This window comes from Mirounga leonina, unplaced genomic scaffold, assembly GCF_011800145.1.
Source record: "Mirounga leonina isolate KUSES-001 unplaced genomic scaffold, KU_Mleo_1.0 Mir_176, whole genome shotgun sequence".
Lineage (NCBI taxonomy): Eukaryota > Metazoa > Chordata > Mammalia > Carnivora > Phocidae > Mirounga > Mirounga leonina.
Genome location: NW_023270454.1, coordinates 13,627,485 through 13,698,844, shown reverse-complemented (window position 1 = coordinate 13,698,844; position 71,360 = coordinate 13,627,485). Strand labels below are relative to the sequence as shown.

The 71,360-nt window shown below is 46.8% G+C and overlaps 2 protein-coding genes and 1 long non-coding RNA gene across 3 annotated transcripts; 1 reads left to right on the top strand and 2 right to left on the bottom strand.

Moving 5' to 3' along the window:
• Positions 1-22,337: 22,337 nt before the first annotated feature.
• Positions 22,338-39,903, bottom strand: LOC118022151. Its single transcript, XR_004682383.1, has 3 exons — positions 39,833-39,903; positions 25,296-25,455; positions 22,338-23,367 (listed from the first exon to the last, which is right to left on the bottom strand). It is a non-coding gene; the product is annotated as an uncharacterized LOC118022151 (long non-coding RNA).
• Positions 39,904-63,538: 23,635 nt separating this feature from the next.
• Positions 63,539-64,484, top strand: LOC118022506. Its single transcript, XM_035023240.1, has one exon. It carries the CDS (start codon positions 63,675-63,677, stop codon positions 64,482-64,484), a length of 810 nt encoding a protein of 269 aa, XP_034879131.1. The 5' UTR covers positions 63,539-63,674.
• Positions 64,485-65,554: 1,070 nt separating this feature from the next.
• Positions 65,555-68,354, bottom strand: HAND2 (heart and neural crest derivatives expressed 2). The gene is made up of 2 exons (XM_035023183.1): positions 67,800-68,354; positions 65,555-66,434 (listed from the first exon to the last, which is right to left on the bottom strand). Exons 1-2 carry the CDS (start codon positions 68,352-68,354, stop codon positions 66,336-66,338), a joined length of 654 nt encoding a protein of 217 aa, XP_034879074.1. The 3' UTR covers positions 65,555-66,335.
• Positions 68,355-71,360: the final 3,006 nt, after the last annotated feature.

Genomic DNA, 71,360 nt, shown 5'->3' with positions numbered 1-71,360 from the left:
GGATCCTGGGATCAAGCCCCGCATTGGGCTCTCTGCTCAGCGGGAAGCCTGCTTTTCCCTCTCCACTCCCCCTGCTTGTGTTCCCTCTTCACTCCCCCTGCTTGTGTCTCTCCTCCTCTCGCTGTGTCTCTCTCTGTCAAATAAATAAAATCTTAAAAAAAAAATAAAAAAAAACCAACCATATAATGTGTTAATTGTTTCAAGGGTACAGATCTGAGATTCAACAGTCTTGCACAATTCACAGCACTCACCATAGCACATACCCTCCCCAATGTCCATCACCCAGTCACCCCATCCCTCCCATCCCCCCCCACTCCCAGCAACCCTCTGTTTGTCTCCTGAGATTAAGAGTCTCTTATGGTTTGTCTCCCTCTCTGGTTTCATCTTGTTTCATTTTTCCCTCCCTTCCCCTATGATCCTCTGTCTTGTTTCTCAAATTTCTCATGTCAGTGAGATATGATAATTGTCTTTCTCTGACTGACTTATTTCACTCAGCATAATACCCTCTAGTTCCATTCACGTCATTGCAAATGGCAAGATTTCATTTTTTTTTTCATGGATGCCATCGTTGTTATAGGTCACGAAAGTCATCAAGCCTGAAACAATAAATTCCTGCTGAAGGAATTGTGTCTACATGCTGTGCATGATTTCACCACATTTATGACATAGTCAATCAAAGAAATCATGAAAAAGATTGTGGATATGTCAGAAAAGGTGGGGCATGAAGGAATTCAAGACATGGGTCCTGGAGAAATTCAAGAGCTAATAGGCACCACACTGGAGGAACAAACAGAGGATGACCTAATGGAAATGAATGCTTCTGAACCAATGCTGGATGATGAGGAAGAAAACAGAGAAGAGTAGAACCAGAAAACAAAGTGGCATTAGACAATCTGTCAGAGGGTTCCGATTATTCAAGACTGCTGTTGACTTCTTTTATAATATGGATCTTTCTATGATATAGGCACTGAAACTAAAGCAAATGGTGGAGGAAGGATGCATACCATGTACAAATAATTTTAGAGGAATGGAAAAGCATAAAAGTCAAACAGAAATTATGATGTATTTGGGCAAAGTTACGCTGAGTGTGCCTGCCTTTCCTACCTCCCCTTGCTCCTCCTCCACCTCTTCTGCCTCTGCCGTCCCTGGGCCAGCAAGACCAACCCCTCCCCCTCCTCCCCTCCCCCTCCTACCCCTCCTCCATCCCCCTCCCCATCCCCATCCTCCTCCTCAGCCCACTCAATGTGAAGACAATGAGGATGAAGACTTTTATGATCATCCCTTCCCACTTAATGACTAGTAAATAATCATCATGCTGTACAGTTAATAAACTCATCTGTGGTGCAGGTGGATGAAGGAATTTCTGTGAAAATCTGGTAACTGTTCAGCAAGAACTACATGAGACATTTTTCCTCACCAGCATCACCTAAGTTTTCAACATGTCCAACATTGTGTGCAAGACTTGTACGGAAGGAGACAGCCTCTCCTTTCATAGGCATAAGGTGAGTGATATTTAGTATAAAATTAATAATGTGTTAGTTTTCTTAGTTTTATAGCTGTGCTTTCAAAGAATTACATGACCGTCCAGTACACTCCTCTCTCTCATAAGTAGAGAAACTGCTTATCAGCCTATCATCACAGGTAAGTGGTTTTTTAAAAAAATGTAACAAAGTTTCCCAAATCATATTATGACTATGACTATAATGCTGTATGCCAGAAAAATTTTATAATGATTCATTCACTAGCATGTAAGCGAGGCTACAGAGAAGTAATCATATCAATTACACTAGGCTGCGATAAAGCAATTATACCGCTGCTTCGTGTTGAATTGTTATACCTGTAAATAAATATGCATTTTTTTCATGTTTTCTTTTCATTTTTGATGTCTAGTGTTAATAATGTGTATAACATCTACAGTGTTTTGTGTCATGTAGATAATTTTCATGGAGGTATTGATAGATGATTGTAAACAAATCTTATAAACAAATAATGGAAAACTAAAGTATCAATAAATACAGTACAGTACTGTAAATGTATTTCCTCTTCATGATTTTCTTAATATTTTCCTTTTTCTAGCTTACTTTATTGTAAGACTATGATACATAAATGTAACATACAAAATATGTTATCCATCTGTTTATGTTATTGGTAAGGCTTCTGGTCAACAATAAACTACTAGCATAGTTAAGTTTTGGAGGAGTCAAAAGCTATATGTGGATTTTTGACTGTGCACGGGGTCAGTGCCCCCTAACCCCCACTTTGTTCAAAGGGCAACTGTTGTTACTCTGAGCTAACTCTTGTAAGATCCTAATAGGTTTGGATTGATAGACATTCAAGAAGTTACTGATTATAAGGACTGATATCCTTCTAAAATTCATGTTTGTCCAGTAAGATTATCCCATATGTTTTCCTTCCTTTTCCAGTGGATTTCTAAATGTCAGGAATTCCTATCTTCACGAGCTGAGACATAAGGAGTCTACAAAGCTTCTAGTTTACAAGGCTCTCTTTCTCATACATTGTTTCAGGAAACCTTGGGGAAACCCAGGGAGACAGTCAAACCCTAAATATCATTCCTTTTCTATCAGGCGGGGACACTGAGACCAAAACACCCATCCGTCCCTGAAGGTATCAGAACGAGTAAACGAGAGAACTGGAACTTAGAACCTAGAACTCTAACGCTCTCAGTATTGCTCCACCACACTTCTCCACGTTACACAGTGTTGATTAAGGATCACCCACTTCCATAAAGCAGACTGATGAGCAGCAGTGGTCATTTGAAGCTGAGATCTCAGCTGAAGAGGGTAGGTCTGGGACAACTCTTGCCTTAGCTTGAGATTGGCCCTAAGGATTTAAATCATGGCTGAACATCTGACTGGGGTACAAGGGGAGGGATGCCGAGGATGGAAGAAGCTAGGCCCAGCTGGGCTCTGGGCAGTCTTTAGTGGCACTCAGGTTTACAAAGCGTTTTTGGAGTAACTCTGAAATATTTTTTAAAGTGATAAAATCTCCTCTCTCCTTCCATTTATATCTCATTGGCTAGAACCCAGTGATATGGTCACCTCTGGCTTGAAGGCAGGCTGAGAAATGTAGTGTTTTAGTTAGCCATAATGTCTCTCAGCTGAAAAAAAATTGGAATATTTTTACAAGGGAAGGTAGAGATAGGTAATATTTGAAGGCTATGAAGAGTCTCTACTACAGCTTGCTTCTTGAACATATTCCCCTCATCTTATTCCCTATGCACCCCCCTCTCCTTCCCCACCCTCTTTTGCACACTGCATTTAGAAAAAGACCCTACTGCTAGAAAGCCAGAGACCTTACAGAGCAGAAAAGATGAGTCTGGTTGAATCTGAGTCAAACTAGGGATTTTGGTGCTATGATTACTGTACCTTATTATCAATGTCATTTATGTCACCAACAATAAAACTTACTGGGTACTTTGAATGTATATGGGAAAATACCAGATGTGTTAGGAAATATAAGATAGGATTCCACTTTCTGATCTTGACTTTCTCATTTAGGGGAGATACTGTTTCCACAGATAAAGTTTCCATAGAAAGATGAAAGAACTGTGAAGGGTCTGAGATTTTCCCCTACTTGTAAGCTAACAAGCCATACTCCTACAGTGTCATGGGTGCTGACGTAAGGCTCCAGGGTCAGAGATAAAGGACTTTATTATAGCAATAATCAGAGCATCAACCTTTACTCATGCAAGTTCCCCAGGCCCCAAGAGAGGAACCCTGAGCTTAAGGAAGCAGAGTCTTTTATAATGGGCAGTAAGCATGCCTGCTCTTTTCTCCAGAAGGAAGCGCTGCCTTCTATATTCCAGGGCTATTTGCTATATAATAACATCCTATATTTACAGTCCATCCAGAACAAAGGTGGTGAGTGTCTGTGCTTGCAAGATGTTCAGAAACATGACAGACCCGGGGGGAATTGTCTCTCACCAGATATAAGGCAGAGCATGCCGAGTGCCAGCCAAATACAAGAAACACTAAATATTGTTGATGTGCCCCTTACAGGTGAGAAGCGAGCACTAGGGACTGTGAAATCTGAAAAAGCAGCTGGACTTTGAAAGGAAGGGAGAACCTGGACCAAGAGAGGGGAGAGAATTTCTAAGTATGCATTCAGGTGTAGGAATGTGACGACGTGTTTGCAAACCCACAAAAGACCAGCTTGCTTGAAAAGACCACGGTTTATTTAGGAAACCTGTGGGAGGTTGGAACAGGTCTCTGAAGGGCCTGGAATGCCCAAGAAACTTTTCTACAGTAATAAGGAGGACAGTAACAGTGCTAACTGGCCACATGGCATAGGATGGGCCAGAGTGGAGGCGATTAGAGACAAAGCAAAGAGACTACCAGGAGCTCAGTGCAGCGGCCTAGGCATGAAATACTGAATACTTGAATGTCCGCCACCTGGCAGGAGAACACACCTGTATTTATTCAATTTTGTTTCCTTTACTGTAGACCATCAAGGCAAATTTTCTAGGTCACTTTGCATGTGTAAGGATTGATTTATAGCTTCATTCACAACTCCATTACTTTAAGTGGCATTTTCACAGACTTTCTCATTCAAGAGGGTGTCATCTGAGTGTGCTTGGTGCTGGATTCTCTCATGTATTTTGGGATCAGGCCATTCCCTGGGGTGAGCGGTCAGGTCCAAAGGAGTTCAGGGGATCCTTTCTGGCCAGCATCAGGGAGGGCTCCGGTGTGGGGACAGACTGATAGAGGTGACACATCTGTCGTACAGGGGCAACCAGTTACAATATCAGCTCTATCCTCCCTAATTGGAGGGCACTAACAAGCAAATGTGTTGAAGAGCAGGGGCCCCTTGATAAAATAAATGCTTAACGTCCAAATCTTTAACCCTTGGGTTGGAGATTGAAATTCAGTGTCGTGTACTGGTTTCTTATTATTCTTAGTAATAGTCTTGGCTCCTTGAGCTTGTTGCAAGCAACATGAGCAAGTCTCGCACCTGCCTCTCCACAGGTGAATGAAATGCCACCTTAAATGTTCCGTAGGCTCACATCATCTTCTGGGGGCCTCCCACAATCCTAGGTCTTCAGCAGTTCCACAGTGAGGCCAGTAGAACATCAGTGAAGACTTTGGCAGACCACCTTGTAAGCCAACTCCTAAATATTTTTAACAGAGCCCATGGCTGACAGGAGTCAAATTTTATATATTAAGAGCGTATTAAAAACACGGCATTCCCAATAATTTATTATGCACATGCTCATAAACACATTACACTTGTCACAGAACATATACTTGTTGTAAACCTTCCAGAGGGAAATAAATAACACTTACCTAATGAGAAGGCAGATGACAAGTGCACCAAGGTTCCCACATCGAAGCAATATCATGATTGGCAATCTTTTAATAGGAAATCCCCTGACAATTGGCCACCTGGGGTGTGTGGGCCCCCAGTTGGGAACCACTGAACTTGGCAAAGGAGCAATGATCCCTATGGCCTTACTCAGGCCCATCATTAAACTGTTCCCTGAAACTGAGCCTGGAAGTTTTCACAGCCGGTGACCAATGTAAGCCTTCAAAGCGAACTGGAGTGCATGATGAGGGCTCATGTCAAGAAAAGCAATCTGTCATAAGTGAAAAAAACCATCAAAGTGTGCTAAATTATTGACGGAAAATTACCAAACCCAGCGCACTGTGTCTGATTGTGGATACCACACTTGGGGAGGAATATAAGCCCCAAAATGTGATAAGTCACAGGAGATACATTCAGCCAGGTTGGTGAGGGGACACAAAATCATGCCACATTAGGCATGATCAAAGAAACAGGATCCATGTGGATAAGAGAAGACTCGAGAGTACATACTAACTCGAATACTCAAATAGTCCTCCAATACTCTGAAGGTTGTCAAGAAGGTTCTCCCAGGGACACGGGAGGTAGACACCTGTGATTAAGGGGGAAGACCATGAAAACGGATTTAAGTTTAAAAAAATGGGAGAGAAGAGGGATGTACTTTCTGATAGAGCTCCTCAAAAAATGGATGGGATGGTTTGGGAGATGCTGAGTCCTCTGTCATTTGAGACATTCAAGCTTTGTGCAATCATATTGGATAAATATTGCTGAGAGACTCAAGTCTCTGATCATTGAACAAAGTGACTTTAAGTTATTTTCACCCGCAGGATTCTATAATTCTATGGGTAGGGAACTTGATCTGAAGTAGAGTATTCTTATGAAAACTTCACAACCTTGACTCACAATATACACTGAATTTGAACCTATATGGTAAAGAAATTCACATGAATGAATAGTATATATTTACATTCAGTTGTAGATAATTATGTGAGCTGATTTGGTCTTGACGAAGCTGAAGGTCTGATTCGGTCCCCCAAAATTTATACCACATTTTGAGTTTTCTCCCGGGAAGCTACCTTTTCCAGTTGCAGAGTTTCATTTGGTTGTTTGCCATCACCTGGAACACACACTTATGTACACATATACATACAAATATTGCTCTAACATTTTGTGTTGCTTCGTTATATTAAAAAACAACCTTTTCGTGTTATATAATGTCCACCCAGTTGTAAATTCTTACTGAAAACCACAGAGATCACAGGTGGAAACACTGTATTTCCAGCATTGGCAACTCAAAGGTATGTATGTCGAATAGCTAGCAATATGTACAAAGTTAGGTAGGAATTAGAGAAACTAATTATAAAGGTTAAGGGAAAAGTCACGAGAGTAGAAAACGTTGTACTGCTCCAAAGACAAGTGAAAGATTTTTATTTAGGGTCCTGGAAGATCAGTTCCCTTCTCCGGGCTTCATCAGTGTGGAGGCGAGGGGCAGAGCAGGTGTCGAGGTCCCTGTCCCCCAGGGGCTCTCAGCCTCAAGGTTCTTAGCCTGGACGTTGGTCTTGCTGCTTTCTGGTCAACAGTTAACCCTGCGTCTCAGAGGAGCTGTGAAGGGGGCTCAGGGAGACTCTTTTCTCCATCTCTACAACAGAGGCCAGGGAGGCAGAGAAGAGAACTAGGAACTGATGCATTCATTTCCTTCTCACCAAAACTAGCATTAAATGTGCTGAAGGTCAGGATATCCTGAGCTCTGCCATTGCCTGTGTTTCTTAGGAAAGCCTCCTGCCGAGGAAGGGGTAGAGGGCAGAGGGGGCTCACCACTAAGCCCAGGCCATGACCAGTATACCAACAGAGGAATAAAGACAAGAACTCTTGTAGAAAAATGCAGCGAATTCTGAAGACACAAAGACACACAAATGCTGGGTTTTTTTAGGATGCTGATAACGACATTTTAAAACATTTTCTCATGTTTCAGAAGACTCAGGGGAGTGAGCCAATTCCTTATGTTTCGTTGTTGTTATGAAGATATATATATATATTACTTTTGAGGTGAGTTTGTCTCTGGTTTTCACAGAGAAACAAAACACTGGGTAACATTAAAAGCATCATGATCCTTGGGACCTGGCCTGCACACAGTCTCCCTCCCCATCCACCTCCCAGTTGAGGTGTCTGTCCTCCCAGTGGGGGCCAGCAAGCCTTGCACTCTGGACCCTGAATCGCCTTGACACCTGTTACTCGATATTCTTTCATTACTCCACTTTTAACCCAGGTTTTATCCATGAGACCTTGCCCTTTGTAGTGTTACAGGCATAAATGTGTGCTCAAAAAGTAATCATCCTCTTGTAGTAGCTAAGGCATGTGTGAAAGTTCTCCCTCCACTACCTGGAGTGTTTGATTCACAGGTTCTGCTCATCCTGTACTTGCATCCCATTGTCCATCCACAGAGGGATGGACGAGCAAAATATATGCATATACACTGGGATATTATTCAGTCTTAGAAAGGAACGGAATTCAGATACATGCTACGACATGGATGAACCTTGAAAACATGCTGAATGAAATATGCCAGAGACAAAAGACAAATAGTGTGCAATTCCATTTATATGACGTACTTACATAGTGAAATTCATAGAGACTAAAAGCCCAGTAGTGCTTACCAGGGGCTGGAGGGAGAAGAGAATGGGTAATTCTTGTTTAATGGGCACAGAGCTTCATTTGGGAAGGAGAAAATGTTCTGGAGAGGGACGGTGATGATGGTTGCACAACAATCTGGATGTTCTTAATGTCACTGAACTTCACACTCACGAACATGGAAATGGTAAATGTTATCTCTTACCATAGTTTGCGTGTGTGTGTGTGTATACACAATGCACACAACGTCCTGACCTTACCTTTTTATGCGTGGGGCAAATGATCTGTCTTCCCATGTGTGAAAGGAGTGTCATTTTTTCCCCTAACCTGCTTTCGAACAGGGAGGAAAGTTAGAAATCAGGGAAACTTGTCACTAGCCAGGCCCATTTTCCCTTGATTTAAACAACATTTAAGGATAAAATGGCCAATCTGAAGTTAAAAAAAGGGGGAGGGGTGGGAGAGACAGGCTAAAAAAGAAGAGGAAGGAAAAGAAGGAGGATAAAAATCTTGTAAAAATTCAGAGTGCTTACACTTGCGGTCGAATGGAACAAGTTTCGTTTTTATTTGGTACATGAACTTGTCCGAAGCAATGTACTCAAAGGGGAAATTCCCAAGCAGCAGTGCTGGGTTTGGAGTCATTTGTCAATTTTAACCATGATGTATTTTCTAACCTTGAATGGCGTCAGCTGGGATATGTTCCATTCCATCCTCTTATAGGAATCCAAGTGAACAATTCCCAACAAACAATCGTTCAGTCTACAGAGAGTGAAAACCTCCACGTCCTTTCTTTAGTGTTGACCACATTTTTCCATGACCTCCCAGGTGGGGAAACACAGTCAGATAGGAAAATGAGGACTAGAACCTTATACAGAGCTTTGGAACAAACACAGTGTTGGTTGGTGTTAGAAGAGACCAAGACTCCAATCAGAAGGCAGTGCTGGGTTTGGTACAAGATAGTCACTTAGGAAGAATGGAAAAACTAGTAATTCAGGCCTGATAAATATTTGACACAAACTTAAAGAGTCCAAATGCTTAATTCAGTCTCTTTTTCAAGTACTTGAAACAAGTGGATGGTCTAATAATGAAATTTTAGCATTCAGCCTTGTAGTATTTGACAAAACAATGGAGTTAATACCCCAAACTACAAAAAATGTAGTTGATTATTCAGCTGAAAATCAATTTGAAGACTCCAATAGATTTAAAATGTAAAACTTTATACTTACATTATAAAGTATATGTTACATTCATTTACTTCATTTGAAGAAAAATATGCCAATATTCCATTTGACTCAGAAAACTTGATATAGCCACCTTACCCATGAATAGCCACAGGAAAAAAAATAAACTTGGCTGTAAATTAGTTTCCCTAGTTTCTGAATGTTCAGCTATGAGTTCTTCTGCCCCTTGTCCAAATTCAGACCTAATATTACTACAACAGGGGATGTGGTATCTATATATGAAAAGTAGGAAGCTGGGAATTCTCCAGATCATTTGGATTAACAAAATGTTTCTCTTGGAATATACAATGAATTAAAGCAATATTTTTTAAAGAAAATGTATTTTTCTTAATTATAATTTATCATGTCAATTTCCTCTATTCTCCCTTGTTTGAATGTTAGTTAATACTGACAAAAGGTATTTTCCTATGGTACTAAAAATTTTTTTTTAAAATCTAGGTCTTGGCCTCACTGATATGAGGAATTCTTAATCTCAGGAAACAAACTGAGGGTTGCTGGAGTGGGGCGGTGGGGTGGGAGGGATGGGGTGACTGGGTGATAGACACTGGGGAGGGTATGTGCTCTGGTGAACGCTGTGAATTGTGCAAGACTGTTGAATCACAGATCTGTACCTCTGAAACAAATAATGCAACATATGTTAAGAAAATTTAAAAAAAGAAGAAGAAGATAGCAGGAGGGGAAGAATGAAGGGGGAGAAATCGGAGGGGGAGACGAATCATGAGAGACGATGGACTCTGAAAAACAAACTGAGCGTTCTAGAGGGGGGTGGGGATGGGTTAGCCTGGTGATGGGTATTAAAGAGGGCATGTACTGCATGGAGCACTGGGTGTTATGCAAAAACAATGAATCATGGAACACTACATCAAAAACTAATGATGTAATGTATGGGGATTAACATAACAATAAAAAATTAAAAAACTAATGATGTATGGTGATTAACATAACAATGAAAAATTTTAAAAAAAATCTAGGTCTTGGGATGCCTGGATGGCTCAGTTGGTTAAGCGTCGGCCTTCGGCTCGGGTAATGATCCTGGGGTCCTGGGATCAAACCCCACATCGGCCTCCCTGCTCAGCTGGAAGCCTGCTTCTCTCTCTGCCTGCCATTCCCCTTGCTTAAGCTCTCTCTCTCTCTCTGACAAATAAATAAAATCTTAAAAAAAAAAAAAAGCCTAGGTTTTTTTGGCATTGGTCTAGAATCTAGACATCTTCTATATTATGTAAACAGAGTCACCAGAATTTAACCCAAGTGACTACTCGATGCACTAGATTCAAAGTGAATGAACCCACCCAAGAGACAGCAAGAAAATGCACAGTCAATTCTTGACATGCTGTTGCCATTTGGGTTCATGTGAATGTGGGGAGAGTGGGAAAGACTGCATTTGTTGACAAAAATTGCTGGTCACCCAAGGCCAGATTTTTTGGCTTGGATTGTTTTGGGAGAATTTTGCCAACAATTTAGGAAAGATGATAAGTTGGACATTTGTCTGAGACTTGTATAGCCTCCTGGCTGGGGCTGACTATCAATATTAAAACACTCATGTTAAAATGGTCCTCTGAGGTTTAGTATCTCGAGGCTAACTTAATGTGCTCCCAATTCCATTTCACCTGAATCCTAAAAGCTACGTGTGTTCTTATATTCCACGGATGTTGAGTTGCGCTGGGTCAGCCAAACCAGCAAGCTTTGGGAGTTGGCGGAGGAAAACATTTTGAAAGAGTCTTAACAGAACATGCTTTTTAATTATAAGAGGGTGGGAAGTGAGGAGATTTTTCCCTAGGTAATTGAACCCAAATGGAAACAAGGTTTTGCAAAAATGGAATTGAATTGAAAAATATCAGTTACAATGGAAACTGATAGCTGAACCCAAATGGAAACAAGGCTTTGCAAAAATGGAATTGAATTGAAAAATATCAGTTACAATGATGTCTAGGGTATTAAGTCAAACATTGGCTTCCTACATATTTTAGTCCACATAGGTCCACAAAATCCACCCATTTATCCATCCACTGATGAAAACTTTTACTGGATGTTTACTGTGTGCCAAGGCCATGGCTGAGTATTAGACAACACGTGATGTGTACGGGAAATGGACAAAAAGCACCTCCTGGCTCTGCAAGGAGCGCCATTCTCAGAAATGGCTCCAACCAGACAGGGACGACTGCCTTATGCCACCTAGTCTCTCTACCACAGACATTTTCTCCCGATCCAGAAGGAGGAGATGGTGATTCAGACGGTCTTTTGAAGCATGTGGTTAATGTCCCGTTTTGCAATTGACAGGCATCAGGATGAAACCTTGATGATGGAGATGCAAGCACATTAATGACACAAAGAATGGCTTGTAAGTGAACTCATCCACGTTTTGAAACCCAGTGAGAGAATGAAACATTTTGCTTCTACAGACACAGTGGGTGCACAATGACATCACAGTTAAAGAACCTATTCCAGCGAAGACCATCCATTCAGGGACCGAGCCTGATCCAATTTTGTATTTTCAGCACTGTGTTTTGCTCAGAGGAGGTGCTCAAAAAGTCCTGTTTTATCTGAAGTGAAGGTAGTAGAAGCCTTCTGCCTGACAGCATGCATAGTTAGAAGCTAGCAAGTGCCCCCCGTGCAGTGATCCATGTAACTTAATTTTGCCACCGTGTATAAACAAAGACTGCCCTGAGGTATTTTCATTTCATTTATCTTGGAAGTCACTCAAGGCAGAGTTCAGAATTAAGAAATTGGATATTATTTTGGATACTGGTGATGGGCCATGAAAAATAAATTAGGTCCTTTAAATAGTAAGTATAACAAAACTCAAGAATTAGCCACAGGGAAAAAAAATGGCAAAGCAAATTTTTAAATAAAATTTTCTGTAATCAGTTGAATCTTTTTAGAATTCAGACAATATAATAGACTCAGAGCTTTGCTGTAAAAATAAAATTGCCGAAATAATGATATGAAATAATGTAGAACACTTCATTTTTATGAATTCGTTTTTCAAAAGAAAATAGAGACTCTGCCAATTTAGCCCTCAGTAGCCTTCCAACTGTGTAAAGCATTAAAATAATATATGCTATTTAAAAATTATTAGGGATCCATTAAATTGGCAAGATCTCAGATTTCACGTGTATTGAGGGTTTTGCTTTGGTGGGAAGCAAATGCTATAAACTCCCTATTGGAATGAGATATGTTTGGATGCGAGTAGCAGTTTTCTTCTCACCGGAGGGGAAAATGCTGTATAAATAAGAACAGTCCATTTTCATCCGTTGAATTCTTCTCCCAACATCAGATAGCAACGAAACAACCTGCAGGAAGCAAGAAGAAACCATCTACCCATCATGGATTCTCTCTTTCATAGGATTTGGATACGCCAAGGGGAAGAACTGTTCTCCAGCTCCTTCAATTGATGGCTGCATCCAGGGAGCCTTGTTACTGCTGGCTTTAGTACCTACATGAGGCCGCTGATTCTATGAGAGGCATATTGCATCATATACTGCTGTTCTGTTGCATGAGCACACATCTCTCCGGTCAAGGAATGATAGCCTTTCTGGGGTCTTACCCTCTGTTGGGAGGCCGAGCATCTGACCCAGCCCAGGTGGGGAACTCAGAGTCAGAAACAAGGGATATAGTTCATCTGAGTGATCTGCCCCCACCCTGTCTCTTTATTCCCCCTCTTCTCGCTCTCTTTTTTCCCTTTATCATTGGTAAGCACCCCAATATATGTCTACCGGGTGGTATAAGCTATTATAGAAACAGAAGGTAATAAGACTTTTCATTATGGTACAGAAACCTATATTGGGCATCTCTTATAAGCATTCCACCATGCAGGTCATAAAGGACAGGCAAGATGAACAAGGCATAATCCCTCCCTCTTGGAGTTTACAGTCTAAATGACTGAGATCAGTTCACAGGTGACTTGGTGTTTCCACCATATTGATTGGTCCAATAGTCTCTGGTTACTGAGACGTGGTCACAAAGACAATAGGGAGGAAAATCGCCTTTCCACCAAAGCAAATTAAATAACGAAGACCCAAATTGGAATCCTTACCATTTTCTGGTTTAAATGAACTTCTTATGAATATTTGCCTACTTAGAGGAGCTTTTGTTTTATACAGTAGTAAAGGAATCGTATGATTTTTTCTTTATTTCTTTTTATTTTTTCTTCTCTATTCCTTTTAATACAGTTCAGTGAAATTATCTGGGTATTCAGTGGCTTGATTTGTTATTTTTTAGCATTGTGAGAACTTTCAGAAACACAGTCATTCTAACTAAAAGCAGTGAAATATAAGTTTTTTAAAATAGTTTTTAAAAGTTAGATATGTTCAGGGGCACCTGGGTGGCTCAGTCGTTAAGCATCTGCCTTCAGCTCAGGTCATGATCCCAGGGTCCTCATCGGGCTCCCTGCTCCACAGGAAGCCTGCTTCTCTCTCTCCCACTCCCCCTGCTTGTGTTCCCTCTCTCGCTGTGTCTCTGTCAAATAAATAAATAAAATCTTTAAAATAAATAAATAAATAATAAAAGTTACATATGTTCATAGTTTAGTACCCAAAGGTGAATAAAATGAACAAATCTTATGAAATATTAGTGGGCTCTAGGAAATAAGACATTTTTAAAAAACCCTCTGTGAGCAATAGCCTTTACATACATTTTCCTCAAAAATCAAAGGGTAAGAATTAAGAAGAAATAAGGAAAGCCTTATCATTTTTAACCTTTGAGGGTTAAGTATTTATGAAGAAATAAAAGCTGAAGATGTTATATATTTTTTGAACATTAAAAGAAGCATAGCAACTGGGCTATGTGATGAAATAATATTGGCTATGCACAAAGAATTTTTAAAGTCCATTATTCCTGGACACTGAGGTTAGAAATGCAGTATAGACAGAGTTAGAAAAAAGAAATCACTTGATAGGTTTATGAGAATAAATGTCAATTTATTTGAAGGCAAAGAATTGAAGTCACCCTGTATAATGGCAAACACAAAGTAGGTTCCTAATAAATACTAAGTGCATTTGGGAGAAAACAATGCATTTTTGGCTTGGAGAATTAACAAAGTCTTCTAGACTCTTCATGGCTTCTTCATTATGGTTAAGCCTCCACAGGGCTTCACACCTGAACTGCACTCTGGTTAAGAATCCCCCCCCATCTCTGGGGCAGCTCAGTATAGAAATTGGAATAGTCCCCTTCTTAAGCTTCTACCAACACTTTGCCCAACACAAACACACACACACACACACACAATTTTTATACTCAAATGCATATTTAATTAAATTTAAAAAAATTAAAATTTTAAAATAACCGTTTCAGAGTAAAAACCAAACCAACCAACCAGGCAAACCAGTTTTTGGAGTGAATTGGCTCATCAAAATTGTGAATTGGTCACTCTGGTAGCCTTTTGCAGTCCCAAACCATGAGAGAGCGCTAACTCCTGAAGAAGGGAGGGGAGGTGGGCAATGAGTTCTGAGAGTAAGAATCACACTGACCGCTTACCACCTCTTCTTCTTCCTTTCCTTACCCTGTCGCTCCCTGAATCGTGGCACAAAGTTTTCAGCTGTCATTTGGTTATTTATCATGGAAGCCATTATTGCTCATGGGAGAATCTTTCTTTTAAAAAGGAAAACAAAGAAAAAATTCAATGTCTAACACACGGCTATGGAGTAATAATGATATGCAAGATGCATTCACATATATTTTACGTTTATCGCATACAATTTCCTTCAGCGGTCACATCTCCGGTACATTAACTTTAAAAGTATTATTTTTATGGGAACCTTTGTGATACTTCATGGCTGAACTTGACAAAATCAGATTTTCTTTGCTCTTTTATTTTATAGAAATAGATATCTTATATACATATAAAGAGATTTATTATAAAGCACTGGCTCACATGATTATGGAGGCTGAGAAGTCACAAGATCTGCAGTCGGCAAGCTGAGAACTGGGATAACTGATGGTGTAGTTTCAGTTGGAATCAGAAGAGCTGAGAACCAGGAAAGCTGATAGTATATAGTTCTAGACTGAAAACCGCAGGTTTGAGACCCAAGAATAGCCCATGTTTCCATCTGAGGCCAAAGGCAGGAGAAAATTGGCGTCCCATCTCGAAGGTGGTCAGGCAAGGAAGACTTCCCTCTCACTCGTGGGATCAGCCTTTTTGTTCTTTTTTTCATCAACTGATTAGATGAGGCCACACACATGGGGGGGCAATGTGCTTTACTCAGTCTACTGAATCAAAATGTGACTCACCCACAAACACCCTCACAGACACACCCAGAATAACGTTTGACCAAGTGTCTGGGCTCCTTGTGGCCCAGTCAGGTTGACAAATTAACCACCACACCATTTGAGATTCAATTATCTGATTAAATGACAGTTGATAGATTCACATGTATAGAATTATGCTTTTATCGTTAAGTTCAAGTATTTGACTATAGAACATTGGAGACTTGAGGGTGCCTGGGTGGCTCAGTCAGTTAAGCGTCTGCCTTCGGCTCAGGTCATGATCCCCAGGGTCCTGGGATCAAGTCCTGGGTAGGGCGCTCTGCTCAGTGGGGAGTCTGCTTCTCCCTCTGCCTCTCCCCCTGTTTGTGCTCTCTCTCTAGCTCACTCACTCTGTCTCTCTCAAATAATAAAAATAAAATCTTCTAAAAAAAAGAATATTTGGAGACTTGAGTAGCTTTTTTTTTAAAAAAAGATTTTTTTTACTATTTTTTTATTATTATGTTATGTTAATCACCATACATGACATCATTTGTTTTTGATGTAGTGTTCCATGATTCATTGTTTGCGTATAACACCCAGTGCTCCATGCAGAATGTGCCTTCTTTAATACCCATCACCAGGCTAACCCATCCTCCCAACCCCCTCCCCTCTAGAACCCTCAGTTTGTTTTTCAGAGTCCATCATCTCTCATGGTTCGTCTCCCCCTCCGATTTCCCCCCCTTCATTCTTCCCCTCCTGCTATCTTCTTCTTTTTTTTTTTTTTAACATATAATGTATTATTTGTTTCAGAGGTACAGGTCTGTGATTCAACAGTCTTGCACAATTCACAGCACTCACCATAGCACATACCCTCCCCAATGTTTATCACCCAGGCACCCCATCCCTCCTGCCCCCCACCACTCCAGCAACCCCCAGTTTGTTTCTTGAGATTAAGAATTCCTCATATCAGTGAGGTCATATGATACATGTCTTTCTCTGATTGACTTATTTCACTCAGCATAATACCCTCCAGTTCCATCCATGTCGTTGCAAATGGCAAGATTTCATTTCTTTTGATGGCTGCATAATATTCCATTGTATATATATACCACATTTCTTTATCCATTCATCTGTCGATGGACATCTTGGCTCTTTCCACAGTTTGGCTATTGTGGACATTGCTGCTATAAACATCAGGGTGCATGTACCCCTTCAGATCCCTACATTTGTATTTTGGGGTAAACAGCCCTATAACCACTAAGGAAATTGAAGCTTAATTATAAGAACATATTATGAGCAACTATATGCCAGCAAATTAGATAATGTGGAAGAAATGAATGCATTCCTAGAGATGTATCAACTACCAAAACTGAACCAGGAAGAAATAGAAAACCTGAACAGACCTAAAAAAAGATTTTTTTTATTTGACAGAGAGAGAGAGCACAAGCAGAGGGAGCATCAGGCAGAGGGAGAGGGAGAAGCAGACTCCCCACTGAGCACCGAGCCCGACACGGGGCTCAATCCCAGGACCTTGGGATCATGACCTGAGCTGAAGGCAGACACTTAACTGACAGCCACCCAGGCGCCCCTTGAGTAGCCATTTTAAGGAGAAATTAGCCTTTGCAGGATTATCTGCAAAGCTATTGTTGGAACAAAAAATCTTCTAAAACTCTTAGGCACTATTTAATTAGTTCATTTATTCATCTGTCAATCATGCATGTGTTTGACAAACTTCCTTTGAGTATCTACTATGTGCCCACATGGTGCCTGGCAAGGCATTCAGATGCCAAAGGAGAGAAACCTGCTTCCTGTCAGCCAGGAACTAAATAAATTAGGAAACAAAGTAGGCTATTTATTTGACCTATAGCATTATGTTTCAGGTATACAACATAATGATTCAATATACATATGTATGAAATGAAGTATTAATGGTGGGATGACCACACATCTTACTGCCCAGAGCAGTCCCCCTTTACATCTGCTGTTGTGAAATACTAATTAAAAGAACTCCGTGTTATTTGCAAAAGTATCCTAATTTGGGTGATAAATTATGCGGCCACCCAGCTATAGGAGATGTGATAGGAGTTTCTATGAAATAGGCGATGCCCATGAGGGAGGCTGAGCTACCGCTGGAGTGAGGGGAAGGAGAGCTCTCAACAGATCCTGAGATTGGGGCATCTAAGTGGCTCAGCCATTAAGCATCTGCCTTCGGCTGGGGTCATGGTCCTGGGGTCCCGGGATCAAGTCCCACATTGGGCTCCCTGCTCAAGGGAGCCTGCTTCTCTCTCTCCCACTCCCCCAGCTTGTGTTCCTGCTCTCGCTGTCTCTCTCTGTCAAATAAATAAATAAAATCTTAAAAAAGAAAAAAAAAAAAAAACAAACAGATCTTGAGATTGGCCCTGACAAATGAGGACAGGTGTTTACTGGACAGAGGGAGGAAGAGAAAGCAGGCTCTGGGCGGAAGGAGCAAAAGGCATGGATCAGTAGGGGGTGCAGGACCACCATAAATATTTTGACGGATCTGGGGCGGTAGGAGCCAGGGGTTGGGAGGAGGTGGTAAGGCTGCAGGAGTTCCCAGTAGCCCAACCCTGAAGGCCCCTCCGGGTTAGGCTGAGGAATCTGAACACATCCTCTTGCTGAGGAGGACACGGGCAGCGTCAGGGCAGATAATGGTGTAGGTTACCTTTGTGCTTTTGAAAAATAAACCTGTCTGTTAAAAGCTGACTTTCTGGGAAAAAGAAAAATTGACTGAGTATTTACCACATTGAACCAACTTTTGAAAACTGAGGTATTCGAATTGATGGCATCATTGTCTTCACCATCACAATTTTAGGGCTTTTTTTAAATCAGAGGATTATCAAGCTCTAGGCATTAGGCTAACCAGGTGACGTACACTGCCTCCATTAATCCCCACATCCTTACCTTTTGAGGTAAATGTCAGATCCCATTTCCCGTCTGTGGGAGGGTTGGGAAGAAATGCTCACCCTTTCAGAAGATAGAAGCAATCATTTCAGGCTAGGGCGTTTGATAATGTTTCCAGAAATGTTTTCACTTTCTCACTGCTCATTCAGAAGCAAGAGCAGGATCCAGAGGAAGGAGAGCGAGACTTCTCTCAGTTTCACATGGGGCCCTTCTCAGACAGCTGCTCCCTGTGTGTTGTCACCAAGGTTATGATATTCTGAGTGTGCTCCATGAATTCACGTGCTTCCTCAGAGACTATTTGCTTTTAAATTTTTGATGAAACCATGAGTAGGAAATGTCATTTAATCATTCAAGATCCCAGGGGAAAGAGCAGATGGGAAGGAAACTTTCCTGCTTCTGGTGCAGTGACTATTTGTTACCCTTTTTCTGAGAAAGCTCTAAGTCACACCTGTATAAAGAGCTCGACCTCCAGACCACACCTGTGTTTCGGGCAGTTATTTACTCAGCCACTCACCGCAGCAGCGTCTCCTCATCCTGGAAGCTGCAAGAGGTATGGACATAAGAGAGTAACAGGCTTTGGACTGCAATTCTCATTGCTCTTGCTGAAGAGACCTTGGCTGGAAGAGCCAAAGGAGGCGGGGCCCCAAGCTTGCACCTTGGACCTACTCTTCATTTCAGTTAACTTACCTACATCTTCAACTTCAAATTCTGACAGATTGGACAGCCGACTTCTTCCCTCTGGGCCAGGTAAAATAAAGACTCAATAGACAAGGCATCACCCAAATATGCGAACTGAAGTCGCTGATGATGGAAATTCTCACACAAGTGAACATTTTAGTGAGGAGTGCTATCAGGAAGGCCCCAAGTGACCCCAAGTGGATAACCTTTAGAGAGCTGGAAGGAACGTGAGGATGGCTTTTTCTACCAGGCTGGAGATACAGTGTACAAGAAATGCAACTTGGGGCACCTGGGTGGCTCAGTCGTTAAGCGTCTGCCTTCGGCTCAGGTCATGATCCCAGGGTCCTGGGATCGAGCCCCACATCGGGCTCCCTGCTCAGTGGGAAGCCTGCTTCTCCCTCTCCCACTCCCCCTGCTTGTGTTCCTCTCTCGCTGTGTCTCTCTCTGTCAAATAAACAAATAAAATCTTTAAAAAAAAAAAAAAAAGAAATGTAACTTCATGGAGCGACTACAATTCTATTTCAAGCCATCGTTCGGTCAACTCAGGAACTGTCTTTGTCCCTAGTGTCACCTCTGAATTCTGGGGTGGTTTACACAGAGCCAAGGCATTCGATAAGCTCATCTAGGTACTGGTCATACGGTAATTCTGTTTAATTTTTGAGGAACGGCTATGTTGTTTCCACAGCGGCTGCATCATTTTACCTTCCCACCAGCATACACAGGGGCTTCCTTTTCTCAGTATTCTTGCCCACCAGTGAGTTTTATAACAAGGGTGCTCTTGGCACTTGGGGGTCAGTCCTTCCTCCTTATGCAGGATTGTCTCACTTTTTGCGGAATGGTTAGCATCCCTGGCCCCACCCACTGTTTGCACATAATGGGATAATGTTTCCCAGTTGTTGTGACAAACACCCACCCCATCACTCACTACACTTTCAAATGTCCCCTAAAGGACCTAAGGGGTAGGAGGAAGCTGTCCCCTTGAAACCCCTGGCCTATGCCTTGGATATTTTTCTTTTTTTTTTAATTTAAATTCAATTAGCCAACTTATAGCACATCATTAGTTTCAGATGTAGTGTTCAATAAATTATCAGTTGCGTATAACACCCGGTGCTCATCACATCACATGCCTTGAATGTTTTCTGATGCCTTAAGGCCTTGTCTTTGGAAACTCGAAGTCCTGGAAGAGGCCCTTTTTTTCTTTGTCTTGCTGTCACATCACTTCCTTGATTCAATAAGCAAAGAAAGGCCTAGTTTAATTAGATGGAAGGGACGGGGGAGCGGGTGGGGAGGGATGAGAGAGAGAGAGAAAAAGATTAATATTTCAAAATATGAACTCACCACAGAAGGATTTCTCATCTTGTTCACTTTCTTCTCTTGAGTAACTCTGTTACTCTATCATTTTTATTTTCTTGTCAGACAAATTTAGATTTTCTAAAAAGGCCTAGACAAGCATACAACATGTCCTTCAGAAAAGCATATGAACTATATTAACAAAATGAATACAGTGACGAGTATCACTCCTGTCCCTAAAGGAAAAACACCCCTGCATGTGTCTCTCCCTGACTCTCACACTCCTCTACTCTGCCACCTCACTGCTGACCCCTGCTGGGTGGGCTTTCCACACATCAAGCAATGCTGTGAGTCCAGCTGGGCGTCTTGCAAGTGAGCTCAATTCCAACACTCTCTACCCAGAGACAGCATCAGATTCCACAGGTTAAGGGCTCAGTCCCACAACACTACCCCCCCCACACCACCATTTCAAATGCCATCACTTGGCATTTGATGCCATCACTTGGCATTGAGACAATCCTGCATGAGGAAGGACTGACCCCCAAGTCCAGGTTGTCGCCTGTGTTCCTGAGCAATCGGCTATAAATTTGTGGTGCCCATGACCATCCCCAGCTTGGGTTGATTAATTTGCTAGAGTGGCTCACAGAACTCAGAGAAAGTTTATTTACTAGACTACCAGATCATATATAACTCAGGGACTGCCAGATGGAAGACACGCACAAGGCAAGGTGCGGGGAAAGTTTGCAGAGCTTCCTTGCCCTCTCAGAGCCAACCCCTCTCCCCACACCTCCAGGTATCCAACTCAAAAGCTCTCCAAACCCTTTCCTTTTGGTTTTTATGGAGGCTCCGCTAGATAGGCATAACTGATTCAATCACTGACCCGCCACTGGTGATTGATTCAACTTCTAGCCTCTCCCTTCCCTGGAGGTTGAGGGCTGGGACTGAAAGGTTCCCTGGCAACCAGCCACCATCATGAGGCAGATAGAGATGAAGGGATTGAATTTGTGACCAGGACAACCTCATTGATGGGCAACTCAGTGTCTCTGAATGGATGAAGAACATGGAGAACTAGATGAGCCTCTCAAATGCCTTGGCTCTTTGTAAACCACCCTAGAATTCATAGGTGACACTATGACATTCATAGGTGACAGGACAAAGAGTTCCTGAGTTGACCAAACGATGGCTTGAAATAGAATCGTAGTCGCTTCATGAAGTTACATTTTTTGTACACTGAATCTCCAGCCTGGTAGAAAAAGCCATCCTCACGTTCCTTCCAGCTCTCTAAAGGTTATCCACTTGGGGTCACTTGGGGCCTTCCTGATAGCACTCCTCACTAAATGTTCACTTGTGTGAGAATTTCCATCATCAGCGATTTCAGTTCGCATATTTGGGTGATGCCTTGTCTATTGAGTCTTTATTTTACCTGGCCCAGAGGGAAGAAGTCGGCTGTCCAGTCTGTCAGAATTTGAAGTTGAAGATGTAGGTAAGTTAACTGAAATGAAGAGTAGGTCCAAGGTGCAAGCTTGGGGCCCCGCCTCCTTTGGCTCTGCCAGCCAAGGTCTCTTCAGCAAGAGCAATGAGAATTGCAGTCCAATGCCTGTTACTCTCTTATACCCATACCTCTTGCAGCTTCCAGGATGAGGAGACGCTGCTGCGGTGAGTGGCTGAGTAAATAACTGCCCGAAACACAGGTGTGGTCTGGAGGTCGAGCTCTTTATACAGGTGTGACTTAGAGCTTTCTCGGAAAAAGGGTAACAAATAGTCACTGCACCAGAAACAGAAAGTTTCCTTCCCATCTGCTCTTCCCTCTTAGGTAAATGCTCTTATCCTGTCATTCAAAATATGTTTCCCCAAGATCTTGGGGTGTGGGTTCATCATTGGAGCTCACACCTACAGACAGCTGGGACCCTCTCCCCTTCCATGCCAGCACAGCCCAGAAGCGGCCTTCCATGGGAGGTGCCTATATTCTATTCTTCCTCTAAGGAGGAAGGGAGGTGAGTTGAATGAATATGACAGAGCTTCTGGCCTGAGATATCCAGCATGTGATCTTGTTTGTGTTTTTCTGTAAAGGAATGATGCTAAACCCTAGTGACTGGGTTTGGCTCCCCCAAACACCTGGATTTTAGTATCTGAAAATTTAAGCTAATTAGAAAAATTGAGTTCCTACTTACTATAGCTCTCATCTGCTGATATCCATTTAATATGATTATTCCCAGTGTTAATTTCAAGTTCTAAATACAGTCTCACATAATAGGTGGCTCACATAGCATCTCATCTCTTCCTTTTACTAATTCTACTGCAGCTAAGTGTTCCCTGGGCTACTCAGGCAAATCCTTGTAATCCTGGGCATGTGGTCCTTAAGTAACTAACCTCTTGTTGGAAAAAATACTACTCCTGGTCTTCATCACATTTCTATACTCTACTGAGCCCAGGTTTGGGCAATTTCCAGTTTTCTTGTGTCTAGAGACTTCAGCTGCCTGTAAGACTTCTGAATTTTCTTGTTTTCCTCCCATGTCTGCTGTGGAGCTTCTCACAGTTTTAGCTCTCCCTCTGGCTCGCTCTTGCTCTCTTTCCCCCCTCACCCTGGGAATTGAAGGTTTGTGCTCTGAAGTCTCAGTAACGTTGGCTTTTAGTGAGACCACAGTGCAAAATAATAAATGAGATTTTAAACAATGTTTGAAGTGGGTGCGAGCCATGTTGTACGTTTTAAGACTGATATTCTTGCAGAAGCCATTGTGGAAGATGACGAAAGGCAAATGAATCACAGATGAGGGTGAAATGAAACCAATGAAATAAGGAAAATGAACAGACACAGATTTTAGAAATGTTTTTTTATTCCTAATTAGGCTTGATACCACCATGTTTGGTTACTGGAATGTTTTCACTCCCGTCTTCTGACCTTCTTAAAACAGGAAACAAAGAAGTTACTCCAAGGGACCCACATTTCAGTTTTAATGCGTGGCACAGTTAGTTCATGATAAGAGTCTAGTAGCCATCATAACTTTAGTCAACGCTCAGCTTCTCGGTGCAGTGGGTGCTGCCGGGATAGTATTTCATTACTCATGGCAATATGACATTCACTTCCATAACACTACAGAGTTCCGTTTCTAACCTGGCATGTAATAATCATAAAATAAAATGAGTGAATAAGAGAACTACAACATATAGCTCTGGTAACCCATTAATACCCAATTTACTAGCCCAGATATGCATGGGAAACCAAAATGGTACCCAAAATGACAAAGATATGAATAGAGAATTTTGTAATTTTAGGTTGAAAATACCCAGCTAGATGAAAGCTCTTAAAAACTGAGTATAATCGTTTATAAAAACCAAAAGCACAATGAGTTATGTTTAAAACAAAAAACAAAAAAAACTAACTTTAGGGAACTGAACTTTTCATGGAGCCAAGCTACCACCCCACTGATAGACTTGCTAACCGACAAAGAGAAAATGCTTCTTACTAGTGAAAAGAACTGCGTTTGCCATCACATTAACTCAGTGACCAAAGTCGATGTCACCAACAGTGGGACAACCAGACTTAATGTGCTGCTGATGTCATGCACTCCGAAGTAGATATTCTCACTTATCGAATATTCTTCAAAATGTATAACCTGAATTTCATCAAGACTTTAGATCTAAGGGATAGGCAGAAGATGAAAGAGCAAAAGAATCAAAAGTCCAGAATTGGGGCATTCTATAAGACAATTGGCCTCGCCTTTTCCAAAAATCAACATAGCATGTGAAAGGGGTATATGTGTGCTATTCTAGATTTAAAAAGACCAAAGACATAATTGTTGTATGTGCTACTCAACTGGATTCTAGAATCAACTGGATTCTAAACTGGAAAAAAAATCTATAAAACCAAAGTTACAGTTTAAATATGGACTGGGTATTACATGATCCTAGGGAATTAATATTAATTTATTAAGTGGGATATATTAGAATTTGGTTATGTAAAAGGATGTGCTCATTTTCTGCTGATGCATGTGTAAGTGCTTGGGGTGTTTAAAATAGTCCAACAACAAGAGAACATATGAAGCAAAGATGGCAAAATGATTATAACTATTGATTAAAGGTATTAGGTCATGGGTATTCACTGTACTATTTTTTTCTATTTCTCTGCATATTTGAACATTTTTTAAAAGATTTTATTTATTTATTTGACACAGAGAGAGAGACAGCAAGAGAGGGAACACAAGCAGGGGGAGTGGGAGAGGGAGAAGCAGGCTTCCTGCTGTCTCTTCTCTGTCTCTGTCTCTTTTTCGCTGTCTCTCTCTCTCTGTCAAATAAATAAATAAAATCTTTTAAAAAACGTGCGACAGTGTTCAGGTACTTCTTTCATTTTCCATACTTTTTTCCTTTTTTTTTTCATTCTTCATGTTTTTTAAAGATGAAAGCCATTGCATTTGAAAATTCTGATAATATTCTGGTCTGTTATTTCCAGTGTTGAATTTATTTAGGACAGCTAGCATTTGCTCCTAAGTGATCTTATTTTTCAGTTCCTTCTTCTCAAACTTCATCCCGCCCTTTCTCATCTAAAGAGTAAAATGGAGTCTGCGGGTGTGGCCACCTTGTATTTTCACCGTTGACGTAACCTTGACCTGACACTATAACAGCCCTGCTTGTATTCTACACTTTCTTGCTTTTGTTTCAAACAGCCCTCTTCATCATCTAGAATGTTAGCCTCCTTCTGGATTTAATCTTTCTGACTCTTTTCTCACATACTCCTGACAGAGTTTTCGTATCCATGCTTTTTTTTCTAGATCATCTTTCACATTTTACATACACCATTTAAAAATATATCTGCTCTCAGCAAACAGCTTCCTGCATGAAGACACTAAATCTTTTTGGCTACCTCCTTCCTTTTTCTTTTTCTTCTTCTTTTTTCTCCCCTGTCTAAGACCATTTACAATAGTAGCATCCAAATTTTATGTTGAGGACTCTCCCCTGCTTCTTTTTGGAATCTCAGACGGCGGGGGGCGGGGGTCAAAGTCAGGCTTTTATAATTTCCTGAGATATTTTAAAACTCCAACCAACCAAGTGTGTGTCTGGCAGTGACCACATCTCTCTGGAATTTTCTGATGGCCAGGTGGCCCTCTTCCAGGATTCTTGTCACTTCTGATTTTCCATGCAGGGCCTCCGAGTTGGCCAGAATTAGAAGCAGGGTGTTAATCCTCTTCATCACTTCCTCTCCCTTCTGAAAGATGAAATTATCGTGTGGGTTAGTGATTCTCAACCTTGCTGCACATTCAAATCACTTGGAGGCACTTAAAAAAGAAGTCTACCCTGAGAGATTCTGCTTTAATTAGAAGGGTGGAGCCTGCCTATCAATATAGATATAGATACTTTTTTAATTCTGGGATTATTCTAATGTGCAGCCAGGACTGAGAACACTAAGTGAGGCAAATTGTGGATTTATCGGATGTTCTGAGTTTAGAAATTGAGACATCTGGCAAATGCCTGGATAGTGGAAGCCCCCATAATTAAGATTCTGGATGCTTCTCTTCTCTAGTCCATTAAGTTTTAACACAGGCAATCTAGTTCTAGCGTGTCTAAACAGGATAATGACAACCAGAACCATGATATTACTTTCTGATTGTTGATATTAATCTCAACACAGCTCTAACATCTTTACACAAGATGAAGCTCGACAGCAAAAGTTCAGAAAGTTTGAAAAGTTCAGAAGACAGTTTGGGACATTAGCTTTTCTGAAATTCCAAATGAAGACAAACGAACTACGTTGCCCTGGATGGTTTTCCCTTATTAATAAGGGAGTCATTTGACAAAGGAAGCATATTTAAAATGACAAAATGAAACACAATTTTTTTCTCCTTCTTTGGTCAGTCCTCAAGATGCCAATTCTCGGTTAGTCAAAAGGCAATTGAGATGTCAAATACATTAGATTTTTGAAAAATCCCCCCTTACCACACATCACACACAGCACGCGTTTGGGCTTTTTTACATCTTCAATTCTAATTGTTAATTATGATCACCGAGTATGCAAGACTGTTCTTTCACCATATGAAATAGCCTTGTTTCTGGTTAGTGGCAGAGCTGATTTTAGTGTCATTCTCAGAGGTAGGCTAAATGTCAGCCAAATTGGGACATTTAAGAGTGAGCAACAAATCAGCCCTGAAGCTGCATGACTTGAATGAGCATCCCCTCAGAGGCCCAGCCGAGGGCACGGCTGCATCTTGGCAACCATGGCCCACGGGGGGAGTGGACAAGCGTGATTGTGCAACTTGGTAGGCTGTGCCGAGCACTCAGGGCATGCGCAGGAATTCGGCCTCCTAGGAATTAGAGGTGACCGTGGGAGAACATGAGGATGCGATTTTCCTGAATGCTCGCTCAAGAAATAAAAGCCATAGAGGGTCCTAAAACTCTAGCTCTAATCTGTTCTGAGTTAGCTGTGTAGAAACGGCTATCTGGGGACAGTGGAAGTCCAGAGGTATGTTCTATAGCAATCTAAAAACAGATAGACAACAGAAAGGATAAGCCACATTCTCATGTTGAAACACTGCAACTGCTTTCAATTAAGCAGGCCCTTTTGGAATCACATGCATTTTGTCAATAGTTCAGTTTTGCAAATGTTTGGCAATATGGTTTCATCTGACAAGCTCTCAATAACGTATTTTTCCACTTTCTAAAGAAAGCACATGTAGAAAAGGGTGTCGAGTAACGTTAAAGAGTGTGTTTCGAAACCGTGGACACTAAGAAAACTAGTGCTGGTTCTCTCTCCAACTCTAACTCCTGCCATCCTAAGCCATGATTATAGGAGTCTAAAAACAATGCATGAGAAGATGGTGGAATGAAACAGAATGCCTGCCAAAAGGAGACAGAGCTAACAGCCGAGTGAACACAACCAACACAGGCTTTCCTAAAATCAGTGGGTTTAACTCGGAATGAGAGTTACTTTCATGTCTCTTTCATTTTACTGATATGGACAACATCTATACACACACATACATTTCATCACCCACACTCCAATATCGACGCTGAAAACAACGTATACTGCACAAATTGCAGACTCATGCACGAGTGTTTACAGAAATTTAAAAAATAATCCAGTTACACTTCTGCTCCTACCAAAATTGTGCAATCTTTCTACACAACTCTGTTGACTTTCCTGGAGGAAAGAGAAGATTCCCACTGCTTCAAATTAAGGTCCACATATTAGCAGAGGAGTTATTGGTTATGACTGATGGAAAACAGATTGGGTAGTCTTTCAATTAGAAATAAGTACATTCATTTTATAAATGGTTTGCCACAGGAAAGCAGGCACGTCAGACCTCAGGTGTACATTGCGATCGCTCTTCTACTCTTTCCTTAGAAATGCAGTAAAAACCACACCTAGTACTTTGAATGTTTTGATTTTGCAAGCAACACAATCTCCCGATTTCATCCTAAATCAACTGGCTGCTTTGATAGAGTTCAACCGGGACTGCACAAAAGACCAGGATCAAAAGAAGACAGTCTACCTCTTCATTTGAACTGAGTCAGTGTGAATTAATTTAAAACGTCAAACTTCATTTCTATAAAACAGGCTTGAAAACAATATTGTTTGGTTAAGAAAGAGGTTAATGAGGAAAATGTAATCCCCACTCGAATGCCATTGGAATGCAAAGCCACATTTATTTGCATGTGTGGTATCTGTAAAAGGCCCAAGGAATTTTGTTTTTGGTGTTTTGAATTGTTTATAATGTATTCTCTTTTTATTCCATCTACTAACAATTCCCAGAAATGATGGAAATCAAAAGACAGAAAAATATAAATGCATTTGGCTTCTAAGAAAATTACCAGTTGCAACATCAGCTCTAGCCACAGTTCATAAAGCAGGTGATTATGGGGACAATAAAGAACAATGTTATTAAATCAGAAAAAAAAAAAAAAATCCCTCGAATCTTGCCAGTTCTGTGATAGCGTCTTAAAGTCTGACACTCCAAAACAGTCCATGCCAAAATTTGCAACAAAATTTCACTAATAAGGATGCTAATTTGCAAGCATATAGTTTGGGTATTCCAGGCTGCAAGACACAAAACACACTGGATAATTTCTTTGACCTTGTAATGTTTTATTACAGCATTTACCAAAGTGTCAAATAAAACAAATCTATTATTTTAAAATCAACACTGGAAAGGTCACTGACTTTTCAATAGACCAGCTTTTCATCACACTTTCAGATGATGTTCTTGCACATTTCAGGGTCAGGATCTGCTTCATTAAGAACACTGGGTTTCAAAACAAGCCCTTTTCCCTCAGGCCCAGCAGCCGGAGCAGAGCACTGTGCTGGGAGCCACAGGCCGTCAATTAACAATGAGCCAGGCCCTTGGAGCAAGGGATGTCTTGGCAGAAAGTTGGTCGTATTAACCTTCAAGCCTCGGTTCTCGTTTACCTTGGAGTTGCTTTCCTATCACAGCTATGTGCTAATAAATTACCTCTATTTAATGTAACCATTAGGATTACCATTATCTAAACTTATTTCAATGCCTTGATCTGTCACTTGAATGCTCCCCCACTTTGAAATATGCAAGAATACAAATGAGACAAAAGTTAACATTTTTAAAAAAATTCCATTATGTTTTGTTAGTCACCATACAATACATCATTTGTTTTTGATGTGGTGACCCACGATCCATTGTTTTCGTATAACGTACTGCATGGAGCATTGGGTGTTATACAAAAAATTAACATTTCTATGGCCTCTCCTGGTATTTCTATTTCTGGCAAATTCTTCTCGAGACGTGGAGTGATAAAATTCTACAGTAACAAAATCCCTTCAGAAACCTCCAGTTCCCTTGCCTAAAGTTTTCCAGGGGTTGGATCTCCTTTGGAGTAACCCCTCCGGCCCCTGTGAGGGAGGAGGGGCAATTTGATTAGTGCCTTGGGAAGAAAGACCTGAGCACGCCCAGTCCAGCCCTTTGGGACCAAACTCTGGCCAGGACAAGAGGTGTGATATGTGAGGCTTCCAGAATGCCAGTTACTTCACAGAAGTAAGCTAACTAGTCCAGAATTAATATAAAAACATAAATGTTAGCAACATGTCCAGTCTGGATTCCGACAGCCCTGCTCCACCTTCTTCACTCTGCCTCTATCTGGAGCCATTTGTACACATCTGCATCATTGCTGACATGCGGTTAGAGGGACTAAGGATCAAAGACAGTCATTTCCACTCAGACATCATTGGGCCAGGGCCAGTCTCACGTGACCACAGCTGCAAGCCACAGAGTGGGGCTGTGTGTGCCTCCTGCAGGGGGCGGTACCATGCGTTTGTGAACAATGACAGTTACCGGAGCAATCAGTTCCTTCTGGACAAAAATTAGTCAAGTGACATATATTCGGTCTCGTCTCTGCTCAAGAAGAACTGATGAGTCAACGAATCAGCTCCTGAATAGTATCTGCAGGGGCAGGGCCCTAAGGTGGGGTTTAGGCAACAAGGTGGGCAGAGGGGACGGCCCTACTCTGTGCTACAGCAGAAATTTGCAACATCCACTCAGCTCCCACGTCACACTGAGTGAAGCAGACTTGCCCAAGTAACTCATCATGCATTCTCAGGCTGGAAACTGAAACTCATTATCTTCCCTTAAATCGGCTATAACCTCATCATGGAGTGAGTGTCCAGATATTAGAGCACAGCACAGGACAGTAACAATCAAGTATCGAAATGGGCAGAGCAGACAGTCATTGAGCCTTAGTAAAATAATATTTGCCTGAACGCTCCAAAAATTGCTGTTTTCCCTGCTTTGCTGTGAAAATCAGAAGGGGGTACCAGCAGAAGTGAGGCTTTGTTGCGAGAGAGGCAGACCAAGATGACAGCGATTCAGCACGCTCAGCTCTTCACCCTCCTGATTTCTGGATAGCAGGCAGGCTCGCTGGGATCAGGCTCCGCGCTCCCCAATTGCCCCCCGCTGAGGACAGTCATCTTACCACCTGCAGGGTCTCTACTACCCTCTCTGCCCACACAAATCCTGACCTCAAGTACGAAGCACCCAAACAGCCTCATTCCCTGGATCAGTCAGGGTTTAATACAGGAAAGAGAAGACAATCTAGATCTTTCGAGCTCAGAGGGATTTAATACAAGTTATCAAGTGGAAGGGTTGGAGGAGTAGAGTCAGGAGAAGCTGTCAGAGCCCCCATAACCACAAGGCTGGTGACTAGACAGTGGACCATGGAATGCAGCCACTGCCCATACTCTGCCTTCCAGAGCCTTCTTGCACACCCACAAGCTAAAGGAAGAGAGCATGCTCCTCTTTTTTGCCTTTCAATCCTATGTGACTGCATTTCAGTATCAGAACCTAATACACCTTGAATTCTAGCTGCAAAGGTGACTAGGAATTGGTTTTTACACTCCTAGGCCCTGTAATACATGGTGGTGGAGAAACTTAGGAGTGGAGAGCACATAGATAGTAACTAGCAGTCCTATGGGGCTCTATAATGAATCACTTTTCTTCGTGGTCTGTCCAAGAATGAAGTGCCTGGAACCCATACTCTCCTGTGTCCCCCTCAAGATGGAGAGTCTCCAAACTAACCACTGAGAGCTGACATCGTTGCTGGAGTCACCCTCCTCCAGTTAGAAGCCCCTGGCAGCCTTGAGTGTTGGTGGATTGGCTTTGGGGGAGGGGCTTGGGGGGGTTCATGGAATTAAGATGGCATTACAGAGTGTTTTCGTCTTGCCCTGCAAGCCACCTTCCTATGCCACATCCTTCTCAGAATTTCATGGAGCAGTGGTTCTCAAGGTCTGGTCCTGGGCCAGCAGCAGCAGCATCACTTGGGAACTTGTTAGAAAGGCAAATTCTTGGAGCACCTGGGTGGCTCAGTTGTTAAGCGTCTGCCTTCGGCTCAGGTCACGGTCCCAGGGTCCTGGGATCGAGCCCCGCATCGGGCTCCCTGCCTAGCGGGGAGCCTGCTTCTCCCTCTCCCACTCCCCCTGCTTGTGTTCCCTCTCTCGCTGTCTCTCTTGCTGTCAAATAAATAAAATATTAAAAAAAAAAAGGCAAATTCTCAAGCCCCACCCCAGACCTGGTAAATCAAAACTAGATGCGGCACCCAGCAATCAGTGGTGTTAACAAGCCTCCCAGGTCACTCTGATGCATGCTAAAGTTTGAGAACAACTGCTATAGGGAATCAGACATTTCTGGAACAAGAGAAAATGGAAAACAATGCCCGCTTGATTACTGGAGGCAAAAACAGCATACGTCTCAGCACAGAGCTCTAGTCAAGCTAAATGGAGCGTGTAGTAGGTCCATCTCTTCCGAAGTCCAAAGCAACATCTCCCTAACCCGTGGCTGACCACACGATGCAGGAACCCAAAGCCGTGACCAGCATGTTTCCAGGGAAGAGAAAAGAGGAAGGCCACACCCAAGCTGGGTCTTGGCTCACTAACTAGCTCTGGTATTTGGAGTGGGAAAGGGATGTCAACCCCTAGATGTCATCCCTTAGGGCAGGCTGTACCTAGCAGGTCCACTTACCAGGAACTAGGAGGAAGAGCCAAAGGGAGCCATTGCCTTTAAACACAACATGACCTGGCTTCTAGTAAATATGGTTCAATCGGCACCCTAAAACAGTGAGTGTAGTATCTGCTCTCTTCAACACTGAGACTGGGAAGAAGTGGAGGGACAAAAGCATTCCTTACCCCTCAACATCAATCATTGAGCTCCTAACTTGCTTCTCATGGTTCATGGCTATTCTACCTGCTCCTGTTAAGATAATGGGTCCCCTTACCAAAGTATGTGACTCCAGCCATCCCTCCTCCCACCTTTTGGGAGACGGACCACCCTCCCACTTTGAATAAGCAGCCTACTGCTTTGGTCTTTGCTCCAGGGTTCCTATGGTAATCTTCCTCTCTGAGGCCCATGCTCCGGGTCTTTCTTTCTTGCTGGTCTTCTCCCTGGGGCCCTAGGCCTGACACAATCTCTAATCCAGTGTAACCTTCATAATCAGGAAAGAACCCACCATGTTGAGATTTTAAAATTGAATACCCTGGGGTTGGGGGACGGCTGGCTCAGTCAAGTAGAGCATGTGACTCTTGATCTCTGGGTTGTGAGTTCCAGCCCCACATTGGGCTTAGAGATTACTTAAAAAATAAAATAAAATAAATTTTTAATTAAAAACAGAGGCTTTCAAACTCCTTCTTAAAGGTAAACCATGATGAGAAAGACATTTTACCCTGTGATCCAGGACATAGGTACACAAAAATGGGGGAAAAACAATTTGTGAAAGAATACTTATTCTTTTCTATTTCATTAAAAAAAAAGTACTGCTCAAATCCCACAGTGTCGATTTCATGAGTTACTAATGGTTAGCAACCTGCAGTATGAAAAACACTGATTCCAAGCACACGCTGTAATAAACACACCACCGGCACCATATAAAAAGCAGCATTAATAGCACACTGTCATCATTATTAATGTTGCTGAGTGCTCTATGTGTTTGTATGTATGTTACTGTCATTTCAATTAAAATCTTAAAATTGCTATAGGCCATAATACCAACTCTACTCTTAGTGTTCCAGTGAACTTAAAAACAACAACAACAACAAACTTACTTTTATTGAATTCATCTTAACTTCAAATATGGTGATGATTTGCAACAGCAGCTCATGCGTATGGCTAAATTTTCGTTACCGGATTAGTAGTTACTTTGTAAGTGTCAACATTTTTTATTCAGTGACGTTTGGTTTAGATCAAGTAAATCGATATACTCACATAATGGAGTTTCTCCCTTCTTCCTGTTAAATAACAGTAGTTCAAAGACTGGAAACATTTCAAGGATAAAAAAATGGGGTTTGAAAACTGAAACGTGTGCCTTCCATAATAGATTCAGACCCTCAGCTGGCATAGGAGGGAACCTCAAAGCCCTCCATTCACAGCTGGGAGGATTTCTACTTTTTTTTTTTTTTTTAATAAGCATGCACCTACTCTGTTACTTAGTAGTCGGTAGGCCACCACACACGACACCCAGAGACATGATCCTGCACCCACGGCTATGCGCACCCCGAGGCGCGAGCGCCCTCCCGGCCCCACGCGTCATCTGCTGCACAGACAGATCCAGGATGCTGGCAGATTGGAACCGGCCTTAACCTCTCTCCTCGCTCTCCTTCCCCAAATCAAAAACCCACCGTAAACACCGCGAAGAGCCAGAAAACCTCATGGCTTTAATTATTTCCGTTCCCCAAGCTCCATGTGGCACACAGGACACCTCGTTTCCCTTTGGGCTTGCCGTCATGCTGCGAGGGGCGCGAAGAGAAAAGTACATGTCCCTTTCCGCAGAGCGGAGGGCGCAGAGCGAAAGCGCCAGCCTGAGGCTGTGCTCTTCCTCCATCTCTCCTCCCCACCCGGCGCGGGCAGGAGGATCCGCCGGCTCTCGCAGGGGTTGAGAGTTGGCGCCACCTGGCTTTTTAAGGAAGAAGGGGATCAGGAGGTGGATGAGGTTGAAGACGAGCCGGCGCGCTCCTCTGCACCGCGCGCCTGGGCGGCGTTTAGAAAGCCCTGGTGCGCCCCCCACTTCAAAGCCCCCAGGGCAGCCGGGCAGCTGGCAACTGCGCGCTACGGAAGGAGAGGCAATTACCCTGCCGGGAACTGAAAAGAACGGGGAACTGATGTGAGAATAGCGGATTCCACATTTAAGGCAGGTCCAATGTGCAAAAACAACTGTGGCAACGCGAAGCATTATACTTAAGCACGGGTCAGTTTACACCTTGGTCAGCTCCGGCTCGTTTGTAGCAATCACTTGTTCTGTGCAAACTTCCCGCGCTGACCCGTGGAAAAAGAAAGAAGACAGGAGAAAGGGCATCCGGGGGTTCTGATCTCCACTCGTTGCAACATTGGAAAGAAGGCACGTTGTTAAACGCATTTTCGGTGTCTCGTTTGTTCACGTGCAAAATGAGGAAAACAATGCCATCCGTCACTGCTCCAAGTGACCCATGTAAAAATAAAATGAAAACCTGCCGGGAATATGCTTCAATGTTACTGTTTGAGTAGGAAGGTACAATAACAGTCATAGTAAAAATAGTAATGGGCTGTAATTACCCGTTCAGTGCCCTATAAATTTGCACTACTTGTATATGTGTCTTTGGATATAACGATTCCACAGAATGGTTGCTAATTGGAGGACACTGCTACAAACTGCTTTATCTAGAACCTGGACTAGTTATCAAAAGTATTTATCCACCTATTCAGCAAGCCTTTTGAAGGGTGGAATCTAGAGAAAGTTGTGTTTGGAAACTGCTTTTCCATGTAACCATGAAGGTGCACAAACACAGACATATGGATGCATACAATAGGTGCACTTCAAGTGCACATGTGAAAATGTATACATGCATGGGAAATGTGGGTCTGTACTTATTATAACAATGACTGAGGTACAGCGCTACACAGTTTACGGAAGACTTGCATTCACTTTTTATTTAATCCTCACCATATCAGGGGGTGTTGTTAGTCCCCATCTTACAGATGAGAAGACCGAGGCTCAGAAAAATAACTTCCCCCAAATTTTGATGATATGAAGCTATGGAACCAGTCATTAATTTTAATTTTGGGTCATTCTCATATTCAGCAAACATGTGGATAAACCCTTACTGTGGGCCAGGCATGAAAACCTTGTGGCTACAAAGATTAAAGATTTATTCCACTGCCCTCAAGGAACTCACATCTAGTGGAGAAGAGAAAGCAATTACAATCCTATAAAACTCTGTAAAATTCAGGAGAAAAACTCTGTAATCAGCCTGGGGCTTGGTGAAGGCTTCCAAGAAGAGAACACACAGGCTGAATCTTGAAGGACAAGCAGCAGGGTCTGATGAAGGAGGGAGCTGGGTACCAGGCAGAAAAACAACATGTGCAAAGACATAAAGGCAAAAACAAATAAACAAAAAACCCAAACAAACAAAATCTCAAGGCAGTCAATAGCAGGCATGAAGGGAAAGTGGTGAGAAAGGAGACTATAAAGAGCATTATACACTCAGCATTTGGGTTTTCCTGGTGTCTATGGGGAATGCATAAAAGATTTAAAGTAGGGCAATGACATGATCAAATTGCATTACATAAAGATCACTCCAGCTGCTGTGAGGACAGACTGGAGGGTATAATGTAGGAGAAATGATGGAATGATCAGGCAAAATTATTTGTCATTACTAAGGCAGGAGGTTGTTTGTGGAGGATTTGAGCTATTTTGGAGGAACTGATGACAGTTGCCAGGTAGCTGGCCTGAGCTCCTGATTGGTGCTGGTGTGGCTCACAGAGACTAGTAGGAGAACAGACGCTGAGTGTGCAACAGGGACTAGAAATCCAATCTGTTTTGAGCATAGTGGGTCTAACAAATCTAAGTCTGTCTACATGTAAATGACCTCCAATAGGTGGTTGGATATTCAGGTCTAGTATTCCAAAGAAAGGTCTGAATTGTAGACAAATATGTCGTTAACACCAAATGAAATCATAGGATGGTTAATAATAATTGCTAACATGCATTGAGTACTTGCTATATATCTGGCACTTTGGAAAGCACTTTTAGTAGATTTTCTCTCTTAATCCCCATAATGACTTCAGGAAGTCAGTATTATGATTATTGCTCAGGGAGAGGCTTTCACATAAGAAAAGGTCCAAAACAGGATCCTGAGGATGATGTTTAAGAGGAATGGCAGGAGACCTCTTTCTACAATATTGCACAGCTATAGCCACAAAGAACAATTTACATTATCAGCCGGATTTATTTATTTAAAAAATATTTTATTTATTTGCCAGAGAGACAGAGAGGGGACACAAACAGGGGGCGCGGCAGGCAGAGGGAGAAGCAGGCTCCCTGCCGAGCAAGGAGCCCAATGCGGGACTCGATCCCAGGACCCTGGAATCACAACCCCAGTCAAAGGCAGACACTTCACCAATGAGCCACCCAGGTGTCCCTACCAGCCAGATTTAAACACAAGAGGCAACATGTCGACCTCCAGTTGGCTGAATTTTCAGCTCCATCCTTTCTCTGCATGACTAGGACAACATCCTAGAGCGGCTGTCTGGACTGGGCAGCCCAATCCCATGCACCTAAGTCCCTGCTGAGGGAGATTCCCTCAAACCTGGTACTATGTGGGGTTCTTTTAGCCCCCAGGTCATCAAGGTTCCCAGCAGGAAGGTGAGAGAGGAAAAGACGGTTTCAGTGCAGAGAAACTTCCTATTGCACTCCATACCCAGGGAAAACACATCACAACTGCTCCTTCAAACACTCTGGATTCCAACCAGGCAGCATCAGGCTAGTCAAGGTCAACTTGGGCCAGGCAGGCAGGAGGGAGAATGTGCCCTAGACTTGATTTTCAATGTGGTAGACAGTTCCCCAAGTAATCTTATCACATCAAGAAGGTGCTCCCCCAAAGCAAGCAAGAACAGCTTTACTGTCTTATTCTTAATGGTGGATAATGTTAGCTCCTCCCTCAACTCACCCCCAACATTGATAATTTGGGAGTTTGTGTGAGGGGAAAGAATCAGTTGAATAAAATTTTGAACACAGCCTTATTCTAACTATTATTTTGCCTCATTATTAAATCTGACTAGGGTTTATGTTGGATTCGAGACCGAAAGCAAGTTAAGACTAGCTGCTATACTCCTCATTAGAGGAACCCTAACCTTTGTCCCAATGGGCCTTGAGTCTCATGCAACAGAGCTGATAAGCTTAAAGAACCACTGCCCAAGTAAAATGGTACTGACTTCCAGTTCTGCTTTAAATTCACCCTCCTGAACCCAAGACTATTATATTCTGGCTAAGTTATTCCTGGTTTGAATGAGAAAGTGGGGCGGTGAATGTGGATGAATGGGTAGAAGGAAGCATCCTAAAGAACTGATCCATGCTGGAGGAGGTGGTGGTGGGGGGAGCAGCAGAGCAGGCTAGCTTAGTCAGTAGAGCAGGCAACTCTCGATCTCAGGGTTGTGAGTTCAAGCCCCACGCTGGGTGTAGAGATTGCTTAAAAATGAAAAAAAAAATCTTAAAAAAAATTTTTTAAAAAAACCTAATTGATCCACGCTCATCTAAACCTGTCGCAGAGACTGGTGGACCCCCATATTTGCAGTAACTCTCTTCAGGGAGTAGGAACTCTCTTCCTGAGCAGGAAGCTAACTAGGGCTCTCCAGCTGTGCCATGTGGGCATAGGGAAATCAGCTCTCTGGGCTCCAGGATGAAAGGGCAGAAGCATCTCTAAAGCACTTTGCAAGTTTAATATTCACTCAATACTAATACAAGAATAAGAAGGGTTCTAGCGTTGACTCTTTTCCATCTGGTAGGGGTAAGGAGTTCACTGTATGTTGATACATCAGAGAATATAAGAACAGAAATTGGATTTATGAACAGATCACCTAGATTAAAAATATACATGTGTATATATTACCGACATATACACACGTGTGTACATATATACATATATGTATATATATAAAAGAGAGAGAGAAATAGATCCAGCAAAATTGACTGTTGAAGCTATGCAGCAGGTTGATGGCAAAGCCAGGTGTAAAGTCCAGATTTTTGAACTACTTGTCAGGTAACTTGCCCACTGGTCCCTGTGTACAAGTCGTATAAGGCATCAGAACACTGGAAGATGTGATAAGATTCATGTTTAATCAGCTCCATGTGTGATGTATTTCCTTCCCCCACCATCATTAATATTGCATTAGAAAAAGCTGCACGTTCTGGCGACAGCATGCTGCTTTTTAAATGGGAGCCCCAAGAATTTACCCCTGCTTTTAATACTAACCCTCCATGTAAATTTGCAGAAGGAGAGTATCATTTTTCAGAGGTGATGATAGGAATCCATTTAATGGGAGAAGCTAAAAGAAAGGAAATTATCCAGCTTGTCCTTCCCTTGAGGGTAATGTGAGGTAGTGAGCCTTGATGGCGCTAGGCATGGGAAAGAGGGCTCTTCCCCAGCTCCACCCCAGCTGTGTGCCCTGAACAAGTAATTACCTTTCTGGGTCTCAGTTCATCTTCAGAGAAATTCAGAAGTTGAACTAGATCACATTAATGACCCCTGACATTCTGAGATTTCTTCTTGAGAAATTCCTGAAGCAAACTGCCCGAGCTTTTAGCCAGCTAGCTGTTCCCTGCCCTCTCTCTGCTAAAAAATTTTAAAAACTGGGATAGTGGTCTACATAGTAACAGTAGTAGTAATAATAATAACAGCAGTTAAGAAGAAGAACTTTGCAACTAACTCTTGTTTAGACTTTAGTAAAAAAGTAGTTTGCAGGCTATTGCTTTCACTTAGTACGTTCAACATTCATTCAATAAATATTTAAGTGCCCCCTATTCGAGCACCGTACTAAGTAAGGGCCTGGGGATTCAGCCAGTGTAACTTGACCATATTAAGGAAGCACTAACAAGGAAACCTGCTTTTTGAGATATAATGCCAAAAGCGACCTACAGCCTCTGAATCTGATAATGCTTCACTCTGCCCCCGCCGGCCCTGGGTCCTGGGCGAGTCACGGCCTCCCCAGCCTGGCTTCTGCAGCCGGCCGGCCCATCTTCAAGGTTCCCGTTCTGGGCTACATTCAGCTCCTGAAAGGCCTCATTGATCGCCTCGGCACAGCCGCCAACTGCCGCCAGTGAACGCTCCACGTCCTAGGTAACCCGAGCCCGCGGCTCCCTCCCATTTGGGGAGAAAAAAAAAAAAAAAAAGATGGGGGTGGTGGGATCGAAAAAGGAAAGGAGAAAAATACTGAGAAACATGTTTTGGCAGGCAAGGCCTTCGGAGACTACCATATGTGCTCCATATTGAGCAGCCCCTGGTCTTTGATGTTTTTTCTGAAAGTAAAGACATTACTCTTTCTCAAACTGTGCCTAAGTACTACGGACATTAAAACAATGAGGCCAGAACGAGCGGACCGGGCTCTAAGTGTTTAATTCGCCCTTCACCCAAGTGCTCGCCACCGGTTCGCTCCCCGGCGTGCACCCTGGCAGCTGGCACGGCTGCCACCCCGTCCCGGCCCCATCGCCCCCGTTCAGGCCCGCGTTTGTCGCGATCCTAGCACACCTTCGCGCCAAGTTCGGAAGTAAGTACTTTCCCAAACGCCCGGCGCAAACTCCCCAGATGTTTCCTGCGTCACGGAAACGAGCCCAGGTTGGATCTGAAGCATTCTTACGACGGCGGGTCACGGGGCCCGCCCGGCGCCCGCGAGCCCGGCTCCCCCATGAGCGGCGGGGTGAGCCCGGGGGCCTCCCGCACCCCCCAGCGTTCGCGCTCACAGCGGCTCGCTGGGGAGAGGCCAACAAAGCGGGAAATTGGAGGGTTGAGCATTTTATTACTCGCAGAATTGTGAATCACAACTGAAGAGCCCTAGTAAATTTACACTCTGATCTTTCGGGAGTTTATTAGTCACTCACGCGCCCATTGTAAATTCCTCCTTCTCTGTGACTCCCTCTACCCACGGCCAGACACCACGACGACCTTAAACGAGGGGCCTCAACCCACTCGGGGTCCCTCCGGGGAACGGGGAAGCCCCGACGTGCCGCCAGCGAGAGACCCAGAGGCGGGAAATTCCCCAGCGCGGGGTAGGAAGGTGGCGCGAAGCCGGAACCCGCTCTCGCGCGACGCGAGCATTCGCCAAGTGGGGTACCTCAAAGGTGGGCGGGACGAGGAGGGCTCACGCGCGGGAAGAGCCGCGTCCGAGTTCCCGCTGCTTCCGGGTCTCAGCAAGCGCTTCCGGGGTGCGCGCCACGCGGCTGCTCTCTGCGCTTACGGAAAATTACCAAAGGCCAAGGGGCCGCTTAACGCCAAGGGAGAACAGCAACGACTGTGGCCGATGATAACGCCGGGGTGGGTGACACCAGGGCCCCCCTAAATAGTCGTAGTCAAGCCCCGGTGCTCGAGCACGTCCACATCTGCTCTCCGCCAACCAGAGAACGGGATTCCCTGTAGGGGCTCGGAATGTCCCAGGATTGCGTGAAGCGGGGGGGACCAGAGCGCCCGCCTCAGCATCGCGGTGCCACCCGTGGTCGCAGGGACTCGGACACGGCCCGCGGCGCCTCTAGGCAGAAAAATTAGCTGGGTGCACGAGGAATGGCCCTTCTGTGCTCTGGCTTCCAGGAGGGTCTCTGCTCCTGGTCAATTGGATTGAGTATGACTTAGTCGGGTGGGCTCAGCTGACCTCGACCCTCGAGGAGGAGGAGGAAAGGAACACTGCCAGGAAGAGGTCACAGTGATGCCGTGTCTGCAAATGGGACAGCTGGAGGGGGCTCCCTCCATGCCAAGATGAGGGTTAACCAGGAGGAATCGCTTGTGTTGGGGCGCTGAGTTGAGATGTGAGAGCAGATCCTCGAGGTGATCTTGTATGTGAGCCTGAAATTAATTGAAAAGGCACAGGATACACACGTGCGTGCGCTTTTACTTACACTTGCTCTCAAATAATTGCCGCCTTTCATTCGAAGCATCCGTTTTGTCAACCAGGATCTATTGTCTGAGCTCCTACTGTGTGCTCAGTATCTTTACCAGACCGTTTGGGAGATACAAGGCCACAGAAGACTAGGTTCTTGCTCGTGAACCTGGCTCAGGACTGGGAATTAGTGAAAGAGAAGGAGGTCGCCCATTAAAATTACTTCTTGTGCTGCACTTTTTTTTTCTGGAATGATTCAAAGGCACCCAGAGGAGAGTATAATAATGTATTCTTGGACTTCAGGCTCAGCTTCCTTTTTCTGACCTTTCTTAACCCGGCTTTCCCTCCTCAAGAGATTTGGAATTCTCCTTAAGGAGGTTGTGTGGAGAAACTGCCAGCCCAGTATGGGAGCCACATGGTCTCCTGAATGGAAAAAAGGAAATCATCTCCAAATGCAACCAGGCAGGTGGGGGTAGATCGAATCTGAAAGGGGATGGGAAATCTGAACAACCCCCAAGGCAGCAGACTCCGTACCCAATGGTGAGGTGTGAGAAACAGTCAACATTTGGAGCAGTGGAGTCAGAAGAGTTTTGGTAGCTGTTAGATAACTTCCTGATCTACAATAAAGTTCATGTGACCGAGAGGATGTTTTCCGCAATTCCATTGCCTGGCTACCTTCCTCTTTCTCCAAGTCTGCAAGTTTAAGAGATTTTTCTGGGTCCCAGTTGAATGGTGGTGCTGGCTGAATGCGTGCCCTGGAAGGGGTCCTGGCAGATGACAACTGCTCAGGTTGGACAGGTGCAGTCCAAGTCTCACTGATTTGTTGCCTCCCCAGCTCTCACCTGCAAGGTGACGTAGAGGTCCCCGTTTTGGAATGGGGAACCCAGGTGCTCCCGCCCCCCCCCTCCGTTTCCAGCCACCAATCTGTTTGTTGGACCCTACCCAGATAGTGCAAACTAAACTTTTTTTTTTTTTTTTTTCTATGTAAAGTCCCAAGCGCCTTACTCGGCCCCGAGGTCCCCAGGCCAGAACAGCCAAGTTTCTGCAAGGCCATCTTCCACAATTAGTGCCTGACCACTATGGAAATATACACAAGACGTTTACTTTCTTTAGTGAAAAAAAAAAAAAAAATGTAAAGGGAGCTCAGGAGCTCTTCAAGACTCCCTGGGAAGCATTGTTCATTGAGAGGGGCCCAGACACACCAACCTTGAACCTTCCTCTGCCTGGGCAAAGGCTGGGAGAAGGGGTGGTATAGCCCAGGCCTGAGAGGCTTTCCACAGCCCAAACTCCTGGGTTCATCCTAGCAAAGGATCCTGCACGGCCAGTGAAGGCGTCGCCGCCCCTCGGTCCCTGTGGCCAGCTAGTCCTCACATCCTTCCCACTCCCAGAACACTTAGTCAAGCACATGCGGACTGGCCCCCCAGGCAGGTGGGTAGCTGTGCTCCCCTGGCATCACAGGTCTGAAATTTTGTACGGCTTCTGGCCTGCTTTGAGGGACCATCCTTTGGGTCTGTCAAATATGGGCTTCCCGAAAGTGTAGCTGGAGGTTATTAGAACTAACTAAGGAGCAATAGCAAGAATATAAAACTCAAACCTTGCCACCAGAGTTGGAGAATGTAAATAGGGGCAAGATGGAGAATGCGCTGGTGAGATGCAGAGGGAAGGATTTGAAATTTGCAGAGTCGCCTAGTAGCTGGTGGGGGGAGGGGGAGGGAGTCGATCAGCCTAGCAAGCCATACCTCCCGTGGGAAAGGGAGCTCTAAGTTTTGTCACATTTCTGGAGTTTCTATAGAGAAAATGCGCGCCCCCCCCCCCAGGACAAATAAACAAATGCACAATGATGAGGATGATCCGGGCTAGGAATAGCACTTTCAAACCCCTTATTGGGCAAATGTCCTGGTTTTCAAAGGCAGAAACAAACTGTGAGGCCAAGTTGCTAGCTTGAGGTCACAAAACCAGTAAGTCCAGAAGTCAGGACCCAACCCAGGTGTACCTGGCCAAGAAATGCACAAAGTACTTGCCTCTGACAGGGAGGTCAAGTGGGATCTTAGAGACCTAATTCTCCAGGAGTCCAGGATCTGTCCAAACTCCTGATGGATGTTGGGGGGTGGGGTTGGTCATCCTTAGCAAAGGAGAAACTTATCTTAAACCTACTGCTGGTGAGGAAGTAGGGGCAGTCTTCTTAAGTAGGCCAGGAGTGCCTCCCATTTTCTGCCAACCGTAAGCACTAATAGTCTAGTTGTCTCCTATAACTGCCTTCCAGCCCCATACAACTACAAACCCTGGAGCTCAGAGCCCACCTGCATGTACTTCTTCACCTGGCACAGAGTGGATACTGAAGAAGCAGCTATGGACTTGGTCAGTGGTGCAATCCCCTGGCTCATGGCTATCATGCTGAATCCAAGCTGTCCTGGTTTCCTCATTTGGATCCATTTCTTTTTGGTCTTGGCTTAAAAAATCAGTCTGGTCATTAATAACTGTAGTAAGAGCACTCTGGCTCAAGTCACCTGGGGTGGCCTGGAGCCCAGAGGCTCCCCTGCGGTACTGGGTGGCAGGCACTGGTGCCCCTCTGTATGGATGGGGGAGGGCCTCCACCTGACATACCCACACCTCCCAGGGCTTTTCTCACCTCACTCCCTGCCGCCACCTCCAGCTGTCCCTACCCACCACCAGTGGGTAGAGCCCGGCCAGACACCAAACCCACTTGAATGTGCCCTTCCCAGGCAAAAACCCCCAGAGATTCTGAAGAAGGGAATTGGGTTCGAGAAACCAGTGGAGAAGCCCGGTGGAGACAAATAAGCTTAAGCTTCAGTTGTTGGAAATTCAGGCAGAATTCCAAACACCCTTCCAATTTTGTATACAAGTATTTTCCTTTTTCTTTCCCTCTCTTCCTACAGTTTCCTGGTTTTTTTTTTTTAATATCTCTCTTCAGTTTATTATTATTATTTATTTATTTTTTTTAGAGTTTCCAGACTGCCAGTGTCTCTGAGAGGAGAGGAGATTCTATACCTGAGTCATGCCATTCTGGTCAGAGGAGGGAACACCAAGTTCAATTCAAATTGGCAACCTAATCCTAGTCCATGGTCAGTCTCTTCCAGTTGGTGTTCCTAAAGTCCAGTGTGGTGCCACTGGCCATAAGCCGCAGCAGAAACCATGGCAGAATATGCTAGAGGAGAAATACATGAATGCAGTACAGCTTTCTTAACTTGATTTGTACTTGTCTGCCGTCTGCCTTGTTTGTCACCACTGAGCTAGAGAATCAATAGTTGTAAAATAAAACCAGGGGGAGGAGGCAGAGAGACTTAACTAGTTGGCACTTAGGAAAGGGCGCCTGGGTGGCTCAGTTGGTTAAGCGACTGCCTTCGGCTCAGGTCATGATCCTGGAGTCCCGGGATCGAGTCCCGCATCGGGCTCCCTGCTTAGCAGGGAGTCTGCTTCTCCCTCTGACCTGTCTCATGTGCTCTCTCTCTCTCAAATAAATAAATAAAATCTTTAAAAAAAAAAAAAGAAAGGAAATCACCATAGTCTCTCCCTCTCCCACCACAATGACTATAAAGTGAATTAATATACCCTGATAGTTCTTTTTTTTTTTTTTAATCCTATTCAGTGACCACTCATTTAGCTGCCTCCAGGTTTGGAAGAGTGCTCCAGGGGCAATTAAGGTCCAGAGGTCTTAGATTAACTGAAATTCAGGAAATGTACCTGATACCCCAGAAATTACCTTCCATGCCCAAAGTGAACAGAGAGCTCAACAGGAATGAATATAGCTTTAGGGACTCTTTAAAACAATTTGTCCTGAATACCCACCTGGAATCTGTGTCCTATGCAGCAACTGACCAAAAGAGAAAAACGTGGTTATCTGGCTCCCTAATCCTCCTTGGTCAGGCCCAACATCAGGAGAGTAAAGAAGAAGGAAAATGGGGAAGTAAGTAGACATGGAGAGGATCTAGGCTAGGACTGTGTCTGTGTAAGAGAGGAAACAGAAAAGTTTCCCTAAGCAACTTCCAAACCACAGGCCTGTGCACTCTCCTTCCTTGCTTTCTGACTGCCTGTTCTGTCTCACCCCTCCTACCTTCTGCAAATGCCTCAAATCCAAAATCTAAGGCATTTTCTCAAGAGTGTGAGCAAGCAGTCACCAGAAGCCTCTCTGTAGATGAAAAGTCCGTGATACCAAGAAGCAAATACTGAACCAGTGCTGAGAGGTGGGTGCGCCAGTAAGAATGTTTGGGTGGTGGAGCCCCTAGGGTTTCACTGCCAAAAGTTGAACCATGGGTTTCCAGAGCCCACACTCAGTCCTCCCCCAGGTTAGGGGTAGGTGGTCTCTTTTGCTCCCTGGACAAACTCTGGTCCTGACAAGTGGAGAAAGGTCTGAGGTGTCACTTGGAAGTTAGGAACCAAGGTAATTCCTTTCTTGGTCTCCACGGGCTTCAAAGCCCCAGACTGAAGGGGAGTGCTTTGGGCTCAGTTTAGATGTTATTGGCAAGAACAGAAACTCAGGCCCAGTGAATCTGGGTTTAAGTCTTCTCAACCCTGGTGTGATGGGGCAAGAAAAGTGACTGCGAGGGACATATGTGTGACAGACTCTGGACTCCTCTGGTTGAGTAAGAGATTCCTGCTAACTTGGACTTTATCATGAACATTTTGGAGGAATAGGTATAGAGGTGCTACAGCTTAAAATGGTGTTCAAAGCTTCAATTCTTTAGAACTGGATTTTCCATCACTTAAATCATTCCCTGGGAATGTATATTAAAGGCTCATGGAAGACAGCTCTTCTCCCTCTTCAAGGTCAACAAGAGACCTAGCCCAGGCTGCAGGACCTCTCATCACTTCATCAACTCTCAGGACATTGCTAGAAGCAAGAGCCTGGTAGTAAGGAAGCCTGGAGTTTGTTTGGATACACAGATCTATGGCTCTGGCCAGGTCCTCCCCCTCTCTACACCTGTTTCCTTGAAGGCACACATCGTTTGGAAATACTCCTCTTATGGTTTGTGAAGATTAAACATTATACAGCCTATAAAATGCTTGACAGTTAATAGGCTCTCATTAAAAGTAGTGCTTTCTCCCACGTTCTGGAAGTAGGGGCGGGCAGATTTTATTACTTCTCTTTATTTAAAAAAACATTTTTTTTTTAATTAAGTAAGCTCTATACCCAAGGTGGGGCTTGAACTCACTACCCCAAGATCAGGAGTCAACATACTGTATGGACTGAGACAGCCAGTCGCCCCTACCCCTCTTTTCTTGGTGGAAGAACTGAGGGGAGAGGTCCTGGAAGAGTAGCAGAGGACCACCCTTAACCTCCCTGACGTCTCAGATTAAGCCCCATGGCCACAGGGCCTCAGTCCTGCTGTGTGTCAGACTCCTAGTCCCTTCCCCCCCTCTTCCCAGTGTCTTCCAGGAGCCCAGGCCCAAGCCTAGGTGAGCGCCAGGACTGCGGTGCCTAGTGCACCAAATGGAGCCCAGTCTGCTCTAACTGGACTCTGAAAATCTCTTGTAGTGGTTGTAGTTCCCAGCGCAAGAGACTAAGTTCATTTGACAGCCAAAGGGCAAGCAACTCTTGGTGCAAAGAGTGGTGGCTTCCCCAGGCCAGCCTTGCTGCTTTGTCCTCTCCCGAGTATTCATTACACCGACTGGGAACAGGAGTCTAATTTAATTTCCCCCACCCCCACCCCACGCCCAGATTTATGGAGCAACCCGGGATTTTCAGAGCTGCTGCAAGGCTGCCCGATGGGGTGGGGGTGGGGGGAGCACTACGATTTACTGTCTCAGAATCCCTTAATGCCCAAATGCTACCTGTTGGGCCTGGCGCTCCAGAACCGAGGGCCAGGAGGTGGTGCTTTTTATGCGGGACAGGCCTTACTCCTTGCTTAAGGCCAACGGACAGGCCTTGTTCTTTAAAAAAACCGTCAATCTAGCCTCACACAATTACCAGAAGCCAGAACAGTCCCCAAATCTCCAGCCACCCCCCAAAACCGCCCCCACCACACCTGAGGGCCTCTAACCAGTGGCCACCCCCAGCACCACCTTACTAGGGTTTAGAAGTAGATCCCAGAGAGATGAGAAGAAGCCAACTACCCCACAAGATGAGAGAGTAATATTCATTCCCATCACCGGGAGAAGGTGGATGATCTGCAGCGGTGGCGGGAGGGCTGGCTTGCTGCATGGAAGTATTTAGCAGGTTCAGTGCTATTACCGTCTAACAGGGTGTGAAAAGTAATATGAATGTGAAATAGTGTGGGAAAATGGAGAGGTTCCAAAGCAGGCAGCGAGGCTCCTTCGCCGTCTGGCCTGAACTCCCGAGTCCCTGCTGCCTCATGCGCGGCGCCAGGAGGCGCTGCTACTGGCCTGGGACCACTGAGAGAACTTGTGGGGCAGGAATTAAAGACCGAACGAGGGGGGGGGGGCGGGGTGCAGAGAGACTACTACGGAAGGGGTGGGGGTGTTGGGGGTCAAGATGGCAGCATAGAGGAGAAACCCCAGTAAGTAAAGCCTTGAGGGCTCTCCGTTCCTCGCCGCCGAGGTCGACACTAGGCAGCTTCTTGGAACTTCACCACCTCTCTCCTAAACGTACGGAGAAGACTGACTTTTTACTTGTTACTAATTTTATGAAACAACCTATCAATCGGCTGAGTAAAGCTGACAAGAGGTATGTGAGGGCTTTCTGCAGGAGGTGGGAGCGGAGGTGAAATGGCAAGGTCCTAGTTGATGGAAATTTCTCCAATCGATTCAGAACGCACAAACCCAACAAGCCTCGCCACACTAGGTCCTGAAGACAAGGACTCCTCCTCGTGGTCCGACAATAATCCCCCCACCCTGGCACATGGAGGGGTTCAGACTTTTCTACCTTCCAGGCCTCAGCCCTCCCTAATTGCAGGACGCCCAAACCACAGACCGGCAAATGGGGGAGACAGACCACAGGCCCCGTCCCCGCGCTAGGTTGGTGCCCAAGCGACTTGTCCTGGGGCGATGGCAGCGCGCTCCAGGAAGACACTAGAGAAGACAGGGGTGTCCCCTGTACAGCGTCGAACTACCTCTCAACCCACACTCCAACCCCACCCCCACCCCCTCCACCCCCGGAGCCGGGCTCTGGGCCGTCGCCAGGTGTCTGTCCTCCAGACTCGAACCCTCTCTGCGACCACCAAGCAATGACTGCACGCAGGGCCCGGCTGGCTGGAGTAGCACTCGCGGCCCGGGAGGCCGAGGTGTAAATGCCTCCCTTTGGGATAGGTGCCACTGCACGTGGGCGCACTGTCAGTTTGGAAACGCTTCAGTCTCACATTTTCTGCGTTCAGGGCCTTGGTGCCGGAGAGATAGCCGGCCTCGCTCTCGAGAAGGTTTCCCTAGACCAGACCGTTTCGGAGCAGTTGGGTGACGGTGTAGTTGGCTGCAGATGGTACCAGATTTGGAACAGACCCCTGGGATATTCTAATTCCCCAGTACTAAGGCGTATTCAAGAACTGGTGGCCGCTGTCACCCTGGTTTTCTCATGGAAATCAATCGACGTGCTAATAAATCGAAGTTCCAGGATCTGATTTTGAGAGGGGCGCTAATGAAAGAGGAGGGTAGGTAGGGGTGTGTGTGTGTGCGTGCGTGTGTGCGTGTGTGTGTGAGCGCGCAGGGACTGACAGAAGCAAACGCTCACGCGGCGGGAGGGTGGGGAAACACCAGGACGCGGGGGCCTCGTCCGCCCGCTAAAGCCTTCGCAAGTCTCCAACTCAGGCTTCCGTCTTCGAGGCCTGAAGCGCACGACTCGGGCCCGCGTCCCTCCTCCCGGGAGCGGGAAGGACAGAATGCGCTGCTCGAGGTGGAGTCGTCGCCCGCGGCTCCAGCACATCGGCCCCCGGCCTCCTCCGAGGGCGCCGGCAGTGCGACCTGAGCTCGCACCTCCTCCCCCGGGCTCCGCGCGCCCCAGCCCTGCGCCTCGGGCCTGGCGGCGGCCGGCCTAATCGCCTTTCTTGCCTCCCTTCCCCCGTGAGCTCACTTCCTCCCCGCGCGGCTCCCTTGCGTCAACAGGGACGGGCTCCTGGGCCGGCCGAAGCCGCCGGGCGCACGGGACTCCGGCCGCCGCGCCTTCTCCGCGCGCCTGGACTTTTCTTGGGGCGACGGCCGTGGGCTGAGAGAAATCCTACTAGCAGGAAAGGAGAGGTCGAAACCTCTGCGAAGACAGGAAATGGCTTCATTCGTGGCCAAACTTAGAGCGCGGGCAGGAGCGCAGAGAGAGCGAGGCCTGGCCGGGGGGATCCACTGTGATACCCTCTTGACTCGGGCCCAGCAGCCCGCGTCTCGCTGCTTTCTTTTTTTTTTTCTCCCCCGCCCCTTGTCCCCTTGTTTCTCCTTTAGTTTTCACATGTGTTAAAAAATTCATATGCAGACACGTTTAAAAAGCAATTTCGCATTTTAAAGTCGGCAGCAGCAGAGGGAGAATTACAAATAGGATTGGATTTAATTAGCTGGTAATTCTCCTCTCATGCCCCCATAATTAAACAGAGATTCTAGAGCTGCTTCAGGGCTCACAAGTGATTATTACAAGCATATTTTACATTTACATTAAAGTCCTGTCCCCGGGGTGTAATCCAAGATCTGGCTCCATTTATTCGAATTTCGAACCTGAGCGCTGAAGCCAGAACATTGCTCCCCAGCTATGTTGTGGGGCGGCTTGTGGGGGCTGTTGTTTAGTTTCTTGGCTGATTTTTAATTTTGTTCAGTTCTCTTTCCGGGACGTAAGGAAAGATAAACGAAGGCTGGGAGAGCCTCCAACCTCAGGTCCCACCGACAACTCATGACAAAAGAATTAAACAAAACAAAACAAACAAAAACCCACCCCTTTTAGAAGCGTGAAATTGTGCAAAGCTCAGAGCCACCTTGGTTTTTCCCCACCACACACAGAGGGGGCACATCCAGCCCAAGTACGATCTTCAGCCCCGACAGCGGACCGGATCCGGTCACCCTACAGGTGGTCTCTGTTTCCCTATAGAGATCCGGAAGCCCCGTTTCGTGACTATTCAATCTCTCTACTCCCACGATCTCTTTCCCCCCATTTCATCTTCTTCTGTCACGGTGATGTACCAACCTTCCTCCCTCAACGATTCCCTGTGAATCGTCGCTAGTTCCCTAGCTGAGCCACAGCCTCTGTCCAGGGACGCAGCCCTCCCCGAATTCCAGAAAGGCACATGAAGAAGGCCTGGAACAGCGGTCTCCCAGGTACAGCGTAGAACTACCACCCCCCCCACACACCCCAACCCAACCCTTGCGCGCTCACCTTGGGACTCCGCGGTGCTAGCTGTCCCCCACCCCGCCGCCACCGCCTGACAGTTTCCAGGCTCCAAGCGAAGCGCATGTCCGTGTTGTCACCAGATCCACGAAGGCTTTTGATGAGAGCTGCTTCCCTTTTGAAAACACCATTCCCTTTCCCCAAGAGAGAAGAATCTATTCTTCTGGACTGGTTTAAATACACACATACGAAAAGTATCTGTGTTGTGAAAACATCAGCCTTTAATAATTGTCTTGGAGTCGAGTAAAGACTTTCAGGAAATGATGGAGATAGGCCCGCTCAAGTAACCCATCCCCCAGATTGTCATTTCTCTGGCTACCTCTTCTCTTGCCTGGCCCTCTACATCATTTTTTCTTTTCTTAAAAACTGTTCTTACTGTGACCTCCTTCTTATTTATGTTTTTATCTTAAACAAGATATCCCTGGAAATAACTACCTAACCAGAGGAGAGGAACTCACCACTCCCAGTGTCACTAATTAGTGGCACATGCTGGCTAGGTACCAGGAGCATCTTTGAGCCTGAGTCTTCTCATCTGGAAAAAAATGGTTAGAACAGGTAAGCTCTAAAGGCGTATTTCCAGTCTTAAATTCAATACTTTTAAGAAAAAAAAAAAAAAACTTTTCTTCTTACTTCTGAACGATGTGTGTGTGTGTGTGTGTTTCCAGTAAATGTTCTGTCCAAGATGCAGATGAAGAGGACATTTTAGACTTCTAACAGTGCCCTCTTTGGCTGGTTCCTCCCAACCCAGCCTTTCTCTCTGGGCATGGAAAGAGAACACCAGGTATAGGTCTCCAGAACCCAGCCACCATCCAAGTCCACTTATGGTCACATGATTCATTAGGAACTTTAATCCTCACCTGACCTGGCCAATTCAAGCACCGCCAGGGAAACCCCATAAAACCAGCCAAGAGGCTGGCCAACATATGCACGCACTAATTAGAGTTATTGTGGGCCTTTGGCTTCCAGTCTAATGAAAAGCTCCAGGGCTTCAGGGGGCAGAGGGTTTGGGGTCCTTTTCACCAACCAATGCCCTTTGGTCCTACAAGGGCATCAGCTGAACACAGTGGGTGATCTGAAAGCTAACACCCTGCAAGCTAACCACAGCCACTAAGACTGAAAGCTGGCAGTGGGTCCCTAAGAGGGACAGGCAAGAATCTGTTCAAAGGAGATAAAGGGAATCAGCAGTGAGCTTTTCTTGTTATCACTGCATCTAGTTTTATTATGAGAGAGAGGAAGGAGAAGCCCAAAGTGAAATAAGAGAAATTTTTAGCATTTATACACTTAGCAACCCTCTCCCTGAACACACACACACACACACACACACACACACGGGGGGGGGTGCTGGGGAGAGAGTAATGACTACAATTTATTTAAAAAAAAAAAAGCTGAAGATACTTCCAACCCCATTTACAAGGATAAGGCGTAGTGAGGAGAAGCATGTGGGCTTGAGCCAATTTAGCAACCACAATTCTGGCCAGGTACCAGGAAGTCACAGAACACCCTAGATAGAACTGGTTTCATCCCCGGCAGGGGGCCGTGTGCCTGGTACTTTTCCTACAAGGGGTGTTCTCTTCTCCATCCACATCTGACTCCTCCATAGCGGATGGTCAAGGTCAGTCACTGCCAGCCAGCAAGACCTTTGAGCCTCTCTGAGAACCACACTGCTATAACTGAAGGTGCACCCTGCTCTGTATAGGGAGCAATCAACTATGGCTTTATCTTCATCTCTCACTGAATTGTAAAGGACAAAATATCTAAGGTCTCTCAAGTCTACATATGCTTACTTATTATACTGCCAAACTTATCTGTTGTTTTTTAATACATGTGCATGTCCCAATCCCTTTCCCCGTTATTTATAACCCATTCAAGATATCTGCAGGCTAGAACATGGCACAACCTCCCTTATAGTAGGAGGAAATTTGTTACTTATTTGATGCTAACAGGGTAGTCCTTTCTAATTTGTGTTCCAATGTGTTTGCCTAAAAAAATGAGGAGCCACATCCCCACAACTCTAGAATGTTATAACCTCACTCTTTCTGCTTGCTTTTCTCCCTTCCCTTCTTCCCTGTTTCTTTATTCTTTGGACTCAGCCACAGAGGAAAAACAACCCAGTTTGGAGCTTTAGAAATCATTTGTTCTGCATGTGCCCCATCTTCTCTTTCCCAGATACTTTTAATTACAGTCAGGAGGCATCTTACACCCTGGCCAGATTGTATTTGGTGAGAGCCTCTTTTAAAATTCTTCAAAGCTTCCAGGGATCTCCCCCCACTGCCAAGCCCTCCAGACCAGCAAAATGGATACAAATGGAGTAACTTGCATCATTCTAGATCCATAGAGATTATATTCCTATTTGCTTTTCTATGCATTAGGAAGCTCGAGAAGGATGTTCAAGAAATGAACAATGGGAGAAGCACCTGGACAGATACTGAAAGAGACTATTCACATGTACATTTTGTAGATTTTTGAACCATGAGAATTACTGCCTATTTAATCTGATCAGGATATATATGAGAGATGCTAGATGCTAACTATATTTAAGAGATAACATCACACATTAGGAAGGAGGATCTAAAGGAGATCTAGAAAAAACACACAATAAACTTTGTTTTGCTTAATTGGTCATAAGGTAGAACTATGACTAGAAAATAATATTTTATGCAGATTTATGCAGAAGTATAAAACTTTAGGTGAGACAAAATGCACACTACTCCTCTCTTCAAATATTTCTCTCCTATTCCCAGATGTGAATTTATGTCAGTTTAAAGCTATTTGCTACTCTAGTTAAGTCAGGTTTTACTGGGAACACAGACTTGCAGGACTGGATGAGCCCTCTGTCCTAAGTACAAAGGTTAAGCGAGAACACAACTGTAAAAGGACTGATGTTTCCTAATAGACACTTGAAAATGGACAATTTTCCTCCTTTGTATGAGGAGGACAAGATCCTTCCCTAGAAATGGCTGCCCCTTGGTGGCTCCCCCTCCAAGCATATCCTTTCACTCCTCTGAGGGTGGGCTAAACACTTTGCCCTAGGATGTCTGCCCTTTCCCTAAGCTTTAACCAGGTGCAAAAGTTTTTATTAGGCAAATTCTACTCAGGAAACAATGTTTTAAGCCTAAATCAAAAAAAGGAGGGTATAAATTCCTTTAGTGATGTTAACACAATCAACCCAATCCCGTCCTCCCCCCCCCCACCCCGGTCATTAGATGGCCCTTGAATGCTAAAAAGACTTGGAAGTTCAAACTGCTGTGCCCTTTAAAAAATAAGCAAACAAACAACTCCACCCTACTGGGGGATGCTGCTCATCAGCTAACACTAGTGTTTACATCTCCTGCAGTTTTTCCTGTTGCATAGTCCCTGCTAGTAAACAACCTAAACCGATCTCATGGCAAAGGTCAAATTGCAAGATTACAGGAACTTTTAAAAAACTTTTATTTAGGGGCACCTGGGTGGTTCAGTCGGTTGAGTGTCTGCCTTTGGCTCCGGTCATGATCCCAGAGTCCTGGGATCAAGCCCCGCATCGGGCTCCCTACTTGGTGGGAAGCCTGCTTCTCCCTCTCCCTCTCCCCACCCACCCCCGGCCTGGTTGTGCTCTCTCTCACTCTCTCAATCTCTCTCTCAAATAAATAAATAAAATCTTAAAAAAAAAAAACCCTTTTATTTAAAGGTATGCTCTAGGGGCACCTGGGTGGCTCAGTCATTAAGTGTCTGCCTTCCGCTCAGGTCATGATCCTGGGGTCCTGGGATCGAGCCCCGTGTCAGGCTCCCTGCTCCGCAGGAAGCCTGCTTCTCCCTCTCCCACTCCCTCTGCTTGCATTCCCTCTCTTGCTGTGTGTGTGTCTCTCTCTCTCTCTGTCAAATAAATAAATAAATAAATAAAATCTTTAAAGAAAAATAAATGTATGGTATATAGAAAACCACATGGGGAATAATCTCAGTTCTACCCACTTGTGTTAAATCCTCCCCAAACACAAAATCAGATCACCTTTTCCCACGAAAACAGGTGGTTAACTATGTGATTTCCAAAGAGGTACTCGTATATTGGAAATTAGGAGAGATTTCAGAGGATGGATCAGGATAGAGAATTGATCAATGTTTGTGAAACCCCAAAAGGTGGCATTTGGGGAACTGGGGTGGCAGGAAGGAAAAGAAAGGGAGTTGAAAGAGCCCTTGGTTTCCCCAGCTGTTTGCAGAAGTTGAAACATATGGTGCCAGGGTTTTCCAAAGATGACAAGGGATAGAAAATAAAATTATTTTTTCCCCTAAGGCATGCCTTTCCCCCCAAATAAAGATACATCTTCAGGCTGGAGGCATTTTTTTCCTTCCAGAGGGAATGAGCAGAGGTCACTTAGAACCAATTCTCATCATTTCGTGAAAATAACAGTAATTATGGAAGCAACAGAAGTCAAGGTGTTCATGCTAAAAAACTTCAAGATCAGGCCTGGCCGGGAGTGGGGATATCCAAACCGGTTCTTCATATTTCACGTTTTATAGACAGAATTTTCCCTAAAGGATATACTTTCATTAGGTCATAAATGCACCAACAGAGGAGAGAGTAAGAGGGGCGCGTGTGTGTGTGTGCGCGCGCGCGCGCGCGCGCGCGCTCACGCGCGCATCTGGCACGGGGGCGCGGGCGTGTGAGTCCGGCTACGATGAGAGGTAGGGTCCAGGGGCGGAGGTGTGTGACACCCCGAGGACAGAGTTCAGGGACGGTGACTTGAGACCAAACTCGGAGAGGCTTCCTAGGGCTTCTGCTCAGCCTTTTTAGTTCTTACATTTCCTTTGGGTTCCACCGAAGCGTCTAATTGTCCCATGTCCAAGTACTTACTTGCCTAAAGGCCACAAGAAGGGGGATGAGGGAGAGAAACGTGTTTTTTCAAAAGTGGGTTAAAGATTTAACTCGGGAAAAACTTTTAGTTGGGGCCTCAGTACCTGAGCCTAGACGGCAGGGAAAGGGGTTGTCTGAAGACTTTCGCTTCTCGCTGGACCCCATTCCTGGACTGGAGAAGTTTACCTCTCTCAACACCAAGGGATGCGACTTAGTGCTCTCAAGGGCGAATGCTCACCACGTCTGGGCTCCCTGTTGCCGCCAAGAGAGAAGGCTGTAGACAGGGAATCGCCCTCTCTCAGCTAGATAAGCCACGCTGGCTTCTTTCAGAGCATTTCTTAAAAGTGAGTCGGAGTTATGCAACCAGCATAATTAGCCTCTATCGAGTCCTGAAGAATATTTAAATCCACAGCACTGATTTCACACCTAGAAGTCGGTAGCAGTTTCGAAATTATTGTAAAACACCGCCCGGATGATATATTGTCTGTCTAGGCCAGATTAGCAAGACACGCGCGCATACTCTATGTTTAAATCACACCCTGAAAATGCGGAGATGTTTGGATAGGGATTTACACGTGACAGAGGAAAAACTGGAACGATCCATTATTTCTCTTTTTTGATTACCTGTTTCTAAAGAAAGCACTGGCATCAAGGACGACTTAGGTAATGTGAACTAAAAGGCACGCAGGTCGCCCAATCCCAATTCGTAGTTCAAGGAAAACTGCCTTTAACTGACACCGTGTATATTCCTCTGCTCCTCGCGAGCTGCCCCCAAGAGTATTTATTCCTAGGTAGGGCTGGAAACAAAACAACTAACCCGGTCTGCGGCGTAAGAGCGCACTCCGAGATGGACTGCCGGAGAGAGGCATTTTGACCCCGATGGAAATTAGTCATATTGACAGACGCCCGGGGAAGGTAAATTACCCAGAGCGCTGACGTTACGCAGAAGCGCGCCCTGTTGCGACTCCGCCGCGGCGCCCAGGGGCCAGAGGCTCCCAGTTGGATTCCCCAGATTACGACAAAGCCCCGCTTTGCTTCTCTGGGCCTGGGATTTCAGCGTGAAGGCACGGAGAGAGCGGTGAAAAGGTGCTGGAGAGGAACAGGGCAAAACCAAAAAAAGTAGTGGGAAAGAGAAGTGCTTGCACCATAGCGCAGGCGAGCTGTGGAACCCAGAAGAAAACGAGTAAAATCCACAGGGGAGGGAGTGAAGGAGGAGGCGGGGGTGGGGGTGGGGGAAGAGGACCGCGCGGCTCAGGGCTCCCAGGTCCGCCACTTGGGAGGTCCCGGCCCCAATGCAGGCCGGGCCAAATGTCCCCCCGGGAGGCTCGCCGCTCGGGCGGGGTCACAATTACACCTCGGCTCCAGGCGAGGACTTAAAAACCAAGTGGCGGGGGCTGCAGTCTGGAAGCAAGGCCCTGCGGCCATCAGAGGGGGGCCGGGCCAGTGCGCAGGAACTTTTTACAAGGCGTTATGGGTACAAGGGGGGGAAAAATCAAAATAAACCACTTTCATCCAGCGTGGGCCGTGAAAATAGAAGCTGACTTATAAAGGGGGCGAGCGGGAGTTTTGAAATTTAGTGTGTGTTTTGCTTTTATATAAAGAGTTTTGTGGTTTTACCTGATAACCTAGGGGGAACTGTGGGGGAAATAACTGCTAGATTTTTTTTTTTTTTCCGGAATTGGGCTGTAATAGGAATTCACAGGTTTCTCCCAAATCAGCTTGTGTCCCAGGACTGCAAACAACCGCATACATCCATATAGATCATTACAAACTGGGGACAAAAATAGTTGCGTGACCCGATTATTGTTGACGTAAAGTGGGATCCAGTGGTCCCACCTTTTTAAAAAAGTGAGTCTTGAAAACTGAGTCTGCAGAGGAGGCGGAATGGAAAGCGTCAAATAGTGTAACATCTCATTTTACCAGAGACTGGACTGGAAGGCTTCTCAAGAGTAACCGGCTCAGGGCGCAAAGACCAGGCGAAATTCGCCCGGCCGCTGCAGTGAGGGCGTCCAGCCAAGCCCGGGCTCTGGCCCTTGGCTCAAAGAAAGGGACCCGACAGCCGGCCCCCTCCAGGGCAGGGCAGGGCTGGGGGTGGGGGGAGGCGGCTACCTCCTCCTGGACTTGGGCCTCACGTCTGCGGTATTTTTAGCTTTTCTCTCTGTTCCCTAGAGGCTCTTTTGTAAGCCGAATGGAGGCTCTCCAAACTGCCCTCACTGGGAGGGGGTGTGGGAGTAGGTGGAGGCGACTGCACGGGGATTTTGAAAGAAAAAAAATTACTTACGTTTAAATTAAACCAAAACTCTCTAGGTTTTTGTCCTTACTGCCTTTTCTCTCTTTCGCTCCCCCCGCACCCCCGCCCCGGCCCAAGTCCGTGGGAACGCAAGTTCCATAATTAAGTGGACTATGGGGGTAAGGATGGCTGGGATCTAGATGTTCGAGCAGAATCAGAGTGTCGTGCGCCTTCCTTTCTGCCTTTCAATCCCGCTCTCCCGGCCACTACTGCTCCCCCGGAGCCGGCCTAGGAACCCTCTGGAAAGGGAAGGGAGGAGGGGAGGAATCTCCGTTGCCTTCGAGGAAGCAGGGACACGCGGCATTTATTTTTTAAATAAAGGTTTAAAGTAAGTCCAAATGTTTTTGCAACGGAGTTTCGCACCCAGTGTGTGCCCAGAGATGCGAAACTCGGGTCCCAGACTCACAAATGGACGGATGTTTATTGCATAGAAAGCCGGGTCTCGCTGAGCCCCCTCTCACCTTGGAGATGCCTTAGCCTAGCTTCCCAGCTGAGGCCGCAGCCGGAACTTTCCCCATCCTGCTTCTCCCCATCCTGGACCAGGCTGGACCCCTGCTGGCTCCCATGGCTCGCCTTCACCCCACTTCCCGATCCCCGCAGACAGCCCCCGCCCACCCCCACCCCACCCCCTTCTCAGGCTCGGCGCTGCCCCTCGAAATTGCCCAGGCTGGCGGGATGGCGCTCGGGTCTGGAAAACTAGGGAGGCAAGCGGGAGCCAAGCGTCGGTGCTCTCTGCTTCCGCCTTAGGTTCAATTCAGCCCCCCCACAACCCCGCCCCACCGGGAGTGTTGGGCCTTGCGGTCCACCCCAGCTGCCTGGGGTGCTCCACGATGCCCCCACATCCCGGACGCCGTGCCTCTACCCACCGGATTGCCTTCGGGGCCCCTCGGTGCTGTGTCGACGCCGCAGCGCTGTGGGTCGCGCGAACAGGAACCGCCAGGCAGCCGGGTAGCCCAGTGTGTCGAAGATGCTCAGAGGAGGAGGAAGTGCAGAGAAAAAAGAAGAGGAAGGAAAGGGGGGTGGGGACCTGACATACACACAAGCACGCAAAACCAACTTTGGTGATGGACTTTTTCAGTTTCACACGGAGCGACCTGTAGTATCTGGAGAAGGTTTTTGAAGACATTTAGGAGGGAGGGTGAGTTTTCTGCTGAGAAACTCAATCTGCCATACAGTAGCGGCCCCATCTGGGATCTGTCACTGCTGACAGCACCACAGGGCACAGACGTGATCTTCTGCACAGCCTGCACTCCCCGAAATACCCTCCTTAATCAAAGGATGTCTGCGCGCCGGAGCTCAGCTGACCGCGCCGGGAGCAGAACGGCCAGCGAATTCCACCCCCCCCCTCCGCACGCCCCCTCCCCACGGACACAGCCGTGGCCCCTCTCCTCTAACCAGCACATTAATTAAAAGCGGAAAAGAGAGGCTGATGTCATTGCTCTCAGAAGATCATAAACGTAAAGCGTCATCCTGTGAGAATCCCTGAAAATGACTTTAATGAATAATTTCAGAGACAGTTATGGCTTTGGATAATTACTGAGCAAGAATATGAAAACCAGATTTGCAAAGCGAAGGCGATGGTCAGGCGGCCTGGCGGCCACTTTCTCACATTAAAACCGCACCGCCTTTTCTTCACCGCCAAATTCTAGTTACAGACTTTGGATGCATTTTCTTCCTTAAAAGTAAAAGCAACAAACACGCATTTTTCTTTTCCTGCGTTTCTGCCTTATCCTAAAGACAAAACTGTCAGCTCAAAGCAACAACAGCCCATTTTAAATAGAAGTCAATCATGCACTGGCTTCAGTGGCCATTGGCTTCCATCTTTTCAGGAAGAAGGTATTAACGGCCACTTTGATTTAGAATGATGTCTCTTTGGCTTCTTCTGGAGGCAATGTACCTAATAAAGGTTGAAAACTCTTTCCGCCCCCTAAGTAAGAAACTGTTTGTTTTTAAATCCTTTCAGCTGGTGAAGCAGCAAACAAGTGAAGAGTGAATGTCTCCACTTCTTACAGAAAAATCTGCAGGTCTCCCTGACTCTAGTTCTTGTTCTCCATGATGATTTGGTTCTACAATAAGGAAAGATATTTTGAAATACTCCATGTGGTCACAGGGAAGCATCAGGTGGGGTCTGGCTGTTCATAATTAGTTGTTCATTAAATATATTATTTGAGAAAACTGGCTTATTGGGGAAGAGATGGCTGAGTACCCGATCTTTTACATGAACGGCTTAGCTGCTTGCAAGCCTATCTCCTTTGCTTGGAAATATAAACTGGGATTCTCTGGGAATGTGGCCCATATGGATTCATTCCATCTGATTCGAGTAGAAATTCATTTATGCTATATGCACAAAAGTATTGATAAAAAGTAATGTTTGCCTACATTGTTTTGAGCAATGCAGGTTTTTGTTGTTGTTACTTTTGAGTCTGTATCATTCGGGAAATTGCCTATTTGCCTGAGTAGACTCCATCATTAAGGAAGATCATGGAGAAGCCACTTACCAGCACTGTGGGAAACTACACTGTGCAGCTATTACCTGCCCCTCCCCCCTAAAAGCACAGTTAGGCCCCTCCTTCTCCAGTCATCAGATTCACTGTCTAAAGCCTTCTCTATTCCTAGCCCCCAAGCCCTCTCCACCACCCCAGCTCAATCTTTCTTTCCCCTTTTGCTGGGGATAAGGGTGGGTAAAAGAGGGAGTCCAGCTCTCTCAAATGTGACATTTTCACTGACTTAGGAGGAAATGGTCCTCATCCGTTCTAGATTATGTGAAGACACTTTGGAATTTGGAGTTTCGAGTTGCCTCAAAGAATCAAAGAGGGGTGAACATTTGGAAAATTTTCTCCACTGGATTTCCTGTTTATTTTTGATATCCCGGGCCCCCCAAATAGACCTTCTTGTCACTACATTCAAATCATGGGCCATGAATTCTTTGCCCTCTACCTAAGTTCACTGTAAACACTGGCTTGAGCTTTGCAACCTGTGTGGAAGTAAATAGCTTTTTCCGAGTTTGTTTTGAGTCCTTGCATTGCCCAATTAAATCGAGGTGTAGGACTGATTCATGGGATGGTCAGTTCTCTCCCTGTAGAGACTTTAAATAAGGCAGGCCTTGCCCTACCTCTCCCCCATCCTTGATGAAGCCATCCTCACCCCTAGGATCCAGTGTTTCACAGCGGTGGTTGACAGAGTGCCAAGAATGTGGAATCAGCTGCAGTGGGTGTGTGTGGCCTCAGGCAGTGGTTCCTAAATCCTGGGGTGGGGGAGGGGAGAGCTTTTGGAAATTGAAGATTTCTTTTCTCCTACCTGACCTGCTGAATCAGGATTTCTCCTAAAGGTGGGGTGAAATGAGGGCTGAATTTATAATTTTATCAAGTTCTTCAGAGATTTTGGATAACCAGTGTGGTAAGCTCCAACCTAAAGTGTTCTGGAGTTGGATTCATCCCAGAGGTCAGGACAGTGCCCCAGGACGCCAAAGTCGGAGGTCTGGAGTGTTCTCCTCCTGTCGAGGAATTATACAAATATACCTAGCCTCTTTCTGCGCACTGAGATGTAGTGGGGGACAAACGGATGCCAGTCATTCTTGTTTCAGCCAAGGAGCACTCCCACTGGGGAAAGGGGGAGGGTAGGCAGAAGAAGGTCTAGCGCCTCCGTTCCTTAGATCCATTGGGCTTTAATAACAGGTGCAAAGACAGAGGCTCGGAGAGAGGCCTGTTCTATAATAAGCGTCTGCCGGGCCACCTCATTAGGCAGAAACTCCCACTGTTGAGGCCCCAGGGCTGTGGGGGCCAAGCGGGGGCCAGTGCGGGAAGAGCAGCACTAAGAGCCGCCTCCCTTGCCTCTCGCCTGCACGGGCACCGCGGCAAGGGGCGCAGCTGTTGGTGTAGGAGAGCAGCACCCTGGCGCTGGGCTAGAGGAGCGCCCGCAGGTCAGTCAGGGCCGGCTGTGGGAGGCTTTTCCAGGCTGAATGCACCAGGAGCAGCGAATTGGAAAATTTAAAGTGAGGAGGGGGCCAATAGAAACTTTAAGCGGCCCCGCCTTAACCTCAAACAAGAAAAACAAAAACGTCTTCTGGGTTAAAAATACATATTTAGAAAGTTCCTGTGCGCAAGCAGGCGGCGCGTTCCAGCTGCCGGCCTGGCCCGGGGAGGACTTGGCCGCGCGGCCGCCGATTACACCCAGCTCGGCCGGGATGGCTCCGAGCCGTCTGCCCTGACGTCAGCGAGGCTCCGGGCCCCGCCGCGGCGAGATAGGCAGCGCGGCCGGGCGCGGGCGCGGCGCTAATCACTCCCAGATGTCCCTAATAGCGGAGATAAAGTCGGACGGAGCGGCCGGGAATAAATTTGTAATCAGGGCTCTACCATCTGATCATCAAAGCGGCCCAAATGCCAGGAGAATTTGAAGGGAATGTGTGTGTAGGGGGGTGGCGTTTAGGGGAGAGGCGGGGGACGCGATCTTCGAAGGAAACTGACTTGGGCAGGGTGGAGCGAGAACAGGGAGAGAAGTCTAACTTCTGTGCGCGTGTAAGTCAGATACGCAGCGCACTTTAACTTCCACTAGCCTGACTGGCCGAAGCCGCTGAGCTGTTAAGGCCAGTTAGAGCCCGGCAGACAGTTGCGGTGCGGAGAGCACTCGCCGGGCAGAAGCTGAATGGCAAAGCTGCGCGCCCAGAGCTGCCCAGCCCCCGTGCGACTGTTTCCTCTCCTGGACTTACCCTCTCTCCCCTCCTCCCCTTTCTAAACAGTTAAAAAATACTTCGTTCTCCCACATCCCCACCCCCTCCCCGCCACCCCGTAGACGTGAACCCTACAGCAAGGCTGAGCTTCCTCAGGAAGGGGGGGTCCCTGGGCCCCGAGCAGGGGTCCTGGGCCCCAGTCTGAGGGCGGCTCCAAGGTCTTTCTCTTCGAGGGATCCGCGGGCTGCGACAGGCCAGGAGTCCAGTGCGTCGCGGAGACTTGTTAGTGCCACCTCCTCAAGCAGGGGTCTGGACCGTAGGAGTTGGGCCGGGTGGAGGGAAAGGGTTCCCTCAGGTCAACAGATCCAGGAAAGACAAGCAGAGCCTAGGGTTCAGGTTCGGCCCTTTACAACGCGTACGCCACAAGCCTCCTTTGCAGATCATCTCAGCTTGGCACCTACCACCAGTTCCTTTTCCAAATCCAGGCGCGTGGGTGGGACTCGCGCGCAGAGAGAACGAAAGGCGGCTGTGGAAGAGAAAATTGCGAGCCGCACGCGCAGCGTTAGACACAGCATTTCTTTAAAGCTACAGGAATAGCCGAGAGGTTTCCCGCGCTTTGCAGACCCGTAGTGCAAATGCAGTTCCGGCTATTGTGGCATCCTCGGACCAATTTATTGTCCCCTGCACGCACACCTCAAGCGCTCGCAACTGGCCCGGGTTCTCTCTGCAAAGCTAAAGTCTCGGAAGTAGCTCACAAGTCTGTCTCCTTCCGCTCCCCGTGGCTTTGATTTTGAGCTCACTCTCACCCTAGGCACCCCTTCCAGCGAAATTGGCGTGCACACAACTCACCCTCCTGCTTCCTTAACAATCCGTGGGATACCAGCTCTGTGATCCTCACAGAGTAGAGGCATAGGCAAGGGGGAAGGGATCGAGGCACCCTCCACCCGCGACTCACGCACACTTGCTACCCTTCCTGGCGCCACCGCTGCCCCCACCTCATCGCGGGGACGACCAGGCCACCTGGTCCTGAGAAGGGCAGCCTAGGCCGGGAGGCCCACCCTTCCTAGGTGCCCGGACCTATTGGTTAGCCCACTCGGATGCTGGAGCTTCCCACCAAGCCTCCAGAGGGTGGGGAGGGATTTGGAAGGCAGGAAGAACCCCAAGTGATCTTGCTGTCTTCTTCTCATAGTTTCGACCTGAAAAAAGCTCTTAAAGCTGCCATTATGTCCCAGCTGGGGGGCGAAAATCCTGGAAAATTGTGACTGGGAGCAAGGAGTGTTCTCAGGTCCCGCTCTGTTGAGCTTTCTAGGTTACTTCCCAAGAAGCTGAGAATGGGTCTGTAGGAACGAACGCACACTCTCTCTCTCTCTCTCTCTCTCTCTCTCTCTCTCTCTCACACACACACACACACACACACACACACACACACACACACACACACAGCGGCCGAACCCTCTCCCCGCCTGTGCTCCAGGGTTATCAGGCGCTCGGCCCGCGCCGCGGTCTGGGGCCGGGCCCTGACAGCCAGATCTACCATCAATTTACCTTCCGCCGCCCCAGCTTCCCATTTAGCTTTTAACGTCAAATCCTGCATTTTTGTCGGCTCCGGCCTGTCTAGAGAGCTTGTGATTTCGCTGCAGGAGTGATTGCTTTTAACAAAATGGCAGCAACCACATTATCCGAGCAATTAAAACAGAGGCCTTTTAGCCGATCCCGCAAGGCAAGAGGTTGGAAACTTTCTTTCTTTCTTTTTCTTTTTCTTTTCTTTTTTTTCTTTTTAAGCACAGAAGAAAGGGCGTTAAAAGAGAAATAAATGTGTAGAAGAGAAAAGCATGGAAGCTCAGAAGAAATGCTGGCCCAGCACACCACTCACTTCCCGGGACTTGACAAGGTGGGGCAGGGATGTTGGGTGGCTGGGAATGTTCGAAAGGTTGGGATGTCCCCGGTGACTGCAGAGACAGATAATCTGGGGATGTCTTGCCACTTAGGGTGCGCATCCAGTTAGGGGTCCAGCCCCTTGGGTGTCAGGTCTGCTGGATGTTTGGCCAGTTGGGATTTCACACAGGTTGGAACGTCGAGATGGTTGAGGTGTCAGGGCTGGTGCTGCTGGGCCAGAGGAAGCAGCTCGGCAGGCAGGAGAGAAGGCGGGCAGCGCCTGGCCCAGGCCAGACAAAGAGGACGAATTTCTGCAGCGCGGGTTTTAAAGCATGTGTAGCAGCAAGTTGCCCCATAGCGATGCTGCTGCCAGGCTCTTCTGGATCTCCTCTGCTGGTGTTTAACAAACCAGAGAAAGGGTTAGACCAGCAAAAGTGCACTAAGGCCCAGATGGTGAAGAAGACCAGCTACCCAAGGCAAGCACAGGCCCACATGCATGATGAAGGTAACTCCTCTTCAATTCCTGGTTTAAAAACCACACCACCTCCACCACCACTCTCCACTATTTCAGTAAACTCTTTTCTTCTACCCCTGGGATATGAAGTCTTTCTCCCGATCAGATTAAAGGCAAGACGCAAAAGGCCGTTGGAGGCAGGAAAGGGAGAGAGCCACTCGGTCAAACCGACAGGAATCTCGAGAGTAATAGAAAATCAGGGCGCGCCTCCCTACGCCCCTCAGTGCTATAAACAAAGGCAAGTGTCTGTAAACACAGCCCGCGCCCACCACGTCGGCCCAGCGCCGCCTGACCCGAGGGGAGAAAGTTCAGATCGCTTTGGCCGAGTTGTTCTAACCCCTCGCCCTCGCGTTGTCAGCTGCCCGCAGAAGAAACCCGCAGAGCCACTCGCTCGTCTCTCCCCCAGCGCTTGCGAATTTGCCCGCTGCAGGCGGCAGGCTCAGAGTGGGCACCCGTGAGCCGTAGGAACCCCTGAGATATCAGGGGAGGGTCTGTGCCTGGAGCCGAGGTGCGAACATCACCCTGAAGATGGGTTCCAAGATGGAAACCCTCTGGCAAGTCTCCGTAACACCAGATTTATATACGTGGCGTTTCATGAAACAAACCACTTTTTAATACGTTTCACCTTTCTTCTTCCACCCCCCCCACTCCTACTCTCCCCCCCCTCCCCGGCCTGCCGAGTCCTTTATGGCACTTCAGTTTCTCTGGTTCCTAGAGCAGGGATTCCGGCTCTAGCCAAGACTACGGGCAAAGGAGGCCTCAGGGACTTCCTTTCGGGATGTGCTGGGACTCCAGAAGACCAAACCTCAGACGGGGTGACGTCCCCGGCGGCTGGTACCGGGGGAGGGAGCCGCTTGTTCGGCTGGCCTGGGGCCGGGAAGACTTCAGACACCGCACAGTTAATATTGAGTTCCCTGTAGCTCCTTGTAAATCTAGCCCCCCCCCCCCTTTAAATCCTCGGTCGTGTTCGCGATTTCTTACTTGACGTAAAATTCCTTGTTACCTAATCATGGACTTTTTTCCCCAAAAGCTCTCCCCTCCCCCAAGGCCCCACTCAGATGAGACTCACCCTGATGGAGACTACAAGCAAACAACTCCTCTTTTCCTCTTTTTTCTTTTCCCGGATGAAAGCCCTACATTTTGAATTAAAAACTGTGGACTATTTCCTGCGGCTGCAGTAACTCCTGGGATCCTCCTCCAATCTCCTCCACCTAAAACACGCTCCCCAAACAAAAACCAGTCCCCCACAGAATGGCATCTGGTTGATTTCGGGAAAACAAGAACACCTTTCCACCTTTCCAGCGAACTGCCAAGGCCTTTCTCTGGCCCCAGGTCCTCCTAATACTGACCACTCGGCCTACTCTGGGGCTGCGGTAGGGAGGGCAGGGGAAAGGAGACAGGTCTCTGATAGAGCCCAGGTCCTTTAGCAGGATTTTCACCAAGGTCACCTCCCTGTGAGGGCTGGAGCTCACGGTGAAGACTGATCGGAACTACTGACTCTTTCAAATAAAGTTAGAGGCAATCATGATAATTTAGTTTACTTCTGAATATTTTAAATATTATGAAAACAAGTATAACAGTTTTGTTTTCAAAACTCTTTTGAGGTATCAACCATTAAAAGATTGGTTTTTTTTTTGTAAAAAAAAAACACACAGTGGTTTATTGAATACTTACAACGTTTACACCTTCAATATTAATTAAATTCCACTTAGTTTTAGAGGACGGAAGTGCACAAAACAAGTAGCTGTTGGAAACATCTTCGAATAGGGAATGACCACAGATGATAAGACAGCACTAGATACCGACCCCAACGGAAATGTTAGTGGCCCCGTTTTCTGCTTTGAAATAAAACTTTATAATCCCCAGGAATATTTATATCCAAAGGCCAGGTATTAAAGATACACTTTACATACACACAATTGTCTGCTGTCTTTATCTGGAAGGGGTTGGGTAAGTGGGGAGGGGGCAACGCTGGTGCCTACACAGCCATGAGGGAACATTCACACACAGAGAATCTACGAGACGCTGGGATCCCTTACCACGCAGGAGTGTCCTCTTCATATTAAAATATGGAATGCTTTTCTTCAAATATCCACTTTTTTTTTTTGGGGGGGGGGGGGGGGGGGGATGCCCCCAAAGGGGGGGAAAAGAGAGGGGAGGCAAATTGCACATAAATAAACCGGATGATTCCAACTGCAAGAAGTCCTCAGAGCAGAGCGTGGAGAGCTTGCCCGGAGTCCTGGGTCGGCTTCCGGCTCCTGGGCCCTGGCTCACTCGCGCTCTCCTCCTCCTCCTCCTCCTCCTCCTCCTCACTGCTTGAGCTCCAGGGCCCAGACGTGCTGCGGCCAGCCCGTCCGGCCTTTGGTTTTCTTGTCGTTGCTGCTCACTGTGCTTTTCAAGATTTCGTTCTGGGCAGAGGAGAGGTGAAGGGGAGAAAAGTGGAAAGAGAAATTCAGAAAGGAGACCTGGTTCCATGCGACCCCCGCACTTTTCAGGGGGGAAAGGAGACATGAGAGAACGAGCAAGGGATGAGAGAGTAGGACGGTTTCAAGTCTTCACCTCTTCAGAAAAGCTACAAAGATTTGCGCAGCCCTAGCTACTGCCCAGGCCTCCATGCCCCTGCAACGCTCAACTACCGGATACGCAAACTTATAAACAACCAGCCGTTTCCAAGTCGTTCACGGAGGAGCCGGGGGCCTTTTCTCTGACTCCTGATGTAGGGGCGCGAGCGGGGGTCGGCACTAAATCTGGTTTCCCTGTTTTCAATCGCAATCCCAGGTTTGCACTGTAGGGAAGATGCGGATAAGTTCCCTGTGCCCTGGCCTGGGCTGGTGGGCAAGGGGCTCTCGGGCCCCCAACACGGCAGTGCCTCTCCTCCGAGGCGTCTGAAATCCCTAGTTATTCAGGAGGTCACTCGATTATGCACAGACAAAACGCCACAGGCCCCAAAGAAGAAAAATGAGATAAATGGGATTATTTTCCAGGCCCTTCATGGCAACAGTCCTGCTCTGACCACCACCAACCTATGGGCACTTGGTAGGAACTTAAGAAAACTAATCTTCAGTTATAGTTCCATGTTACTGTTAACAACAATAACAATGACCATATTAGTATTTACTGTTTGTCTTAAAATGCTCACACAAATAAAAAAGAAATACCCATGAAGTACACTAATCTGGGAAGTTACAGTTTAACCTCATCGCCAAAGAGAAACTGGAGGTGCATTTTGAAGTTAAAAGTACTTATTTTATGTTTACCTTTACGTCTTCTGAGCATTGTAATAATAACCACAAAACTCTCTTAAAATCAGTGGTGGCCTGGTTCTCCAGAGGGGGATAGGGATCAATACTGAAATAATTGCTATCTAGCGCTTCTGGGCAATTATTTTAGAAATACCTGAAAGCAAGATAGGACTGGAGGCCAAATGAAGGCTCTAAGAGACATAGAATGATTGCGACAGTACAACGGGAAGATCAATGGGGACCCTGAGTCCGAAAAGAACGCCCGAAATGCCGATAACCTGGAGGGAAGATCACCAGCGCGAAGCATCCCTCTCAACCTCCTCCTCCTCCTTCTGCTGCTGACATCCCCCCCACCCAATCTCCTCAGCTTCTTGGGGAAACCATGCTCTCCATAACCTGGTTTAAACAACCATGGCTTCGGATGCAGCCAAAGAACTAGGGATGTCATTGCTCAGCCCAATTGGAGAGAGTCCGGTAGCACCGTTCCCCTGAACCCCACACCCCCTCTGCCCCCTGCCCTCTGATACTGACCAGCTCCTTCTTCCTCTTCTCTTCTTTCACATCTGTCTTCTTGATCTCCGCCTTGAAGGCCTCCGCCTCGCCGTTCTGGTCGTCCTTGGCCAGCAGGTCCATGAGGTAGGCGATGTAGCTGGTGGCCAGGCGCAGCGTCTTGATCTTGGAGAGTTTGGTGTCGGCGGGCACGTTGGGGATACACTCGCGCAGTTCGGCGAAGGCGCTGTTGATGCTCTGAGTCCTGCGCCGCTCCTTGCGGTTAGCGGTGCCCCGGCGCTTCACCGGGCGCGGCCCCCCTAGGCCCGGGGGCCCGGCGCCTGGCGGCACCCCCCCGTAATGGGAGTGGTCCAGGCCGGCGGCGCCGCTGGCGTACTCAGGGCTGTAGGACAGGGCCATGCTATAGTCGGGGGGCGACATCTCGGGGTGACCGATGAGCCAGCCATGGAAGTAGGGGTTCTCCTCGTGGCTGCAGCGGCTGGCGGCGGCGGCAGCGGCGGCGGCGGCGGCGGCGGCGAACGGATAGCCCTCATGGTGCACCACCGGGTGGTGGGGGAAGCCCCCCACCAGACTCATATCGCCCTCCGCGCCCCTCCACGCGCCCCAGCGTGCGCGTAACCCCGCCGCGCCCTCGGCCGGGGCCCCTGCTTCGGCGCTGGGCGGCCTCCCCAACCCCCCACCCCCCAGCCCTCGGGCGCCCGGGCCCGCCCGGCAGCCGCAGAGGGGGCTGCTGCAGCCCGGGCCCCGGTGCCCCGCCTGGCCCGCCCGGCCCGCCTCAGCAGCCCTGCGGCCGCCGGCTCCCCATAGGGCGCGGCGAGCTGGTCCCGGCACCCTGCGCCCTTGGCCGCCGCCGCCGCCGCCGCCGCCGGCTCCCGCCTTGCTCCCCGGCCCGCGCGCCGACTCCTGCTTCCCGGGCAGCTATGGGGAGGCAGAATCCTCTCGTGCTCATGCAAAGGTGCCGGGGCTCCCGCGAGGCTGCTTGGCGGAGGCGCCGGGCTCCACCGCGGCTGCGATCCTGACACCGAAGCTAACTCGGAGTCCCAGGACGAGTCCGAGCCGCGGTTGGAAGAGCCGGCCCGGCTCTGCAGGGAGGCGGCGGGGTCGACTGCTCACTGTGAAGCTACCTCCATGCGACCCTCCCCTTCCCGCCCCTTCCCCTCCCCCCACCAGCCCGATCTGGGTTCTTGGGCGCTTATTGTTTTAATGAAATTTTTGGTTGTTGTTGTTTTGGTTCTTGAATGTGATTTTAGCAGCGAATAACGTGTCCTCACTCCTCTCGGGCTCCCTCGGAGGGTTTTCAGAGAGGTCTCAGTGCATCCATTTTCTCAGATCCTCTCCTTCTTTCAGGGGAAGGATCTGGGGGCCCTGCAGGCGCCTCGGCGCGCGAAAGCGGCGGCTCGGGTTCTCGGAGGGGTCTGCGCGGCGGCCGAGGGAGCTCCCGGGTGGCGGCGGCGGCGGCGGCGGCGGCGGCGGTTCTCCTGGGCTGGACGCCGTGAGGGGGAGGAAGCGGATTTTCCCAGCAAGATCTCCATGTACAGCTACATCTTTAGGGCTGCTCGGGTTAATATATGTCGTCAGAGGCTCCTCACGCCAATCCCGGGGCGGCAGGGGCGGTGCCTCTCGCTCTCCGCAATAAAACTTTTTGATGTTCTCGTCGCTAATTGTCGAAGTCCTCTTCCAGGATTGGCTGCCCCTTCATAACCATGAGATAATTAAAACGGGGGGGGGGGGGGGTTAAAAAAAACTTTTTTTATCAGCCAGAGGTTAATGCAAGTGTTTAGCAGATGCTTTACTATTAAATTATTTTTCCCCCCAAGTCTCAAATCTTGAAGAATCTCAAACCAGGTATAGTACCACTGTTTTCTTTTCTGGTTAAAAAAGAAAGAAAAAAAGGTGGAGGGGACGCAGATATCTCTTTTCGAAGTGTTTTTGTAGGTAACCGAGGCAAGAAAATAAGCAGGCAGCCTCGTGCCATTTTTGTGCGGGTGAGGGAGTGGGGGGCGAGAGCCGAGGCAGCGGGCGGCGGGGCCCCCCGGCAAAGGGGCGGCTGGGAGCCGGTCTTGTCTCCTCGCTGAGGCGGGCAGCGGGCGCGGCGGGGGGAAGGCGGCCCCCTTGACTCGGGCACAAGCTGGACATGCCCCTCTCGATGTCTCTTTACTTACCCGGCACGTTGTCCTGGCCGGGGCCATCTCAGGTGGCTCCTGTTATCGTGGCTGCTTTTGAAGATCGTGGTTGAGACCCCCGGACGAACGGTCAAGCCGATTGTAAATACTTACGTCCATATTCTTCAGGGACACCAGCCCCGGAGACGACCTTGGGCGATTTCAAAGCGCAGGCACCTCGATTCCCCGAATTTGTGGTGTGGCCGGTATCGGTGTTCCCCTGGTTTAACTAGCCTGTTTGGTAAGTAACTGAATATTTTTTACAGCGTGTTCAGAGCTTATTTTCCAGTTTTTATGAACAAACATATAAATATATCTCTGCATTCCTGCCTCTCCCATAAAAGCGGGCATCTGTGGAAAGCAGGTTTAGTTATCGGAGGGGAACCATTAAACAGCAGTTTAAGAGGCAGGCCGGGAGGACGGCTCGTGGATGTTTAGACTGCTGGCCTTAGTGATCTTGAACGCATTATAACGGAAAATGGATCTCTCTTTGTAAGTCACCGGGCCGCAGGGCACAGCACCCGAGTGGCGTGATCATTTTGAGAAAGCGGGAAGAGAGGCTGGGGCAGGGGATGGACAGCGGGGAGCTGGAATCTCCCGGGGACTTGGTTGGGAGTTGCGAAGGGAGACTGATGTGTAGATGAGGATTCGGTCTGATGGAGTTTGGTGTGGAAAAGGGTGTCAGCCAGGACCTCAGCGGCTGTAAATTAGAGGAAGCCTAGGGCAGAGTGTACAGAAGACCGCACGGGGCCGTGGCGGCCTGGGACTCATCTCTGGGCCTGGCTGGGGTCACCCAGAGGATACCCTTGCCTCCACCTTGGGTATTGTCCTTTGGAAGCAGGCAGAGTCAGGCCCAGGCCTCCAAGGGAGCCCTACCCCAAGGACTCGGTGAGGACAGTCTTTTTTTTTCCTCAGCCCGCTGGGCGCTTTCTTAGGGGTATGTGGTTGGGGTCGGAAGGCAAGGTCAGTGCGAATGGAGGGAGGGGTGGTGGGGGCTCCCAGGGCCTCTGCTGCAGGGAATTCAGGGCCAGCTCCACCGGCCACTACAGCCCTGGGCAGTAGCAGTGAGAAATATTTTTTAGGTTTGCGGTGGCTGGGCGATAGGAGAGGGGAAAGAACTGAGAGAGGGGCATAGGCTCGCAAACGCAACGCGGGAGTCCATTCAGGGCGCATTCTGTCCCCTGGGCAAGGGGTCATTTTCCTTGGATGCCCCCAGCAGAGCATCTTAAGGCAGAGAACAGGGTGTAAGGAGAAGCTGAAGTTGGATTTGTTGGTAACGTGCCACTTGGGCATGGAACAAAATAGCGACCTAGAGCTTTCAACCCCCAACTTGGATGGATCTGCGATTTTAGTGCGAGTGGAATGTTTTAAAGCCCTCGCTCTTCAAGGAAAGAATATAGCTAGTGTGGTGGGGTTCTGT

Bases quoted from the DNA above. Each gene is read 5' to 3' on its own strand.
- LOC118022506 (XM_035023240.1), top strand. From the start codon at position 63,675: ATGTTTGGCCAGTTGGGATTTCACACAGGTTGGAACGTCGAGATGGTT.
- HAND2 (XM_035023183.1), bottom strand. From the start codon at position 68,354: ATGAGTCTGGTGGGGGGCTTCCCCCACCACCCGGTGGTGCACCATGAG. The intron at 66,435-67,799 runs GTCAGTATCAGA...TCCTCTGCCCAG, and splicing joins AGAAGAGGAAGAAGGAGCTG to AACGAAATCTTGAAAAGCAC.